At 42.1% G+C, this 72,089-nt stretch overlaps 1 protein-coding gene across 1 annotated transcript; it reads right to left on the reverse strand.

Annotated features, from left to right (window-relative positions):
• Positions 1–11,143: 11,143 nt before the first annotated feature.
• C5AR1 (complement C5a receptor 1) lies at positions 11,144–22,081 on the reverse strand. The gene is made up of 3 exons (XM_077456502.1): positions 21,920–22,081; positions 15,540–16,587; positions 11,144–12,123 (listed from the first exon to the last, which is right to left on the reverse strand). The coding sequence occupies exons 2-3, from the start codon at positions 16,551–16,553 to the stop codon at positions 12,022–12,024; spliced, it is 1,116 nt and encodes a 371-aa protein (XP_077312628.1). The 5' UTR covers positions 16,554–16,587; positions 21,920–22,081; the 3' UTR covers positions 11,144–12,021.
• Positions 22,082–72,089: the final 50,008 nt, after the last annotated feature.

A 72,089-nucleotide genomic window follows, 5' to 3' on the forward strand; every position in this document is an offset into this window, starting at 1 on the left:
CAGAATTAATCAGGAATTGGATGGTGGAGATCTATTGTCTGATGAGTAGGCGGAAACCGGAGAGGTGACATGAAAATCTGACAATTGAAACAGGGATATTACCTGACTGGCTATGCAGTGTTACAGAGGTATTAAATCACAAGGCTGGCTGAACAACTACAAATCATTGGGCAGGTAAAATAGTTCAAATATAAGTATTTCAGCTGTGTTTTAACTGTTTGCCTGTGGTTACACCTTATAGTTTTTGGCATGAGTCTATCAGAGCCAGGAACGTCACAGTAGATGATTCCCATGCTGTTGGTGATTCCATTAAAGATGGAGTGAATGAAGAGATGTTGAAGGTTACAATGACAAAATAAGCACTAGCCAGCCACTAAGTTAATTTTATATGGTGCAACACTAGTAAGCACCTTAGAAGGCCCCAACTTCTCTTTTTTTTTGTCTGTAGATTTTATCCAACAGTGTCACAAGGTCAGGGTGGCAAAGAGCATGCATACGCTGTACAATAATACAAAAAATGGGGGTTGATTTACTAAATGCAAACAGACTGTGCTGTATGCAAGTATAGTTGCATTCATTTTTCCCAGAGCTTAGTGAATGTGGTCAAGCTCTGCTGATTTCCATCACCCAATCATGTGCAAGCAATTATGCTGGGGATTTTTTTTCCCTTGAACCTGAATGGGTATTCTTTACAACATGAACCTTCAAAACAGTCACTAAGCTCTGGGAAAATGAGTGCTACTTCATTTGTAAACTCTGCAGCGTGCATGCGCTAACACAGGCAGAACTTGGTCAGGTGCAGAGTAGTGGGAAAGAGATGGGACATTTCCTAGGCAATGCTCTCCCACCAGAATAAAGCCTTCCTGCTATACCGATCAGCTCCTTAGGCTTTCTCCTCCAGTTTTTGCAGCTCTCTGCACAGAAATGTGTCAACGTGCCTCTCTGAACCTGTCAGCTTCCTCAGGAGAATTGCTGTTGTGTTCTTTTTGTTGGAGTGACCAGTCCAGATTCTGTTGGCCAGGGCTGTTTCCAATGTGGGATCCCCCTGTGCTGAATTTTTCACATTGTTCTACACTGAAAGCTTTTTCTACAGAAGGTAGCTGTTTTCAAGATAGTGCCCTCAACCCAGTCTGCTTTAGTTCTGGATATCCCAAGGCTCACCCTAATCCTTATGCAAATTCTACAAACAATTAAAAAAAAAAACACAAAAAGACACTATCTGTCGGGCTCATCGCGTGAAAGACTGAGAGAAATACTGAGTGCCTGGCTGGAAAATACCTTGTGCCTAGCTTTTCTGCAACAAATAGGGAATAGACCCTGGGACAATTAGAAGGACCAGTCTAGGGTATGCGCTATAGTTTTATTAGGTTGGAAAAAAAAATACACAGGTCCTTCCAGTTCAACCTATGTGTGTGTATGTGATTTTTATTCTTGAACAATCCCACTAGTCCTGTATATTTTGCTTCCTGTAAAAGGCATCTAAATGTTTTTTTGAAGGTGTCCACACTCTGAGATAGTACCTCTTCCTGGAGGAGGGAGTTCCACATTTTTACTGCTCTAACAGTAAAGAGCAATCTAAGGTTAAACTTCTTTTTTTCTAACCTCAAATTGTGGTCATGTGTCCTCTTCAGGGACCTTAGAGTAAAGCAGTTTATCACAGTTACTGAAGCAACCTTTGATATATTTGTACATGGGCATCATATATGCTCTTAAACACCTCTTCTCCAGATGAAATACCTGTAATCTTGTAATCTATGTAATCGACACCTATAGCTGAGATCCTCCATCTCCCCTATTAATTTTGTTGCTCTTTGCTGAACTCTTTCTAATTCAACATCTTTCCTGAGGATTGGTGACGACGACTTAACCGTATATTAAAGATAACCGTGAACGGTGTTTTGTAAAGAGGGTAGAATTATTGATTTATCTTGTAAATGTATGATCTTTTTCACGTATGACATTATTTTGCTAGCTGCAGCTTGGCATCGCATGCTATCGCTAAGTCTGTGATCTACAAGCACCCCCAGATCCTTTTCCAGCACAGATTCCCCTAGGGGAGCCCCCCTGAGGTGTGTTTTGTATGTGTATTTTTGTGTCCCAATTGCATAACTTTACATTTCTCAATATTGAACCTCATCTGCTGTGTAGGTGTCCAACCTACTAATTTGTCAAGGTCTTCCCGCTATGATTATATGAATGATGCTATATCCTGTACAGAAGTTATTTCCTTGTACGATTTGGTATCATCCGAAAACAATGAAATTGAGCTCTTGATTCCAACCTCTACAGTATATCATAAAAAAACAAATGGAGGGGATGTGGAAATTTTGAAATGAATATTTATATCAAGGAGCTTCAAGGGAACCATTGTGAGGACTTTCTAATTAAATTACCATGCCCCGTTTTATGTATATATACACATCTATATATATATATATATATATATATATATATATATATATATATATATATATATATATATATAGACATGTGCATTCGTTTTTCGTCCGAATGCATTTTTGTCCGAATTTCAGGTATTTTTGTTATTGTTTTAACAAACGATAATGAAAGCGCAGAATCCCGAAAACGAAAGATCCGACATAAGTAAATGCTTTATTTTAATTTTCATTATGACAACTGTTTGATATAAATAGGAGATTCGACATGACGCTGACAATAACAATCTGTGTCATCTGTGTCATCTGACCTGTGGTCGAATGTGCCTAACCCTAACTTTATTAATCCAGGATTATTCTACGTAGAGAGAAAAGATTTGACAGAGAGAAAAGATTTGACATAGAGAGAAAAGATTTGATAGAGAGAAAATATTTGACAGAGAGAAAATATTTGACAGAGAGAGAAAAGATTACTGCTGGAATTGGGTGGGGGAAATAAAATAAAAATAATGATGATGATGAATGTTGGCTGATTGTAACCAAAGAGGAAGAGCAGTAAAATAGCTAGAACTAAGTACACATGTACAGACAACTTACTTTCACTTACGATTGCTAGCAGAGAGAGAGACACACATTGAATCATTTCAGAAGACAGTCAATCTTAGTTGGTCCGTTTGCCAGAGAACCTGAATTATTTAGCAATTAAGCATAAGCACAGAAGCAGAACAATAGTGAAGCAAGCTAAAGTTCAACTTAACTTTTTCATAATAATCTGCTGCTATTGTGTTAGTGCGGTGAACCTGATAGTGATACTAGTGTTGCTAGTGTTGTGATAGCCTCAGAGGCTGCCCGTGTTGTGGGGTGGTGGGGGTGTGATTTATTATTATAGATTCTATATTATAGATTGAGATTCTATATGGATTCTATATACCCTATCTTGTTACCTGTCTGATCAGTGATCACTATCACCAGTCCATTTTCTGTTTGAACTATATACATTCAACATGAACGACAAAGATTCAACAAAGCAGCGAAAAACATACAAACGTCAAATCTTTGGCTTATGGTGTCTGTTGAAAGTTCTAAGAAGATTCGACGGAACAGCTTAACTATATGGAGTCATACAGTTTACCTGCTCCGTCGAATCTTCTTTGAACATTCGACAGGCACCATAAGCCTTCAATGACAGATTCAACCTTAATTGATTTGGATTTTCGGAAGAATTTTTAACGAAAAATGAAATAAATAAAAACAAATTTCGGGAGTTATTAATTAAATGTATTTTTCGAGCGAAAATGAAATTCCGAAATGAAATATTTCAGTGTGCACATGTCTAATATATATATATATATATATATATATATATATATAAAATGAAAGATCCCCCAGCAGCCAACAACAGTAGACATCCCATCACTCCCCTTGCCATTACATACATTCAATGCTGGAGGTGCCGGAACTGCATTCCCCTACATCCCCACTGAAAAAAAGCCCTATATATATATATATATAAAATATATATTAAGGTATGTGCAGCATCCGCAAGGATGGGTAAAATATGGGCCCTAGGATATTCGTGACTTCAGTTGTCCAGTCAGATAGAGGCGATAATAGAGCAATGGATTTGGGGTATGTCTGAATTCAGGGGGGCATCCTCCACACTTAAGGTATGTACCAACAATGTTCCATCCCTGGTGTTTCTGCAAGAATAAATCCCTGGAAGGTAAGAGTTTTAAAAAAAATTGCCCCCATATCTTGTAAACAGCCAGCTACTAATCCAGTTGTAGCCATCGAACATTCTCAGTCATCTAAAACAAAGCCGTTTGTTCCAAAATCCTGAGAATGCATCCATACAGGCTGAGAAGGGGCTAATGAAATGTGATGGATTTCTGAAAGAATTTTAACCTTACCAAACATGTTATGGGTTTAAGAAGAAGTGCAGGTTATTATAGAAAACATGCATGGAATATATGTTGTGTTGTCTAACTCTGAGGTCTGCTGTCTCAACTGCTGAGAATCCATCCAAATGACACCCCTTTTCTTTCTGACCAGGACAGTGAGAGTGTGAAGCAAAACTGTATTGACATGCAAATTACCTGAGCCAATATAAAGATCTGTAATGGTGTAATTGAAATGTGTATTTACTAAAATGTTTTCCAGAGAGACAGTTCTGCGAGAGGTTCTTTGTGGTGAGGTATTATGAGTTGTAGATAAATGGTAGCGCTAAAAGGTTTATTACGCGTTGCTAATTTTTTTCTCACCATGGTGAATACATTTTTGGGGGGAAATTAATGGTATACCATAAAATAAAAATCCATGTTGAAGAGTAATTAAAGTTGAGCTCAACAATTTTTGATATTTTAAAAAGTGCACTGTTCCAAAACAAATAAGAAAGACTTTCTTAATGTAATGTAAGGTATGTTTTGGTTTCATATGCTAATGTCTTGTTACAGGTATATAACCATTGGTTTATTTTGTGTCTAGGAGGAGAAATGTAATGTTTATTACTAAAATGTTATTGGTGTTTTATCCCTCAGATTCCATAATTGTGTCTCATGGCTTTCAGAACAAAAGGAAATCACAGACATAGACAACTTTCTACAAAAATTGTTTTTCTTTTTGTTGGATCAGTCTTCAAAAATCAGTGGCTATGCTAACTTTTGTGTAGACTTGTTTAAGACTTCTTACCCCCCCCCCCCCCCTTGCTGTTATTGTAATTAGTTACATGCCCAGCCAGTGCTTACTTTTCAAGTTTAGCTCATAGCCTCAGGCTAATGTATGTTAATGCCCCTAGGAGTCTCTATGTGTATCCCCAAATGTATTTCAGGCCTGCTATCTGCCCAGTGTCACCATGCAACGCTATTTGCTCCTACATTTTCCTGTTTGTCTGTTTTTATGTGGCTATTTGTTACCAATTGTCTAATGTGTCTCTAGCGTATCTGTCACTAATATCTGTGTGTTTCAAGGCACACCGGTCAGCTCAAATTGTACCCCCTACTGTTCAGCGATCCCGGCACCTCAGTGCTGCAAGAGATTTTTCTTTGCCTGTTGGCCAGTTGTGTCTGGTGGCAGCAGTTCTTTGAGCTAGATACACATTATGCAATTTTTGTTGTTCAGTTTCCTTTAGATTTACATTCAGATGTGTAGTATGAGGGCCTGCCTGATTGCGTGCAAGTTGAGAGTGTATAGGTGTGGCCTCGTGGTGTATGGTTTTGGGTGAGTCTGGAGAAGAGTTGTGCAGGAAGATTGTGTGAGGTATTACCAGCTCTTGACTGTTCCAAGGACCCTCACTTTCGTTATATGTATGGGCATGCTGTATTCTCCTCGATAATACCCATCGGTGTCCTTCCTGCCTAGACTCCTTGTGTACCTTAACTAGTTGTCTGTGTCCTGCATGCCAGGAATACCAGCGTTCCAGTGTTGCACTATGCCCCTGTCATTCATGTGAGTCCTGTCTGAAGAGTGTAGGCAGATTATTTTGTATGGGTGAAGGATAACATTGTCTGATTACCGAATTGATAAAGGAGGGAAAAGGTGTGCAGCCTCTATTAAGAATCGAGTGTACCTGTTGGCAGGTGGTTTCCAATCCGGGTATTCAGAGCCATGGGTATTTCCCATACTTAGGATAAAGAGAGGCTTAATGGAGACTGCCATTGGAGGTGTGGCACTGGGTACCTTAAAACGCTATGGAGCTGGATATAATCAGGAACACATTGGGAGGTCTTGTGCTACATATCAGGGAAGGGGTTAGGAAAGGCAACTGACTCTGTCCAGCATCCAGGACCTTGGAGAAGTGACTGACTCTTTCTCAGTGGGTCAATTTTCTCTTTGCAAGGACAGGCAGGTGGGGAGTAGAATCCAGGTTGCCTATGAGTCGTAATAGATTGGTGGATGACTCAGTTTCAGGATCGTCAAAATCTAACTTGTACTGTTCTCATCCCTAATGGCAGGGATGGAACATTGTGCAGATATGATGGTCAATCTGGGTACTATCCTACCAGACTCTACTATGTTACACCCTGGAGTCCATCTTGTTCTTATGGTTTGAGTCTGGACAGGCTCAGATGACTGGTACTGATGACTGCTAGAGAAAGAAAGGTGTTGTGCTATGAGAAAAGGCAACGGTGCTGGCACAGGAAGAGGTCGTGTGTAATGGATGACGGGATAGTGTCCCAACTGGTCCTAAACAAAGTTAAAAATACTTGAGACCTGAGACCAGGGTACTGGTGTTGGTATCATATGTCTAATGATGCACTGTTTTCAGCGTCAGATTAAATTGTACTCAGTAGGGTACACTACCTCGGGAAAGTCTGTTGTACACCTCCTCTTGCCCTTGGCATAGATATAGCAGGAACACCGGGTTGTACCCTGATCACACCCGAAGAAAGGTTTTATAGCAAACCTGACATCCTACACCTAGTGAAACTTCCATTGGGATTCGGGGAAGAGTTAAGAGTTGGGTAGTTGGGTAGTTTGGGCAACAGGATTTAAATGGTGCCAACAGTTTGTGCAGGGAGTGAATAGAGGGGCTCAAGGGGTTCATGATCTAAGGGGAGGAGGGTGGTACAAAAATAATAACTGCTGGGAATTATCTGATATGGAGCTGGCTGAGGTAACATTTTAGGTGAAAAAAAATGGATCCTGCTACTTTAAAGCCTTTTATATGACACAGTGCTTGTCCTGTGTCATTTGGCCCTCTGTAACACCTAAAAAACCTGTCTGATCCTGCTAGTTTCTCCCCACCGCTCTGTAAACTGACCACGGTGTATCATGGCTGCTGAAACCAGACACCGTGGTCAATTTACGAGCCCCTGTCATCAGCAGCCAGCTATCTGCTCTCCTCTCCACTCCTGTTTCCTCCTCCCCCTCCCCTCCCCATTATTATTAGCTCTTTACCCTCATTAGGGATGGGCATTGTTCCGAGGGACATGCCTCAGCCCCGATCACCGCACTATGCCCCCCCCCCGCGCGCAGGAGTTGTGAGAAACGCAGACGTCATATGACGTCCACGCTGTACTGAGAGCTCCTGCACCTATGCATGGAGGTTATGTCATTGTGGCTCCGGCCACTTAGACAACCAGAGTCAGCGAACTGGGAAGGAAGACCCGGGGAAGATGGAAGCCCTCTCAGTGGTGACAGCGAGCTGCTGGAGGGCTTCGTTTTAAGTAAGTATTTCATAATGTGCTAATATGAATTACCTTGGACTCTTGGACCTTTGTTTAACCGCTTCTCAACCAACTGCCGCAGTTATACTATGGCAGGTTGGCACCCCTACGCGAGCCGTCATAGCTATACGTCGGCTTGCGGGGATTGCGGGGTCTGAATAACAGGCGCTGCACAGCGGCGGTGCTGATGCTCGTGGCCGACGGTTGCGATGACTGCTGGCCACGAGCAATAGTGAGAAGCAGAGACAGAACAGGGATGAGTGTGTGTAAACACACACTTCCTTGTTCTGTTCTGACAGGAGTGACAGATCGTGTGTTCCTATTAGCTAGGAACCATGATCCGTCACTTCCTCTAGTCAGTCCCCTCCCCCTTCAGTTAGAATCACCTTCCAGGGAACACAGTTAACCCCTCGATCGCCCCCTAGTGTTAACCCCTTCACTGCCAGTAACATTTTTACAGTAATCAATGCAATTTTATGGCATTGATTGCTGTATTAATGCCAGTGGTCCCAAAAATGTGTCCGCCATAATATTGCAGTCACGATAAAAAATCGCAGATTGCCACCATTACTAGTAAACAAAAAAAAATAAAAATGCTATAAATCTATCCCCTATTTTGTAGACCTTATAACTTTTGCACAAACCAATCAATATACGCTTATTGAAATCTTTTTTTTACCAAATATATGTAGAAGAATACATATCGGCCTAAACTGAGAAAAAAAAATGCTTTTTTTTAAAAATAAAAATGGGGGTATTTATTATAGCAAAAAGTACAAAATGTTGTGTTTTTTAAAAAATGTACGCTCTTTTTTTGTTTATAGTGCAAAAAATAAAAACTGCGGAGGCGATCAAAGAAAGTCTATTTGTGGGAAAAAAAGCATGTCAAATTTTTTTGGGTGCAACGCCATACAACCACGCAGTTAAAGTGACGCAGTGCCGAATCGCAAAAAGTGTTCTGGTTAGGAAGGGTGTAAATTCTTCCAGGGCTGAAATGGTTAATGCTCTCTTGTATTGTATATATGTGGATTCCCAACTCTAGGTCCTTTCCCTTTTTTCTGAATGGGGTTCCCATCTTGTGGAGTGCTGCCAAACCGGTGCCAGCTTCCCAGTTACAATTCCTGTGACCCTTGGAAAATTCAGTGCCCTGCTTGTTCTGTTTTATAAATAAAAGCCTGAGAGAAGTTTTAACTCAAATAGATAAAAATTGTCTGACAATCCACACACAAACGATCCAATGAGGGCTCTAAACAAAGAGTCCAAGGTAATTTAATGATAAAATGTATCCCATTATAAATTAGTTCAGTTCCTCTCTTGATGCTTATTATTCTTCACTAGGTGCCAGCCTGTCACTTTATAAATCTTATTTTAAGGCCCCTTTCACACGGGCACCTCTGCTAAGCAAAATCCGCTTGCTCAGCTGAGGATCTCTCCGCTGATCCCCACTGAGCAGGTGGTGACAGGTCCATTCCGCTATGCAGAGCGGACACGGACACAGTCCCGCCCCCCTTTATGGGGCAATCAGATGGAAACAGACCGCCTGTCCATTTCCATCCAATACCATTTGATCCGCCGGATTGTTGGGGAATAGGGCCACTATGTGTTTGTTTTTAGCTGACAGGATCAGATGGCAGCGGGTGTCAGGCCGCGTACACACGCGGGGACTGTTCGCTCAACTTTGTCCGTCAAACAGTTTCAGCAAACAGTCCGCTCAAAATTAGCATGGACGGACTTGCCCACACACGACGAACGAACAGTTTGCTGAAACCGTGCGCGATGACGTGAACGGCACGTACGACGGGACGGAAAATACGACGTCCTATACACTGCATTATAACTTTCGGCGTGTAAATCCTTTCTGAGCATGCGCGGAACTTAGTTTGACGAACAAGCCTACACACGAGGGGACTGTTCGCTGAAACCAAGTTTCAGCGGACAGTTTTTCGGAATTTCCGAAAAACTTTGTTCAGCAGACTGTTCGCTGAAACTGTCCGCTGAAAGCCCACACACGGGCGGACTGTCCGCCGAAACACTGTTCAGCGGACAAAGTTGGGCGAACAGTCCCCGCGTGTGTACGCGGCCTCAGCGGACACATCCGCTGCTCTATAGAAGAGACTAGAGGGTCCAATCAGGTCCGCCGGAAAAACTGACAGGCAGACCTGATCAGACAGCCTGTGTAACACAAAACAATTCTCCTGCGCTTGGGTGCTGAGTCTAGGGATGTGATGTGCAGTCAACCCTTTTATACCCACTTAAGCCCCGGACCATTTGGCTGGCAAAAGACCAGAGCGATTTTTTTTTTTGTGATTCGTCACTGCGTCATTTTAACTGACAATTGCGCGGTCGTGTGTTGTGGCTCCCAAACAAAATTTACATCCTTTTTTTCCCTTCAAATAGAGCTTTCTTTTGATAGTATTTGATCACCTTTGTGGTTTTTATTTTTTGCGCTATAAACAAAAAAATAACGACAATTTTGAAGAAAAGCATTATTTTTTAAATATATAAAACAACATTTTTTTTCCTCAGTTTAGGCCGATACGTATTCCTCTGCATATTTTTGGTAAAAATAAATAAATAAATAAGCGTTTATTGATTTGTTTGCGAAAAAGTTACAGTGTTTCCAAAATAGGAAATAGTTTTATGGCATTTTTATTGATTTTGTTTTTTTATTAGTAATGGCGGCAATCAGGGATTTTTATCGTGACTGTCACATTATGTCGGACAAATCAGACACTTTTGGCATGATTTTGGGACCATTCACATTTATACAGCGATCAGTGCAATTAAATATGCATTGATTACTGTGTACATGTGACTGCCAGTAAAGGGGTTAACCACTAGGTGGCGCTGTAGGGGTTAAGCGTGTCCTAGGGAGTGATTCTAACTGGGGGAGGGGCTGTGTGTGACCCAACACTGATCACCACTCCCGATTACAGGAATTAGTGATCAGTGACAGTGTCACTAGGCAGAAAGGGGAAATGCTTGTTTACATTAGCATTTCCTCATTCTTCCTTTCCGTGAGACGATCAAGGGTATCCCTATGGACATCGAGCCCGCGGGACCAGCGATCGTGCTCATGGAGCTCCCGGCGGGCGTGCATGTGCCCGCAGCCTGCCTCTTTAATGGAAACGTACAGGTACATAATTCTGCCTGTACATGCCCTTCTGCCGCAGTATATCTGTGTGAAACTGTGGGGAAGCGGATATAGAATGTCAATGGTCTTGCTGCCCTCCTCAGAACAACGGGTGTACTTGGAACTGAAAAATTGAAAAGAAGGGAGGGCGCACTGACCCAACCTTGTGCATTATCAAAAGTCTTTTAATAAAAGTAAAACAGCAATGGTTATACTCACATAGAAACGTAGTATACAAGCATATCAAGGCAACAGCAGTAGTGAACTGTATGTCTTGGGTCTATAGTTGAAACCAAAGATGTCGGAGGACCAGACAGTATTGCAGGGTGACCAACGCATTTCGAGGGAGGACCCTCTTCCTCAGAGCCAAAGCGAAACCAGCCCGTGTGAAAGGGGTCTAATACTTTGAGCAGGTAACCCAGAACAAGCACACAAATGAGAATGCCCAGTTTTTACAGAAAAATAAAACTTCTTTATTGAAAAGTTGTTATATAGAGATGGAAAACAGGGTACAATATAGTACAATATAAATTTACATTAATGGTAAAACAATACATATTACGCACAATATTCAATACATAAACATCTGAGTGGGTGTAGTATAAGGTAGATTGCACAGATAATCTTGCATTATTGATATACAGATAAACAAAGTAAGCATAAACACTATGATCCATCAGTTATTAAAAAAGAGGGTTCACTGCACCTTTGGTACTGTGGCAGAGATGACTCTTCAAGGTTGTTTCATTTCCACACAAGGTCAATATCAGTCAACAATAATTTCAGAGGGGACAGAAGTTACACAAAAGGAAGCACAATTGAGTTAAAGACGATGGTCTCACATCTTATTGTACTTAGCAGGGCACCCTCTGTTTACTTATATCAGCTTTTTAACGGGTAGAGCAACAATAATAGAAAATGTTCCAATAAACCATAAAGTGGAACTTCACTCTCTCAATCAACATTGATTATTTTTAACACTGCTAGCATTAGTAAATAAATAGGAAGGTATATTATATTAAACTATTTTAAACTTTGTTTTACATTTCTTCAATTACTTCCTGGTTTCTTGCCTAGGCAAATGTCATTTATCCTAGGAGTCTTCAGAAGAGGAGGGGTTTTCTCAGCTAAGCACACTCTCCTGCGTGCATGCTTGAGCTAAGGGCAGATGGATTCTAGGAAGTAAATGCTACATGAATCATCTGCCTTTACTGAAGATGGCCACAGCCAGAAATGCTAGGGGAAAGTTTTTCTAATTATTTCTCAACAAAATAAAGCATAGAGACATGAATGGATGGGGGAGTTTGCTTTGAATATTAAAAATGAATTAACTAGTGTTTTTGGTTTCTGGTGCTCTGATGCAGTGAAGATCCACTTTAATCGCTGCACCCCGTGGTGCCACCGAAATATCAAAAGGATGGATGTGACTCTGAAATAGACAGATCAATGACATGCAAAAAATAATATGAGAGGTTAAAGTGCACTCACAATATTACAAAAATTACCTTTATTAACAAAATCCCTAAAAAAAAAAAAAAAAAAAAAAAAAAAAAGTTCCCCTCTCCCTCCTCAAAACCTGCTAATTTTAAACAGATAATTATCATAAATAATGATTTGTGATTCCACCTACCGTATCTGCCTGGGTGTCCGCAGAACTTTTTTCAGGGGGAGCATAATTTAAAAGCGGCGTTCCGCTGATTTTTTATTTTTTTTTTACAGTTAGCAGCTACAAATACCGCAGCTGCTAATTTTTTAAATATGGACACTTACCTGTTCAGGGCGCCCGCGATATCCTCACCCAAAGCCAATCCGTCCCCTCTGTTCCTGGGTGGAGGCGCCGCCATCTTCACTAATGGAATCAGGAAATGAAGCCTTGCGGCTTCACAGCCCAGTTCCCTACTGCCCATGCGCATGTCACTCTGCACGTCCTCACTGGTCCCTACTGTCTTCTGGGACCTGTGTGTCTCCCAAAAGACAGGGGAGGGGCCGGACATGGCATAGATTGCCGCAGATTCAGCGGCGATCTATCACTGGAAGTAGGAGCAAATACCTGCATTAGACAGGTATCTGCTCCCCACTACCCCCTGAAAGGTGCCAAATGTGATGCCCGGGGAGGGGGGGGTTTGGGCACGATAAGCAGAAGTTCAATTTTTGTGTGGAACATTGCTTTAAGGTCACCCATGCTCAGCCCCTTTTTGTCAATGTCATGGAAGGGAGGGGCTTGAGTGGGCGGTGACAGTGCTGTGCCGGCTGGATCTACATCTCTCTATCTCACCCCCTTAGGTCATCATTTTACAGTTAAAATGATTGTCCTGATACTGATGTGTGCAATGATATATGTGTAGGAAAGACACCATTTTCCTACCTAGGTGACTTAGCACGTGTCTTTGTATTTGTGTGTGTGGGGAGGCCTCTAAAAAAATGATTATTGTTTGTGTCCATTTAAACAGTTAAAACCTTTTAAAATATATTTATTCCTTATTTTTTATGACTTTATTCTTATCACATAGGGAACCAATAGCCCCTATGTGATGGCATATATGTGACTAGGTGGCGGGGGGGGAGGGGGGGTGGCACAACATAGCGGTTGTGGAAGTGATCAGCCAACATTTGGATTTACAAAAGTACACACACTTCTGGCTGCTATTGCAGCCAGTAGTGTGTTAAAAGAACATGTCTGCAGCACATTAAAAATCTGGAGCTCCAGAAAGTGGACTCCCCCCATCTTGGCACCAGTTGATCTGATCGGGTCTGCCTGTAGGTTTTTCAGGTCGGACCCAATCAGACCCCCCATTGTCCTCTATGGAGTGGTAGATGTAAACAGATTTGTGTCCATTTACACCCGCCTACATCTAATCAATCTGCCAAAAACAAACGAAGGGGATCTGTATGCATATGGACATGCATCAGAATGTCTGTTGATGTTACAGCATGTTTTTAAAATAAATAGATATATAAAACCTATACTGCAGTACACTAAACTAGTGTTTTATGTTACAGGATCCCTCATAATATAGTTCATGTATGTGTTACTGGCTGTACAAATTCCATGGTTTCATTTCTCTTCATGCGCTATGCAATGGAGATCTGTTTTGCAACTAAATTACACAAGCTGTCCCCAACTGACTGTATGGCATATTGCAGACTATAATGATATCCATAGACATGAGATGGTATATAACAAAGATGCTTTACGGTCTATAGGTTGTCCCACTCAGAAAATTTGCCCTGATTGCTATTTTTCAACTATGTGAGACCAGTAATGGCACATTTAAAGTAAACAGGCTTTTAAAAATGCTTATATTATTTTCAGGCATTACATTTTTCTTTTACTTTTAAAAGTCCTATGCTTTCGTGAATTTTCAAGTATTATCCCAAATTATTCACAATTTCTTTCCCCAAACAAACGTTGGACGAGAAGCTGGTTCATAGGGTAGTGCTATTAGGCCTTGTTTATACTTGTGGTTGGGGGTGTCAAAAATGCATGGTTGAGACACATTTTTGCTGTTTGCCAACCTCCCCCCAAAGCTGCAGTAGGCTGCGGAGGGGGTGGGGGGTGATTAAATGCCACCACAATGCTTTGCTTAATGCCCGCTGAACGCTGCACATGCAAGTCAATGACAAATGGCCGAAATGGCAAAAATGGCTAAACAGGCAGTAAGGAGGTGCCTGTCAGTAGCCTCCGAAGGTTGATCTGAAAGCAGATCGGGCTTCGGTGGCAAGGGAGATTTAGACGCACATCTAAAACTACCCTTACTGATGCAAAAATCACTTTAACATAAAAAAATTACCCAATATGGAGTCTAATGTCACACTTGCTGTAAAACACCAGGTGCGAACTCATGGACACTCTGATACCCTTATCACCCATAAATCACGTAAACACGAATCAGCTTATAGGTGTGAGGGGCAGCAGAGAAGCAGTGGCAAACACATCCAGGGTGTAGGTTAATTACAGATGATCCCTGCTGAATCATTCATCACACGCCATGTTATAACAGTGTGAGCCATCTGAGGGATGACATAATTTTAAGGCACAGACATATATTAAAACCTAAATGGAAACCAAGTCTGGACAAGTATTGTAAATTTGTCATGAGGGAAATTTTGTAAAGTCATCTTCTCATGACCCAATAACGCCAAGGACATTATCAGACATCAGAAGCCACAAGATCTGCCAGTCTTATCTGAAGGACATCTAATAGACATAGACTTTCATCCAATGCTGTTTTATGATTGGATAAATATAAAGTAATTAATTATAATAATCAATAACTTTAGAAGCTGATCCTAATCTTGATATGCAGTATATAAAATGTATACAATCTTAAGGAGTTTTGTCTGCCTTTTGGCTTGTAAGCTGATCCCCCACACATGTGTATAGCACTTGTCAATCAAGCTTATCTAATTTGAACTGACACACAAATGTTGCTGAAGTGAGTTTTTGGGGCTGATCTGTTTACACTGGTGCCATTTATCAAAGAGGGAAACAGGTGTTCAAACTGCCCTATCCTTGTGGAAAAGACAGACAACAGGCATGCTGCCCTTTCATTACATAGTCACGTTATAGTCCATCCAATTGGGTTGGGTGACTAGATCATGCAACTTTCAGTTAATAGTTTTAGGCAGCTTTACTGTACAAGGCAAATTCAAGTATCCTCCCCCATACTGCAAAACAAAACTGATGTGGTCAGGAAGGGCATTGGATCAAAAAATACAGTTGTTTGATTGTATTTGTTGTTGCTAGAAGTAACAGTGAACAATTTTAGTTGTGTCCTACACAGAAGCCTCTGTGTTTTTGGTTTCACTATTTAACTTTGACTTTTTAGAGTCAAATGAACTCACATCTTCCGCCAGGGCATTCTTAAGAATAAACCTAATGGATCTTTTGAATTTGCTTTTGAACTCCCGACCTGCTAGCACATAAATAATTGGGTTGATGCAACTGTTGATAAAGGCCAGTGCGATGAAAATTGCATCCAATTTTTCGAATGATTCATATAACTTTGAGTCCGTTTTATGCACAGCTAGGATGAGTCCAGCGACATGGTATGGAAGCCAGCAAACAAAAAACCCAATAATCACAATGAGGATCACCTTCCATGTCTTAGTAGATTGGGTGTATCGTCCACTCACTCTCCCCAAAAGCACACCATAGCAAGCAGTAATGACCACAAATGGGATGACAAAACCCATCAATAATCGGAAAATAGCAATAAAATTCTCCACCTTCTGTTTCTGATCCTTAAGCAAAGAATAATCATAGACACAACTATTTTTGCCAGAATTCTTCTCAGTTATTTGTCGATGCACAAAGGAAGGACTGCTCAGAGCGAATGCCAAGATCCATATGACCAAACATGCCACATATGCTTTATTCACGGTTCTCTTGTTTTGGCACCACACAGGTTTGAGGACCAAGGCACAACGGTCAATACTGATCATAGTGAGTAGAAGGACACTAGCATACATGTTGACCAATAATAAAGAAGGGATAGTCTTGCAGGCAAAAAGACCCAGTGGCCAGTGTCCAAGGGCTATCCACATGATTGAAAATGGTGCTGCAAAACAACACAGAAGGTCTGCCACTGCTAGGTTTAGGAACCAAACTGAGTTCACTGTCCTTTTCATTTCAAAGGTGGTTACCCACACCACTAGACCATTGCCAGGAATACCGAGGACAAACACTATGCAGTACACGATTATTGCAAACCAACCAACGGGGGAAATGCTGTAAAGTTGTGGATCCTTCGGAGAAGATTTGGTTCCATTAATGACGCTATTAAATATTTCATCAATGTCTTCATAGACGTCATTGTCATAGTTGATGCCATAGTTGTTGTCACCTGTATTATTCATGGTGAATTAACCAAGCAGGTCTAGTTTTGAAGACCTATAAAAAAAAATTAGCAAGTGTATGGAGTTAGCCACTTGTCAGAATACAGTCAGAGCAGTGCTTTGTAATATAAAAGAAATAACAGATCATGTTGTTTCTCATTATTTTGCTTTTTATAGTTTTGTTTTCTACTGTAACATATCTAAGCTGCAATTATTATAGGCATCTTATGCCAGACTGGTGTAGTTAAGTGACCAGAGGCTACTGCTAATGTTAGTTAACCTTTAAATGACAAAAATACTCAAATATCAAGATTAAGCTTTTCATTATTCATGCAGGGATAGATTAATATAGAATAATAAAAGGGGTAAAAACTATTTAACATTTGATAAAAGCTTGAGGTTAGGTAAGAAGCCAGATGGGAATTGGCAGCGGGGGGTAGGACTTTTGGATGGGGTATTTAACACTATGGGGCTTCATCTGGCCTATTTAAAATGAATTCATAGTCTGCAATACCGGTATGTGTTTTTAGCTGTAAGAAAATATCTGATTAGGATAAAGGAAATCTATACTGAAGGAAATCTAAGGGCTGCTATTACTGAAAATGCTAGCTGCCTGACTGTCTTCCTGGACCTTGTACAAGCATATAGATTAGTATATGACTAAAAAACTTTTTCTTAAAGTATAACTAAAGCTTAAACTTTTTTGGCGAGGAGTTAGAAAACTTTTCACGTTTGTTTTGCTGTCTGTGTGCCCTGAAAGATTAATTCTATGTATCTTTTCACCAACATCACAAGGAGTAAAAGTAGTAACTAGGAGTAGGAATAATTCACAGCGGTCTAGTTGGACTTTACCTGAACGTTTCTATCTGAACGTAAACTAAATTTTGTCTTTTTGGATCACAAGCTTTGGAGAGGTTTTGCCACATTTATTATCACCAGGGAGGAAGTGGGCGAAATATTTTTTTGAAAAATAAGAGAAGACTAGAGCCCCTGTCAGACTTTTGTAGTCTGTGTCCATGTTGCAGATTTCCCCTCACTTTTGGTGTAATTGTCATTGTGAGTCAAAGTGGTTCCAAAGACTGAAGGTTTTTTACCTTCATGCATGAAGGTAAAAAAACCTTCAGGGTGCCGCTCCCCCGCAGCCCCTCCCTTTATACTCACCTGAGCCTGATCCCAACTCAGTGATGTGCATGAGAACCACAGCCCTCCCGGGTCTCTGCCTCCTCAATGGATGGGACACAGCAGCGGGATCCATTAGATCCCGCTGCTGTCAATAACAACCAGTGAGGGGGGAGTGTCTCTCATAGAAGCAACTTGGGAATAGGCATGCACAAATGCCCCCGGAGCAAGCAGTTTGCTATGGGGGCACTCAGCAGGGGGGAGGGACCAGGCGCCAATGGGGGACCCAAGAAGAGAAGGATCAGGGCTGTATGTACACACACATTTTATATATATATATATATATATATATATATATATATATATATATATATATATATATATATATATATATATATATATATATATATATATTATATATATATATATATATATATATATATATACACACACACACACACACACAGTATCTCAAAAAAGTGACTACACCCCTCACATTTTTGTAAATGTTTTATTATATCATTTCATGTGACAACACTGAAGAAATGACACTTTGCTACAATGTAGTGAGAGTAAAGCTTGTATAACAGTATAAATTTGCTGTCCCCTCAAAACAACTCAACACACAGCCATTAATTTCTAAACCGCTGGCAACAAAACTGAGTACACCTCTAAGTGAAAATGTCCAAATTGGGTTCAATTAGCCATTTTCCCTCCTCTGTGTCATGTGACCCGTTAGTATTGCAAGGTCTCAGGTTTGAATGGGGAGCAGGTGTGTTAAATTTGGTGTTATCGCTCTCACACTCTCATACTGGTCACTGGAAGTTCAACATGGCACCTCATGGCAAAGAACTCTCTGAGGATCTGAAAAATGAATTTTTGCTCTACATAAAGATGGCCTAGGCTATAAGAAGATTGCAAAGACCCTGAAACTGAACTGCAGCACAGTAGCCAGACCATACAGCAGTTTAACAGGACAGGTTCCACTCAGAACAGGCCTCGCCATGGTTGACCAAAGAAGTTGAGTGCACGTGCTCAGCATCATATCCAGAGGTTGTCTTTGGGAAATAGATGTATGAGTGCTGTCAGAATTGCTGCAGGGGTTGAAGGGGTTGAAGGTCAGCCTGCCAATGCTCAGACCATATGCCACGCACTGAATCAAATTGGTCTGCATGGCTGTCAAACCCAGAAGAAAGCCCCTTCTAAAGATGATGCATAAGAAAGCCAGCAAACAGTTTTCTGAAGACAAGCAGACTAAGAACATGGATTACTAGAACCATGTCCTGTAGTCTGATGAGACCAAGATAAACTTATTTGGTTCAGATAGAGGCCAGCGTGTGAGGCGGCAACCAAATGAGGAGTACAAAGACAATTATGTCTTGCCTACAGTCATGCATGGTGGTGGGAGTGTCATGGTCTGGGGCTGCATGAGTGCTGCCAGCACTGGGGAGCTACAGTTCATGGAGGGAACCATGAATGCCAACATGTACTGGGACATACTGAAGCAAAGCATTATCCCCTCCCTTCGGAGATTGGGCCACAGGGCAGTATTCCAACATGATAACAACCCCAAACACACCTCCAAGACAACCATTGCCTTGCTAAAGAAGCTGAGGGTAAAGTGGATGGACTGGCCAAGCATGTCTCCAGACCTAAACCTTATTGAACATCTGTGGGACATCCTCAAACAGAAGGTGGAGGAGCACAAGGTCTCTAACATTCATGATGTCATCATGGAGGAGTGGAAGAGGAGTTCAGTGGCAACCTGTGAAGCTCTGGTGAACTCCATGCCCAAGAGAGTTAAGGCAGTGCTGGAAAATAATGGTGGCCACACAAAATATGGATATTTTCGGCCCAATTTGGACATTTTAACTTAGGGGTGTGCTCACTTTTTTTGCCAGCGGTTTAGACATTAATGGCTGTGCGTTAAGTTATTTTGAGGGGACAGCAAATTTATACTGTTATACAAGCTGTCCACTCACTACTTTACATTGTAGCAAAGTGTCATTTGTTCAATTTGAAAAGATAATAAAATATTTACAAAAATGTGCAGGGTGTACTCATGTATATATATATATATATATATACATATATATATATATATATATACACACAAACACTTTAAGGGCTTGTTTACACTTGTGGTTGGGGCCGGTAAAAAAAGGCCTTTTGGCTTACTTTTTACTGCCCCCCCATAAACTACAAAGGCAGTCATACTGGGTTATACATACTATATGTCATGGCTGCAATGTTTTGCTATGTGGCCGCAGACAAAATTATACACCCTGTCACATTTGGTGTGCAGTAACGCTATTGAATGTGATGCATTTATCTGAATAGGACCATGTCACAACTGCCCTGTATGGTGGTGTGGACTTTACAGGGTTAAATCCGGCTGTGAGGAGCCTGTTAAATGTCTCTGAAAAGCGATCCACCACATAAGTGTAAAAAAAGGCTGGCAATACACTAAGCAAAATTTGGTTCAGCGGGGACCGGACGCATTTTGATCAGTGTGTAGTCACCCCCCATTTGACCGAAGTTGATCATTTAATTAACTTCTGTCAAAGGGGCATGCTGGAAATATTTCTTCAATCAGTGGCTGCAGCTGACACGGCATTAGGCTTCATGTACACTGCTGCTGGTAAACGGATGTTTAGGAGCAGTTGGGCATTTTTTTCAGCTGCTCTTGAACTCTCCTCTATGTCTTCTTATCAGTACATGTACACAGGTTAGTTTATAGTCATTTCTAGGCATTTGAGTTTAGAAAGTTTGGAAAGCAAAAAAAAAATGCATTCAGGACGGATGTTCAGAGGCATTTGAAATGCCTGTAACAGCCTGTAAACGTGGTAACTCACGTTTACCTGCATTTTGTTTACAGGCGTTTTTAATTTTTGAATATTTGAAAAAAATATTACAATTTTAAAATGTTTTTAAATGCAAACATGGCATGTAAACGCAGCAAAACGGATGTTTTTAAACATCAGTTACTATCTGTCAAGTTAAATCATTCAGGAGAGGTTGTAAAATGTCCCTTGTACATTAAGCCTAAGAATACAATGGGGGGTGATCCACCATGCACCTTGTTTGTGTAAATGGAGGAATATGTCAACTTCTTTTTCATTCAGGCTGCTGACTGAGTAAAAAAACAAAAACAAACGCACATAGCCAGCTTTAGCCCACGTGAGGGAGAATCTCTCTAACAAGGTCAAGGGTAGTGGAAAAACGTGACAGAGCTTCTTATCCTTCCCCACTATATCCAAAATGTAAAAGACAAAGACATGGCTGGATTTGCACAAAATCCAAGATCCAGAACACAGGGATATGATCTGAAACTAGCAGGAGGAAAGTTCAAAACTAATCTTAGAAAATTTTATTTAACGAAAAAGAGTAGTTGATGCTTGGAAAAGACTTCCAGCAGAGGCAATGAGTCAGTCAACAGTAAGTGGATTCAAATATGCTTGGGACAAACATAGATTTACTGTATACTCAGACAAAAAAGCATAATAATATATCACATAAAAAAAAAAAAAAAAAAAAAAAATATATATATATATATATATATATATATATATATATATATACATATATAAATTAATAAAAATAAGAATGATTAAGACTCGATTGACTTGGTCTTTTTTTCTGCTGTCACTATATGCTTCTATGTTTTTCTGTAATACTAACATTTTTTAAATAATCAACTCAAGCAACATTTGCCACATTTATAAGGTGCTCAATGTTAACACCCTGCAAATGTGTATTATGCAATCATTTACAATATAGATATCTGCAGGGAATATTTGGTCAACAGTTATAACTAATGCAGAATGAAATCAATTATGATTTAGTCTAATTTTGTTTCACCTTAAAATAGCATTTTATCTTTTATAAAAAGCTTTGTTCTATTATTATTTATTTAAAAAAATTTAAGCATTACCAGTCATTGCAAAAATATAGATATAATAATGACCAAATTCTTAATGTTTTGTTTATTACTTAAAATAACTTTGAAAGAATTTGCTCTAAAAAAAAAAGCAATAGTACACTTTCAGGAGATTAATTCTATCACAATTAGAAACAATGTTATCTTTTTATTATATCAATAATAGTAATATTATTAATATACTAGTAAAATGTAATCATTTATAAAATGAAAGCATCTTTAATTTTAATATATTCATTATAGCTAAACAAAGAGAGTTGCTAAAACTTTCTCTTATTGTCTGCTGTTTTGCATATTATAATATAAGGTTAATAGTTAGAATACTTACCAGGAAAGTGTTCTGATGTCCACCAACAGCTGTCTAGTAAAGGAAGATACCAGTTTCCCCTTTTATTTTGGTTTTGTTCAGAACGTCATTCAGAACAGTGTTTCGCCACCTTCGTATTTGCTAAGAGATTGTAAAATGTTTAGTACCAACTAAAACTGTCATAATCATAGCAGTTTAATTTTCACAGTTCTGACCAATAAAAAAGAGAGATTAGATGCTAGAAACAAGGAAGGAAACTATCTTATAACAGATGTATAGATAGCAGAAAAAGGCTGGTACAATCAGAACCATGAAGCATTATGTGAACCCATAGTCTTGTATATGTATTTAGCTGTACATATTAAACGCTTCAGCCCTGGAAGCAGGGGGTCAAGTCCTGGGGAAAAAAGTGTGGGAACTCCCACCAAAGATCCACTCCCCCACCAAAAAAAAAAAAAATGATGCACTCACATGCACGAACACTTTAGATTTTTTTTTTTTTCATTAAATTTTCATATTGTGTGTATGAAGCTTAACTGTTAGTGCATAAAAAAACAATCCTCAATAAACATAAATACGGTAATTCTCTGAATAATCAGCATTCATTCAATTGTGCTTCCATGCAAATGTGAACATCATGTTCTGATCTTTATTGGGGAATGTTATTTTGTATATAGAGTGTTTATGTAGTGAGTTTACACTTTTCATTGAACAGAGTTTGGATAACACAGGGTTAAATGGAAAGGTCATAAATTAACTGCACATTATCTGGACAGAATGCTTGGGGAGATAGTGATGTGTTCCTGCTTAGGAGATGTATATTAGCTTGGGGGGCTGCAAACTCTGCAGGGCTCCAACACACACTCGCTGCTATTCCAACTCTTCACATATTTCCACATAAACTTCCCTCCTGGCATTAAACTTTGCCAGGTATTGTGCTCAGCTTACCACCCCAAACTGATCTTCCTCCCTCAGCTCACCTCTCTCCCTGTATGTCCTGTGAGCAGAATAGCTGTGCTCCTCCTCTGGGTTCTCTCATCATATGGCACTGAAGATAGAGAAGGGTGGGATTCAGCGGCACACACAGAACAAGTATGGAAGCTGTCATGGGGCCCCCTACTGGCAATGCCTGAATGGTCAGTACACCCCTGGTGTACGGAACTTACTATTGCGAGCTGTGTCGGTGGCTGCTGGTGTAGCACCTACCACACAGCTCGCATACTTCAAAGTCTTGTAGGACTCGGCTGCTAACGGGAACTGAGTTCCTGTTGTGGAAAAAGTACAGGAACTCCGTTCCCATGCGTTCCCGCAGGAATTGAGCCCTGCCCGAAAGATTTTACTCCCTTCCTGACCAGAGCACTTTTTGCAATTGGCACTGCGTTGCTTTAACTGACAATTGTGTGGTCGTGCGATGTTATACCCAAACATGACAGCGATCACTGCTCCCAATGACAGGCCCCGCAGGCATGTTAATGCTGTACATGCTGGGCATGCCCGCTAGCTCCGCCAATTAAAGGAGACGCCCATTTGCCCACTGCTGCCATTGTGCCGATGTATATCGGCGTGCATCGGTCGGCAAATGGTTAATGTGACTAATTTGAAGGAATTCTAGTGTATACTGAGAGAAGTATAGGGCTGTGAAAGGCCATTACCAAAAATGCTAGTTTCCTTGCTGTCTCTGGTTTCAATATCTTCCTAGTTGTGCACCCAGAACCAGCATACAGAATAAAAAGTCAGAACTCATCATCTGCATACTTGTTCTAAGTCTATGAATCAGGAAGGATTGAACCCTCCAGATCAGTTTGACAACCAATCGATTGCCATTTTCAAAAGGAGAAGTTAGTACTGTTATGCCCCGTAGACACGGTTGGATTTTCTGATGGAAAATGTTAGATGGGAGCTTTTTGTCAGAAATTACGAACGTGTGTAGGCTCCATCGGATATTTTCCATCGAAATTTCCCTCACACAAAATTTGAGATCTGGATCTCAAATTTTCTGACAACAAAATCCGTTGTCGGAAATTTCCAACGCACAAAGTTCCACGCATGCTCGAAATCAAGCAGAAGAGCCGCACTGGCTATTGAACTTCATTTTTCTCAGCTTGTCGTACGTGTTGTGCGTCACCGCGTTCTCGACATTTGCAATTTCCGACCAACTTTGTGTGACCATGTGTATGCAAGACAAGTTGTATGCAAGACGGAAAAAATCCATGGATTTTGTTGTCGGAATGTCCGATCAATGTCTGATCGTGTGTACGCGGCATAAGTTTGCATACTTCTACTTACTTTAATGTAAATCATTTTATCTATGGAATTGCATAGAAGGGAGGGAAAAAGAAAAAGGAAGGGAAAAGAAAAGGGGGATTTTTCAGCAGTGCAAGGTATAACAGAACTGGAACAAAATATACAAAAAATTCATAATAATTTATTAATATACATTAAAAAACACTGTAGCATCAAAAATAGTATACAAAAATACAGAAAGCAATATACACATTATTACTCGACTTTTATCTATGTGTTTTAGCCTTTTAAAAACTTTAATTCAAATACAACACAATACATTGTTTAAGAAACTTAAGCCGGATACACACGAGCCGAATGTCGGGAGCCATTTGCCGGTTCAAAAAAAATGTCCGACATTCAGCATGTGTGTATGTAGGTATGTCCGGCCAAATGTGCATGCTGAAAAACCAGCAGCGACTGACTCCCGATCAGCACTCTCAGCCAATGGCTGTCCCTCTGTCAGAACACAATAGCTCAGTGGAGGAGATTACTATACTAACTTGGCATACAAAAAAATGAATAGTGTGTACCAGTCAATCTGGAATAATAATATTCATTATAGGAGGTTATACAAATCAGAACATAAAATACACACATGAACAAATGGCACAGAGCACAAGCAAAATATGAAGGTCATATCTCAAATAGGCTTTAAAAGACTGAGGGGTCAATTCACTAAGAGATAAATAATGTATTAACTTTTTAGTTAAATAACTAATGCTGTATGTATCTCAAAAGTAGTCAATTACTATGATGATGTAATACCGGGCACCTGATTGGATATGATCCCATTGACCGCTGTGCAGAACTGGAAGAAGACATGCATGCAGGAGTCCTGCATCCATCGCCACACTACACGTCCCACAGCTGGACCTCCTGACCTGCTGCCTGGCCCACCACCACAGTGGAGTAAGTGCCAGGCAGCAGGGGCCAAGTCCTGAGGAAAAAAGTGTAGGAATTCCCACCCAAGAAAAGAACAACTTCTCCTGCGCTCTGGTGTCGGGATCCTCAATATGTGATATAGGCAGCTTCACAAGAAGGTAGTGTCTAGAAGTCTAGCAGCCCTCCTCAGAATAATGGGTATTCAAACGCTGAAGAAAACAAAACAAAAAAAGGGAATACTGGGTATTCAAACGCTGGAGAAAACAAAACAAAAAAGGAAACCCACTGCCCGTCTGAGGAAAGGGGTTCTCCCCTGAAACGCGTCAGCCATTGTGTTGGGGTATCGGTCGATTTACTTGACATCAGATCCGGGCTTGTTGATGTCGGTAAGGTGGACCCTACTGTATTGATTATGCCTTTTATCAATACTCATTTGTGAGTAGCCATTTTGCTATATGTTTGGTTTTAAATAAAGCTCTGTCTATGGTAATGCACTAGGTCAGTGCGCCCTCCTTTTTTGTTTTGTCAAGATCCACCCCCCCACCAAAAAAAAAAAGAATAATAATACGCTCATATGTATATATATTTCACAGAAAATACAGTGCAACATTTATTGTAAAGTGCCAGTTTACAAAAATAAAATAAGTTAATTTGTCAAACTAACAGAATCATCACCAAAATGGGTGATGATCTTTCCCTCGTTCAATTCCTCTCACTGACACCAATGATGGGGGACTATTCCTTCCACCAGAGAGCAGGTGTTCCCATCAGAGTGCCCCCCATCAGAGAGCAGGTGTCCCCATCAGAGAGCCCCCCCATCAGAGTTTCCCCAGAGTTCCCCATTAGAGTTGTGACTGAGCCATCACAAAGTAGTAAAACCTGTACCTGGATAAGTCCTTGATGAAGGAGCATGCTGCAGGGGGGCAAAAGCCGGGTGGAGGAACTTGCTGATGAGGGCGGGGAGCACAGGTTATGTCATTGGTTGTTAGGACAATGGCGGTTCTAGCAGCCAATCACAGTATTGCAGCAGGGATCTTGCGCTGTAGATTGGCAAGCGTGGTCCTGTATAGTATAGCCGCAGCTGCTGGAGGAGAAGGACCGAGGGAGGAGAGGACGCCGTCCTTCACTATGCGGCGATGCTGGGCATCGCAACTTAGTGAAGGATTGGCTCCTACGGCTCTAGTCCTGCAAAGGGAACGGCTTCCTGCTGTGAACAAAGTGTAGGGATGCCGTTCCCACACGTTCCCACAGGATTCAAGCCCTGCCAGGCAGACAGCGAGTGGGGGGCACAGTGGCTGCATATTATGGGCACAAAGGCTGCAATTGATGGAGTACAGTTGGCTGCATTTTCAGGGCACAGTGGCTGCATATTATGGGCACAGAGGCTACAATTGATGGGGCACAGTTGGCTACATTTGATGAGCACAGAGGCTGCACATGATGGGCACAGTTGACTGCATATGATGGGCACGGTTGGCTGCATATGATGGGCACAGTTGGCTGCATATGATGGGCACAGTGGCTGCAATTTATGTTTTTGTTTCAGTATTTTTCAGAATTTTTCGGTTAATTTGCGCCCCCCAAATTTTGATCACCAGTCGCCACTGTTGGTGATGGTGGACCTTGTCCAATATAGTCTCCAGGGGAAGAGCAGGTGGAGACCAAGCTTTGGGTAAACAGGGTGGCAGCTCGACCCTGGGTCCGGTGGGGGAGACTATCTCAGGAGTGTCCCCCAGTGTTGGCCGCAGAATCTTGGCTGGGGGTTCCTGGTGAGTGGTGGCTCTGGTGCTCTCAAAAGTCACAGGTTGGAGTTGAGGGTGACTGCAGCCTTGGCCTCATCCATGGGTTTGTACAGGAGCACCTTGCATTGAGGACAGCAAGCCTGCAGGTGGAGGAGGGACAGATGTCTCCAACAGGTGGGGCAGATGATTGGAAGATCTTCGCGGGTACCCATACAACACTGGGTGAACCCTACTGCAGGCATGTCCTGAGCCCCTGTGTTAGTGGTGGATGGATTCTTTTATGGCTCATGACGCATAGTATGCACGTGGAGGACCCAAGCATAGTTTTGGATACATTGCTATATATACACTCAATAACTTCTCCGCCAATCCAGTGAGGGTACCTTGAGCAGAAGCCAATCAGGAAGAAGACATGTGCTGTTTACGTGGGCTGTCACGGTGCAAACCTAATTACAGGGCGCTTCCAGATTCCCACCCCCTCAACCACCTGGTCAGGGTTGTGGGGAGGAGGCCCTTGTCCACATCAACCTGGGACAAAGCACTTCCCCCCATGTTGAGGGCCTGTGGCCTGTTATGGTTCAGTAGCGGGGCACTCGGTCACCCCCCCTTTTCCTGGCCTGCCGGACTGCATGCTTGGATATAGGGTCTGGTGTGGATTTTGGGAGAGACCCCAAGCCACTTTTTTTTATTTGGTGTGGGGTTTACCCTTAAAGGGATTGTAAAGGTATTTTTTTTATTTTTTAAAAATAACAAACATGTTACCTCCACTGTGCAGCTCATTTTGCACAGAGTGGCCCCGAACTTGCTCTTCTGGGGTCCCTCGGCGGCTGTCTCTGCCTTCTCTCGCAGGTACTTCTCACGTTCATGCGAGCTCCCTCGCATGGTGAGAAGCACCTGCGGGCGCACTCCCGTGATACAGCCAGCAGCTATAGCCGCTCGCTGTATCACACAGCCCCGCCCCGGTGCGCCGCGTCATTGGATGTGATTGACAGCAGCGCGAGCCAATGGCTGCGCTGCTCGGTGGAGCTAGAGCATTAGACAGTGCTTCTGGATATAAGAAATCTCATTACTAGTCTGGTATCTTTTATATGATCTGTTGCTACTAGAAGGGAAAACAATGTTTGTACATAATGTTTCTTTTTCATAATGCAGTAAGAATAGGTCATAGGCCCTGTGATTCTGTGGCATAATGGAAGAAGGGGCTTGAAAGACCAAGATATTGGAGCCAATCAAAAGTAAAGTCTTCTTGTTCTCTCAGCCTTCTTTGGCATCCTGAAAGCAGCAGATTATGTCTCATAGGTCTCAGTGCCCTATGCTCTCATTCAAGTTTGAGCAGTAAATCAGGTAAGTGCTCCAAGAGGTTATAAAACAGTGTCTGTAGGGATCTGGTCAGGCTCCACCAATTCTGGGATGACTCTTTTTCTGAAATTTCAGCCCTGGCCCCTGTTGTCCAGAACCTTGACCTTCTGCTGCATGCCTATGAGATGGTGGGAGTACTGGGACACTGAGTCCTGTAGTGTCAAGATGTCTGTCTCATAACGACTGGTCACTTGTGCCACCACTTGGAGACGGTCTGAGACGCCACATACCTCTTCCTTTAGGTTGGATACTGCATCCAACAGGGCATTTTTGATGTTTAAAGCAATGGTCTGCAGGTTCTACACCTTAGGCTTAGTTTGCATAATGTAAAGCAGGAATTCAGGGTCAATACAGCACTTGCTTTTAGTCGCAGATATGAGGACCCACTTGAGGACATAGCTGAAGAATGCCTAGTGGGGGAGTCCTCTGGCAGGTCAGTCTGTTGTGTCCTGAATATCTCAGGAAGATTCCACCCCAACTGAGAGTGGGTGTTCTTAGTGGGGTACACCAGTCTCCCAATTTTGCCCAGTAAAGCAGCAGAAAGCTAAAAAATCATTGTGGCTGCAGCAAAGCTTTTTTTTCATGCATCCATCTTCAGTTAGAGCCAAACTTTGCCCCCCTTATTTAATTTTTTACTTGAAAAAGTTTAATACAGAACACATTCATGGCACTTGGCTTTCCTTAAACAGAGCACAACACCAGCTGTTTGATTTCAAGCTACCTCTATAATTGAACATATAAAGCCTCAGGGAACACAGGTAGAAGAGGAGGGAGGAGAAATTAGTCATTCTATTGATTCATACATCTGTGTCTGTAATTTGATCTTAAACTATTGAGCTCTGTTAACAACAAGTTTAAAAAAACAAAAAAACAAAAACAAATTAATATTATTCTAAATAAAACATAAAGATATTTTACAATTTAAATTTAGTCACACACAATAATTAATGAACAGTATATGTGCAAAGGCACTATACAGTCCTTTAATTATTCAGGATTTTTTAGATCAAGTAAGAAGTGTGTTCCAATTTTGGCAAGATTGTGACACTTGTGTGTTTTGGGACAGCTATGGGTGTGGCAGGTCAAGGAAAGGGCTTAAACATCTTCATTTGTAATGCTGGCACATGTGAGATGCTTATGTACTAAATGATTTGTTTATATATGGTTTGCTCAATGAACTGTAGCTCCCCAGTGCCGGCAGCACTCATGCAGCCCCACACCATGACACTCCCACCACCATGCTTGACTGTAGGCAAGACACACTTGTCTTTATACTCCTCACCTGGTTGCCGCCACACACACTCAACACTATCTGAACCAAATACGTTTATTTTGGTCTCATCAGACCACAGGGCATGGTTCCAGTAATCCATGTCCTTAGTCTGCTTGTCTTCAGCAAACTGTTTGCAGGCTTTCTTGTACATCATCTTTAGAAGAGGCTTCCTTCTGGGATGACAGCCATGCAGACTAATTTGATGCAGTGTGCGGCATATGGTCTGAGCACTGACAGGCTGACCCCCCACACCTTCGACCTCTTCAGCAATGCTGGCAGCACTCATACATCTATTTCCCAAAGACAACCTCTGGATATAATGCTGAGCATGTGCACTCAACTTCTTTGGTCGACCATGGCGAGGCCTATTTTGAGTGTAAGATACTGTGTGTGTGTGTGTGTGTGTGTGTGTGTGTGTGTGTGTGTGTGTGTGTGTGTGTGTGTATATGTGTGATCCCCTCCCTTATTATATATTCATTTTGGAAAATAACCTTGACTTGCTAATAGAAGAAATAATTTTATTTAAATTCAGAGTCCACAAGCTTCAAAACCAGGAGCGGCCCATCCTTTAGGGGCGCTACCCCCTCTCTCCAGGCCACCCCCTATATGCAATGGATAGATTTGTGCATAGCATGAATCTATCCATGGCCTTCGCTGCCACCCCCTATTCATGCATCCAGCCCCTTTCAGGGCACCGGGTGCATGAATTACAGCAGCCAGAGATTTTTTTTAAGCACCGGAGGCTCTAATAGGCTTCAAAATAGGATGGGCTTGGTACACAGGGAGTGCGACCAGAGCTCACCCAAGTGTGTTGCAACAGCGAATTAATTTTTGCTGTTGCAACACTGATCCTCCTCTCGGCGAATCGGGAAGCAGGTCTGATAACCCTGTCAGCCAATTGACTGAAAGGACAGGCGATCCTATTGGATGCCTAGGAGGAGGGGAGGAGACGCATGGCAGAAGCGAGGAGTAGAAGAGTCGCCCACCGATGCCTGGATGCCCGATCCCAACCACCGCCCCCCAAACAAAAAAGCACCAGCTGCCACTGTTCAAAACATGAAAAAAAGTAAATCAATTAACCGGTTCCCGACCAGCGCACGACGATGTACGTCGACAGAATGGGGCACATTGGCGTACAGGTACGTCCAATCTTCAATGCCGCCCTGCCATCGGGAGCGCGCTGGTCGGGATCCCCGTGAGTCCAGTCGCGGGACCCACGGACTCGATCGCCGCAGGCATACCCGCGATCGTCTCACGGGATGGCTGAATGGAGGAAATGCCGTGTAAACAGCATTTCTCCATTCTGCCTAGCAACTAGTGACGCTGATCTCTGCTCCATGTGATTAGAGCAGAGATCAGTGTTCACTAAATGAAAGCCCAACCCTCCCCCAGTTAGTAACACACCCCTAGGAACACTTAACCCCTACACTGCCACCCACTGGTTAACCCCTTCACTGCCAGTGTCATTTACACAGGAATCACTGCATTTATATAGCAGTGATTACTGTATAAATGACAATGGTCCCAAAAATGTGTCAAAAATGTCAGATGGGTCCCCCACAATGTCGCAGTCACAATAAAAACCGCTGATCACCGGCATTACTAGTAAAAAAAAAAATAATAAAAAATTATTAATAAAAATGCTATAAAACTATCCCTATTTTGTAAACGCAATAACTTTTGCGCAAACCAATCAATAATCGCTTATTGCGATTTTTTTAACCAAAAATATGTAGAAGAATACGTATCGGCCTAAACTGAGGGAAAAAAATGTTATTTTATATATTTTTGGGGATATTTATTATAACAAAAAGTTAAAAATAATGCGTTTTTTTCAAAATTGTCGCTCTATTTTTGTTTATAGCGCAAAAAATAAAAACCGCAGGGGTGATCAAATACCACCAAAAGAAAGCACTATTTGTGGGAAAAAAAGGACGTCAATTTTGTTTGGGAGCCAAGTCGCATGACCGTGCAATTGTCAGTTAAAGCGACGCAGTGCCAAATCGCAAAAAGTGGTCTGGTCTTTGACCAGCAAAATGGTCCGGTCTGTAAGTGGTTAATTAATGTATTTTAAATTGGTCTCTTACATCAACATAGTACTAAAAAGAGTACTTGGAAAAGATTTTAGGGTGGCTTTTATGATCTGTAAAAAGGGAACTAAAATTGTAACCACAGAAACCAGATGATGTTAGAAGACAGATTTGTTTGCTTGACTGTTTGTTTAGGTTTGCTGCTTACTTGGTTTCAAAACAGTTGTTTTTTTTTACATCCTTTATTACATCCATTATTACATTTGTTTTTTAATCCTTGCCTCTGACCTCTCCTTCGGCACCCATATCCAATCACTGGCTAAATCCTGCCACCTTCACCTCCGCAATATCTCCAGAATTCGACCCTTCCTGACTAATGACACCACAAAGCAACTCGTTCACGCCTTGATTATTTCCCGCCTTGACTACTGCAACTCTCTCCTTAATAGCCTACCCTTAAGCATGCTATCCCCCCTTCAGTCTATTATGAATGCTGCTGCTAGACTAATACACCTCACTAATCGATCTGTGACTGCCGCCCCTCTCTGCCAATCTTTTCACTGGCTTCCCCTACCCCGCCGTGTAAAATTCAAAATGCTAACCATAACATACAAAACCATCCACAACATAGCCCCCATCTACATCACCAACCTCATCTGCAGATATCGCCCTAATCGTCCCCTCCGATCCTCCCAGGACCTCCTGCTTTCTAGCTCCCTTGTTACCTCCTCTCATACTCGCCTTCAAGACTTCTCCAGAGCCTCTCCCATCCTCTGGAACTCCCTGCCCCAGTCTGTCCGATCAGCCCCTACCCTGTCCACCTTTAGGAGATCCCTGAAAATGTATTCAGGGAAGCCTATCCCACACCCACCGAACAACTGTCCCCGAGCCACCCCCATCAAATCATTCTCTGCAGCTATTACCTTTTGTACCACCACCCCCTCCCTTTAGAATGTAAGCTCTATGAGCAGGGCCCTCCTGTATCTTTTGTAATGAACTGTACTGTCATTGTGTTGTTCCCCCCCTATGCATTGTAAAGCGCTACGTAAACTGTTGGCGCTATATAAATCGTGTATAATAATAATAATAGTTGTTTTTTTACAACATAGGTAAAACATCTACTTTTGATGAATTTGGACTATTTTTGGAGTAAATAACATACGAATTGAATGGAAAGAATTTACTTTATCACTAATTATTCCCAAGGGAATGCTTGCGAAGATCATGTGCCTCAGAAAAGTGTTCAAAGTTTATGGAAAGAGAATACAAGAATAATAACAAAAATGTGTTTTTATATGCAGCAAATTTATGTACCTAAATTTGGCTTAGTGACAACTTCCTGTAATGCCATGTACAGCAGAACACAGGCTGAAAGAGGGAGGGGAAGCACTAGCAACAAATCATGTGTGCTGCAGGTGTTGGGCTGATAGGGAACATACTGATCAAGAGGAGAGCAGAGAGATGACTTCAGCAGTCTGATTGTGCCCTTTCATTATCCAGTGTCAGGCTAGGAGTATGAAGTTGACCTCGCTGTACTGCTCTAACTGCAGTAGAGCAAAGTCTGGTCAAGAATCTGGATGTACCCTAAGGTAAAACCATGTAAATCTCCAGATTAGATGCGTAGGTATAAAAAAAAGAAAACAAAAACTTCCATATATGTATTTCCATTGTGTTCAGCTTTTACTGTGTGTATTTTGTACCAATCTACAGCAGAAAAGCATGTGATGCATTTACAGATGAGGCTTGAGATTACCTGTCGGTGTATGGTGGGAGTAACGACAAAAAGCATAAGGTGGCAGATGTAAGTGAAAAAAAAGGTTGGCATAGGTTTACCATTTGAGAGGAAGACGTTAACATGACTTAAAGCGGAGGTCCACCCTAAAATGGACCTTCCGCTCATCGGAATCCTCCCCCCCTCCGGCGCCACAATTGGCACCTTTCAGGGGGGAGGGGGGTGCAGTTACCTGGATAATCCAGGTAACTGCACCCACTTCCGGGATAGCTCTCTGCGGAAAGGGGCGTAGATTACGCCCCTTTCCGCAAGTGTCCGCCCCCTTCCGCAAGTGCCCCGCTGCCTGCTGGGAAACACACAGATCCCAGAGGCAGCGGGGACCGTCCTTATTGCGCAGCGCGACTCGCGCATGCGCAGTAGGGAACCGGGAAATGAAGCCGAAAGGCTCCATTTCCTGATTCCCATACCCAAGATGGCGGCGGCAGCACCCGAGTGACGATCTAGAGATCGGCTTCGGGTGCCGACATCGCGGGCGCGCTGGACAGGTAAGTGTCACTATTTTAAAAGTGAGCAGCTGCAGTATTTGTCGCTGCTGGCTTTTAAAAAAAAAAAATGCGGAGTCCCGGCGGACTCCCGCTTTAAGCAATTTATATAGATGCCCTTTAAAGTGATTACTAGCTGCTGGGGCAAACCCAGAATAACCTGGAGGGATTATATCTCCAAGAGGGTCTGGGATGTCCCAGAAATTCATCATTAGGAATTTAGAGCCATATCCTTGACCATGTAAGATAGCGTCTGGCAAAACTTAGAAAGAAGCCCCTGAAATTTCCCTGGAATAATAAAGTCAAAATGCAGTGGCAACTCAATGATGTTCTCTATATCACAAATTGTTCCCTTTTTTGTTATTGGTGCCCATATCATGTCGTTTTATGACAGTATTTTTTTCCAAATACAAGCATCTGGCTTCTTTATATGGACAACACTTTTCTTGTAGTTGTATACATAAGACACTTGTTAACCATAATTTCTTCTACTGTTTCAGTAGTCTCTCAACTGCACTATATTGTCATAAGTATTGGGATGCCTGCCTTTACACGCACATGAAATTTAACTGCATCTCAGTCTTAATGCATAGAGTTCAATATTGAGTTGGCCCACCCTTTGCAGCTATAACAGCTTCAACTCTTCCGGGAAGACTGTCCACAAGGTTTAGGAGTGTGTCTATGAATGCTTAAACATTCTTCCAGAAGCGCATTTGTGAAGTCAGGCACTGATGTGGATGAGAAATCTCCACTCTAATTTATCCCAAAGTTGTTCTATCAGGTTGAGGTCAGGACTCTGTAGAAGCCAGTCAAGTTCCTCCACCCCAAACTCGCTCATCCATGTCTTTATGGACCTTGCTTTGCGCACTGATGAGCAGTCACGTTGGAACAGGAACGGGTTAAACTGTTCCCACAAAGTTGGGAGCATGAAATTGTCCAAAATGTCTTGGTTTTCTGACACCTTTAGCCCTTGTACACATGGTCGGAGAATCCATCGGAATGTGTCCTATCGGACTGTGTCGTCGGATAATCCGACTGTGTGTGGTATGCATCGGACTGATTCCGTCCGAATATCCGTCGGACCCAATTTTCCAACATGTTGGAAATATTTCCCGACCAACTGGTTCGATCGGACATACTCTGATCATGTGTAGCGAATTTTGATTGGACCAAGTGCCACACATGCTCAGATCAAATTCCTACATCAAAGCTATTGGCTACTAGCCTGAATGTAGTCCCATCGTAACGAAATTACGTCATCACGTTCTGAAAGACACAATCCATCGGACTAAATCCGATGGACAAAATCCGACGGATTTGGTTGGCAGAATCTCCGACCGTGTGTACAGGGGCTTAGAGTTCTCTTCACTGGAACTAAGGGGCCAAGCCTAACCCCTAAAAAACAACCCCACACCAATCCACCCTTCACCAAATTATTTGGATCAGTGCACAAAGCAAGGTCCATAAAGGCCCATACATGCCCAGAAGAGTTGAAGTTGTTATAGCTGTAAAGGATGGGCTGACATAATATTGAACCCTACGGACTAAGGCTGGGATGCCATTAAAGTTCATGTGCGTGTAAAGGCAGGTGTCCCAATACTTTTGGTAATATAGTGTATGTTGAATGACATTTTTATTTAACAACCTATGCTTCCTTTTTTCTTTGCTGTAGCAACACTCTAAAATAACTAGCCTGCAAAAATAATTGAATTTCTCCTTTTTGTGTTTCTGGAACTTTGTCCACTTCAGCACATTTAAGCTATGCGCTTGTTTGATTACGTTTTACTTCTGTGAACTGCTCATTTGACCCTCTAGAATAATTGATGGGATCCTCAGAGATATTCAAAAGCAGAACATTTTTTGAGTTTCTTTTCCTATTACTGTAACTCACCATTTTTGATACTGGTGCCATGTGGGCTGACCAGAATTGCTGCCTGCCTTGTTTTGGAAGAGCATGGCATTGTACAGTGACTTGAAAAAGTATTCATACCCCTTGAAATGTTCCACATTTTGTCATGGTACAGCCAAAAATGTAAATTAGTTTTATTGGGATTTTATGTGATAGACCAACACAAAGTGGCACATTAATTTGAAGTGGAAGGAAAATGATGAATGGTTTTCAAAATATTTTACAAATAAATATCTGAAAAGCGTGTCGTGTATTTGTATTAGGCCCCCTTTACTCTGATACCCCTACCTAAAATCTAGTGGAACCAATTGCCTTCACAAGTCACCTAATTAGTAAATAGAGTCCACCTGGGTGTAATTAAATCTCAGTATAAATACAACTGTAGCACACAACCCCCTTAGGAGCTGCTGATTTTGTTCATTTTATCTTATGCTAGCTTATTCTGTTTCCGATCCTCTAATGCTATTCTTTAAAAGTAGCACTTCACACTCTGAACTTTTTAAATAGCTTTATTTGGGACACATTTGGGGCAATAGAATGAAGCATATGAGATGCCCTGTTTAACCACTTCACTCCCGCGCTATAGCCAAAAGACGGCTACAGCGCGGATCTACTGGGATGGCGTCCCTGGACGTCCTCCTATTTACTTCCCCTCTGCGCTCCGCCACGGGCGCGCATCAGAGAAGTTCTGTGCTGGCCGTGTCCCCCGGACACAGCCAGTCACAGATCGCTGTAAACGGGCAATCCCAGCAGCTGTTTACAGCATGATCGGCATGTCCAATGGGAGATGATCTCATATGTAAACATATGAGATCATCTCTCAATGCTGGCTCCCCCTCCTCACACAGACAGCGTGTGAGGAGGGAGAGATGAACCGCTGCAGAGATGCAGTGGTTAGCGACAAAAAATAAAATAAAAAAACAAAAATAAAGTGCCCACCTGCCCCCACTGCCACCTGCCCCACTGCCATCTGTCCCCACTGCCACCTGTCAGTGCCATCTGCCCCCACTGCTACCTGTTAGTGCCATCTGCCCCCACTGCCACCTGTCATCAGTGCCATCTGTCCCCAGTGCCACCTGTCATCAGTGCCATCTGTCCCCAGTGCCACGTATAAGTGTCATCTGTCATCAGTGCCACATCAGTGCCACGTGTCATCAGTGTCACATAGTGCCATCTGTCATCAGTGCCATATCAGTGTCATCAGTGCCATGTATCAGTGCCATCTGTCATCAGTGCCACCTGTCAGTGTCACGTGCCATCTGTTATCAGTGTCACGTGTCATCAATGCCAGGTATCAGTGCCATCTGTCATCAGTGTCACGTATTAGTGCCAACTGTCATCAGTGCCACGTATTAGTGTCACGTGTCATCAGTGCCATGTATTTGTGCCACATATCATCAGTGCCACGTATAAGTGCCATCTGTTATCAGTGCCACATATTAGTGCCATCTGTCATCAGTGTCACGTGTCATCAGTGCCACGTATTAGTGTCATCTGTCATCAGTGTCACGTATCAGTGCCATCTGTCATCAGTGCCACGTCGGTGTCACATGTCATTGTCCTGGTGCTCCAGGGCCTTCAAAAGTGTAATAGGTAGTCAACAAATTAGATGTGTAATATATGCTCCTAGAACATGTGATGGCGCTCCCTGCATTTTGGGCCTCTCTAAGTGGCCAGGCTGTGGAAAAGTCCCACACATGTGATATCATAATACTCAGGAGGAATAGTAGAATTTATTTTGGGGCATTATTTGTAGTATACACATGCAACCTGAGAGAAATAACCTATTACAATGACAATTTTGTGGAAAAAATAAAATAAAAAATCTTAATTTTGTAAAGAATTGTGGGAAAAAATGACAACATCAAAAAGCTCACCATGCCTCTTACTAAATACCTTGGAATGTCTACTTTGAAAAAGGGGTCATTTCGGGGTATTTGTACTTTCCTGGCTTGTTCGGGTCTCAAGAAATGAGATCGGCCACCAGTACATCAGGTGTGAACAATTTTGTATGATTCGCACCACAGCTTGTAGACTCTTTTGGGTTATTTTTACCTGTAGCAGTATTTTTATATGTAGCAGTATAAATTGTGGCCAAAATTTATGAAGAAAAATTTATAACAATTTGCAAAATGTTATCACAGAAACAAAGAAAAATTTGTTTTTTTTTTCTACATTTTCGGTCTTTTTTCATTTATAGCGCAAAAAATAAAAAACCCAGAAGTGATTAAATACCACCAAAGGGAAAAAAAGGACAAAAAATTTATTTGGGTACAGTGTTGCATGACTCAGTAATTGTCATTCAAAGTGTGAGAGCACCGAAAGCTGAAAATTGGTCTGGGCAGGAGGGGGGTTTAAGTGCCCAGTTGTCACGTGGTTAATCCCATATTTGAAATAGAAAAGGGAAATATCAAAAAAAATATCAAATTGTAACTGTAGCTTTGTAGATTCAATTCTCCTATTAGCAATCCTTCTCTGATTTCTGAAGTACACTTTCACTATGGGCAACTGAGCATCACTCTGAATAATGCAGTGGAAGTTGAAACTCAAAGTCCTAGGCCTCACCACCTATTTCCGTGGCTTGCCGTGTTCAACCTCCTCCACAAACCCCCGAGAAGTGTTTCCTACTGCGATCCTTGGATATACAGCAAAGAATTTCTGAATAGCGCCACTGGGTTGAATGAATGAATGAATGAAATACTTGTATAGCGCACAATGCGAACTGAATCGCCTCTAGGGTTTGCGCTCCCTTTGCATTCATCCAACAACAGTCCATGTTCTAGAACAACCTTTCTCAACCTTTTCAACACAGAGGAACCCTTGAAATAGTTCTTTGGTCTCGGGGAACCCCTGCTAAAAATTAGAAATCTACAACTCATGATGCATTAGTGTGATGGTCAGTGGGAAGAATGGTCATTATTTTTGTGGTCATTGGGAAGCATTACCTCCTTACAGATAGCTAAAAATATCAGTGGTGTGAGTAGGAACTTATCTGAGAGGCAGAAATTTCCCAATTCTGAAGGAACCCCTAGCAACCTTTAGAGGAACCCTAGGGTTCCACGGAACCCTGGTTGAGAATCACTGTTCTAGAAAGTTCACAGAAAGCTGTTCCCAGTATTCTTCTTCCGCTTAGTTGCTACTTCCTCCTGCGTGACATGATGACTCCTGCTCCAGGGAACCCGACCTTGGCTTCCCTAGAGTTGCCTTCGGCTATCCGTCTCCGGGATCATTGAACTCCTGGGCTTTCCATCTCTAAACCCCCAGGCCTCCGTTTCCGAACCTCTGGACCTCAAGCCCTTTTCTGGAAAAATGCCCCCGGGGACATGTGACCCCCCTTTTTTTTGAGAGTCCGCCTTCCAAACCACAAAAATTAACTATTGGTCACTTCTCTCACATGGGGTTTCCTGCCACTAAGGTCTCAGCCAGCAGAGTCCACTCCCAAGCAGAGGAGGTATCCCGGACACCATGTGTAGGTGGCCACACCCCCTTCTACTCTATTACTCCCAACCTCAAATCCACAACCAGGCCCAGTAAAAAAAAAAAACATATAGTTCTGGTTAAATTTACCTATTTCTACCTCCTACACTATCAAAAACACCACTAAGCATCTACCAAAATGGTAGGGGCGCTACACAACTATTCTGTGAAGCCCTCAGAGGATTGTTAGAGAACCTTAGTGAACAAATGGCATCATGAAGGCCAAGGAACACACCAGACAGCTCAGGGATAAAGTTGTGGAGAAGTTTAAAACAGGGTTAGGTTATAAAAAAATATCCCAAGCTTTCAACATCTCACGGAGCAGTGTTCAATCCATCATCCGAAAATGCAAAGAGTATGACACAACTTCAAACCTACCAAGATATGGCCGTCCTTCTGAACAGACAGGCCGGCAAGGAGAGCATTAATCAAAGAAGCAGCCAAGAGGCCCATGGTAACTCTGCAGAGATCCACAGCTTAGGTGGGAGAATCTCCAAAATTCTCCAAAATCCTTTGGGCCGAAACTTGTCTTGCATACACATGATCGCACAAAGTTGTCCGAAAATCCGATTGTTCAGAACGAGGTGAGGTACAAAACATACGACGGGACTACGTAGAGGCCAGTAGCCAATAGCTTTCGTCTCCAAATTTTTTCTGAGCATGCATGGCACTTTGTGTATCGGAATTCTCTACACACGATCGGAAAAAGTTCAATCGGATTTTGATGTCGGAAAATTGTAGGTCCTGCTCTCAAACTTTTTCCGTCGGAAATTCCCACAGAAAAAGTCCACTGGAACCCACACACAATCGGATTTTCCAACAACATAATCCGATCTGACTTTTTCCGTTGGAATTTCCAACCGTGTATACAGGGCATTAGTCGTGCACTCCACAAATCTGTAAATTTATGTAAGAGTGGCAAGAAGAAAGCCATTGTTGAAAGAAAACCATAAGAAGTCCTGTTTGCATTTTGCGAGAAGCCATGTGGGGGACACAGCAAACATGTGGAAGAAGGTCCTCTGGTCAGATGAGACCAAAATTCTACTTTTTTGGCCTAAAAGCAAATGCTATGTGTGGTGGAAAACAGTGCACATCATCCTGAACACACCATCCCCGCTGTGAAACATGGTGGTGGCAGCATCATGTTGTGGGTATGCTTTTATTCCTTCCTTTTCTTTCTGGAAAGGTGGACGGAGCCAAATACAGGGCAATCTTAGAAGAAAACCTGTTAGAGTCTGCAAAAACGTGAGACTAGTGTGGAGGTTAACCTTGCAGCAAGACAACGACCCTAAACATACAGCCAGAGCTGTAATGAAATGGTTTCGATTAAAGCATATTCATGTGTTAGAATAACCCAGTCAAAGTTCAGACATAAATCCAATTGAGAATCTTGGGCAAGACTTGAAAATTGCTGTTCACAGATGCTCTCCATCTAATCTGACAGAGCTTGAGCTATTTTGCAATGAAGAATGGCAAAAAAGGAAATCTGTGTAAATATCTTTTTTTAATCATAGTTTCATAGTTAGTAAGGTTGAATAAAGACACCAGTCCATCCAGTTCAACCTGAGTGAGTGTCTACAATTGTCCCTATCCCTGTACACTGCACATTCACATCGGTCCCTACCCTCAATGAGCCCAGAATCCAAGGACCCCATTCATATACTAGGGCCAATTTTGGACAGAAGCCAATTAACCTACCTGCATGTCTTTGGATAATCAACTTCAGTGTGGTCACAAATTCGAGCGGCAGCTCCCCAGTGTCAGGGAACACTTGCGGCTGAATTCACAGAGCCACGATAACATATCTTCCCCATCCTCTCTAGCAGATGCTCTCTGACATAGAGGAGCTGCAGATTCACAATACCTTGATTGCAATTGGGGACATAGGCACATGAACTTCAGACACCAGCACCACAACTTCTACCTGGAAAGCAGGCAGAGATTCAGGGGTAGCAGGAAGGATCCTAATAGTACCCACTTGAAGAACCTTTGGCCGAGGTGGGCGAGTAGTAGTGTCAGGGAACACTTGTGGCTGGATTCACAGAGCCACGATGAAATATCCTCCCCATCCCCTCTATCAGATGACATAGCGGAGCTACAGGTTCACAATACTTTGATTGCACCAAAGCTGAATTAAAAAAAAAAAAGGGTATTTACACAGATCTCTTTTACAAACTGTATGCAACATAGGTGGGAGGATGTTTTTAAGTAGATTTGTTATAGAGTGTACTTCTACTTTAATCTTAAATTGTGATTTGTTCTTTCAGGAAATACTGCCACCCTACAACACCATTAATGAACATCTTTCATGTGACAGACCCAACCTGGACCGGGGCTTTTGGAGGGGACTGCAGGTTAGTCTTTTGCCTACTCACTATGGGCCCTGACGTTTGAGGGGACTCTATTCTTTGGGAGGTGTGTGTCTGCGGGACCTATGGAGTATTTTTATGTCGGATTCAAGTCCATGTCTCCCCAACTTGAATCTATACAGACTCCTACTGTATCTCCAGGACAAAAAAGGGAAAGGAAGGGAAATCTGTGTCAATCTTTTTTTTTAATCAGCGTCAGTGCGTTCACAAATTCGAGAAGCTGTAGCTCCCCTGTGCCAGGGAACACATGAGGCTGAATTCACAGAGCCACGATGAAACATCCTCCCCATCCCCTCTAGCAGATGCCTACTCACTATGGGCCCTGACGTTTGAGGGGCTCTATTTTTTGGGAGGTGCGTGCCTGCGGGACCTTTGGAGTTGTTTTTTTTTTGGATTCAAGTCCATGTCTCCCCAAACCACACAGACTCTGAGAACTGGAGGACCCAGATACAGATCTGGGGCCTATGTGCTTTGTTGGGGTGTAGAATCAACATCCCAAATTAGCATTGACTGCTTTAACCCCTTCCTAAACTCAGAAACTCAAGGCAGAAGATTATAATCGGCTCAAAACAACCTGATGCTGGAGTCCCCTGCTGTTATGTGTAATCTGTTTATTAAGGTGTTATGTGTTTACTGGTATAATGTGTACCTGTGTTTGCCTATGCTGTCTTTCTCCCATTTCTCCCATTGTATGCCTCCTAGGTGTGCATTTCCATTGTTAATTAAGTAAACCTATTGCTTTTTTTCTGTTTGCTAATCCTCCTGGGAATTTCTACAGGATGCGATTAGTCTTGTGTCAACTTTACCTCGTTACCTAACCAGTGTGAGATCTTTACCCCAATGTGTAATTTTTGTTTTTGTTGTTCATGTGGTGACTGCCCCTATTGAGAATCCAATTTAGAATCTTTGGCAAGACTTGAAAATTGCTGTTCACAGATGCTCTCCATCCAATCTGACATAGCTTGAGCTATTTTGTAAAACGGGAAACATGAGACAATGAACTGACAAAGCCCTCAGAGTGAGGCAGTGTTTTATACCCAGCTGATTGGATAAACTGCCTCAGCAGAACCAGGAGTGACAGGTACAATCAGAGTATCGCCCACAGTACCTCATGCAGAACTAGGCGTAGCTGGAAAGCAGGCTTTAAGGAACTGAGGTGTGGCTCAGAGGCAAAGAAACAGGAGCTCTAAACACACAGATGAGGGTTCAATACCTACTTGGGGCATGACCACGCCTGGCCATCTGCTTGGCACGGTAGGGACCGTGACAGTTCCCCTCCCCTTAGAAATGCCCTCTGGGCATAAACAGCAGGTTCCTCATAGGCATAGTTCGCTTTGGTCTTTGTTGTTTTTGTAAGGGGTGCATTCGCTGCTTGCAAGGCCTTTTCAAACATTACCAGATCTTGCTTACGGACCATGGTGCCATTCGAGGCATACCTACAGTCAGATTGTAGAACTTCAAGTGGGGATACAGGCACCAAAACTTTAATTGGGGACACAGGCACCGAAACTTCAAGTGGGGACATCGACATCAGAACTTCAGGCGGGGACACAGCCACTTCAAGTGGGGACACAGGCACATGAACTTTAGGCGGGGACACCAGCACCGGAACTTCCACCTGGAAAGCAGGCAGAGATTCAGGGGTAGCAGGAAGGATCCTAATAGTACCCACTTGAAGAACCTTTGGCAGAGGTGGGCGAGTAGGGCAAAAGTGGCCTTTTTCTCCACAGTAGAAACAAAGACCATAGTCTCTCCTCCACTCTCTTTCACCTTTAGATAGCTTAGACCGGATGGCCCCGATCTCCATGGGTTCCACATCTTCCAGGGTAGGAGTGTGTGTGTATCCTCAGGAGCATCTAGGCTTTGTGGGGTTAGCACTTCATAGCTCGTCACATAATGGAATGGCTCGTGTCGCATCTGTACTGGGTACTCCGGTCCCTGGATACCCGTAGGCCATGTGAACAGAGAGCAGACTTGGGAACTCTGGTTTTCTTAGAAACAGGAATGTAAGAGTCCAGAGCAAACATGAATGCTTCCCAGCTATCCAAGACTGGACTCCTTTCCTGTAAAAGCTGATGAGCCCATGTTTTGCATTGTCAAGTGAGCAGGTTGATGGAAGCACAAATCTTTATATAGTCAGTGGCATAGGTCCTTGGCTTAAGAGCAAACAACAGCCCGCAATCCATCTTAAAGCACACGAATGATGCTCGGCGACCGTCAAACCTCTATGGCATTACCACAAATGGCTCAGGACATGCTGGTTTCCGGTGCTGGGCATACTGTACCTTTAAATAACAGAACTTCTTGATGCAATTCCAAAACAGTCTGCCCCAGGCTGGAGACTTGCAGAACAAGGGAGGTGAGCATCTTGTACAGCTCTGCGAACTCCATGTTGGTCAGTTCATTATGTAAAGGCTTACCTTGGTTGGAGTCCATAGTGCAGAGATGTATGCTCATGCTTGCAAATACACACAGCCTACGGTAGCAAGGTAAGAAGCTACCTGGGCGGTGAATCTGTGCACGGGGGCTTGACAGGAATTTGCCAAAGGATAGTCGAGGTAGAGCCGTAGTCAGGGATTCCAGAAGTCAGAATAAACAATAAACAGAGCCAGGCTCAGAAGCTGGGGTCAATCTTGGAACACTGTAACAGGAACACAGGAACCTTTGGCGAAACAAGAGACAATGAACTAGCAAAGCCCTCAGAGTGAGGCAGTGCTTTATACCCAGCTGATTGGATAAACTGCCTCAGCTGAATCAGGAATAACAGGTACAATCAGAGTATCGCCCACAGTACTTCATGCAGAACTAGGCGTAGCTGGAAAGCAGGCTTAAAGGAACTAAGGTGTGGCTCAGAGGCAAAGAATCAGGAGCACTAAACAGGTAGACAAGGGTTCATTCAATACCTCCTTGAGCCACTTGGGACACAACCACACCTGGCCGTCTGCTTGGCACGGTATGGACCGTGACAATGGGCAAACATTTCACTTTCTAGATGTTCAAAGTTGGTAGAGACATCCTCAAAATTAATTGCAGTTGTAATTGCAGTGAAAGATGGTTCTACAAAGTATTGACTCAGGAGGGCTGAATACAAATGCACCCCACACTTTTCACATATTTATTTGTAAAACAATTTTAAAACCATTTATCATTTTCCTTCCACTTCACAATTATGTGCCACTTTGTGTTGGTCTATCACATAAAAACATGACAAAATGTGGTAAATTTCAAGGTGTATGTATACTTTTTCAAGACACTGTATTTGAGGTACAGGCTTTCCAAAAATGTTTGCCCAGCTATTGTGGGCACATGCCTGACGAAGGGGTCCTGTGCAGCTCCAAAACGCTGAACTATGTCTTCTGTGATGTGATCATTCTTCAATTAGAATTGGACATAATTGACAAACTATGGCGTGCTGGCAAATGTACATTTGATCTACTCAATATTAGGTGATTGCTCATAAAGTTATGGCTGATTGGTGTGTGTATATATACTGTATATATGTATATATACAGTTGTTTATCTTTAACAGATTTACAAAATTCCACAACTGAAAAATTAGGATATTCATTGCCAGATATAGAAGCTACCATTCAGGGATGACATAAACTATTAGTTGCAGTGATAGCTCTGTCATATTTCCTATTCCAACTCTTTATCTAAATTGATATCAGCGGGTAATTGAAATTGTGTTTCTGTGATGCAGCCATGAGTTGATTAAATCAACAGGCTCTCTTAACTTCCTCCTTCTCAAAAGGCACATACGTACTTTGACCCTGTCCTGCAATTTTAGTCTAAAAAGTTTTTAAAAGTTTATAAAAAAAACGAATTTTTCTTATCCCTGCCATATCTGGAAATTAGATTCTCTTGTGGAGTTAATCTAAGGACAGTAGCATGTGGCACATACGATAAGAGATAGAGATTACAATTACAGTTGTATCATGTTGTGGATGGCATGCCAATAGACAGTTATGGTCTGAGGTTAGTGTTTTTTACCAATCAATTCTGGAAACTTAAAAATAAGTCTACAGGATACAGTGTTTAATGAAGCTGATTTAGCAGAGAGATATACAAGATCCATTACATTGTGGCTCAGCCCCTCTGCATAGGACACAGCAGATCATGGCTATTACTGTAGTAGTGCCGACTACTACAGTGACTGTCAGCTTCCTGAGAGGACCCTCGAAACTGAGATATGCATATTTACGTTGGCCCAAGCTGGCCAATATAAGTATGCAATAAAGATCACACCTGTTGCTAAAAGGGTCATCCCCAGGTTATGGTTGTCCACCTCTTCACCAACACTACCACAATTGATCACCACTGTAGCTGACATACGTAGAATGGAGCACTTGACAGCCATAGTGGAGGGTAAGGTGCAGAAATTTTCTAAAACGTGGTCAACATGGGATAAGTCTGTATATGGCTCCGAAGGGATTGACCCTAGTTAGTTAAATCTGGATACATACATATCCCTGAGAGAAGGTCTGATATTTCTTTTCCTTTTTCTGTAAAGCTTTCTTTGAGGTTAAATGGTATGTTTGCAGTTTTGTCTATAACGGGACGCTTCAATTTTTATTCTTTAGGGGTGCTACTATCTCTCCCCACTCAAATTTACACTTTAATCACATTGCTATACCTCTATGTGTTCAGATTTTGTATGCTCTGTATTCAAAGTATACCTGCATTGTTTTGAAATGTTAATGTTTCATGTATATCTTCTTCTGTATGATGTTGAAAATTTAAAAATAAACAATTAAAAATAAAATAAACAAAGATCATACCTGTTTAACTTAATGTATACTATTTATGTTTATTTTCTCTATATTTCTGTATTAAACTGCATGTATTTAAAGAGGAAGTAAACCCTGATGGGTTTTACTTCCTTCTATTGCCCCTGCAAAGTAAAAGCATGATGTGCTAGTATGCATTGCATACTAGCACATTATGTGACACTTACCTGCAAACAAAGCCCGCGACATCCCCGCTGCAGGCTGCATCTATGTTCCCCCCTCTTCCTTCCAGGGCCGCAGACTCTGGCTCTGTGACTGTCCAGAGCCGCATGATGTCACTCCCATGCATGCACGTGGAAGCCCGCCAGTCACAGCACTCGCTCGTGAAGAAACGGCTTGAGGGGGGCATTTCTTCACTGCGCATGCTCCGATGAGATCATCAGTGCAAAATACAGTAAATTTCTCCTAAACGACGCACGTTTAGGACATATTTACAGTACCTATAGGTAAGCTTTATTCTAGGCTTACCTATAGGTACAACTTCCACAGAGAGGTTTACAACCTCTTTAATTCTTTTTAGTCTTGAATACACTGGATTGAATACACTGGATTCAAAACTGTCCCCAATGGGAAAGTGCACATTTCTATTTGCCCTGGTGACCATTGTTACCATGACAGAAATTTAGGTACACCTGTCCAATTAGCAAATGTCTTAGACAGAACTTTACCCCACTTTGGAGATATCTCACTTCCTACTGTATCTCCAGGACAAAAAAGGTAAAGGAAGGGAAATCTGTGTAAATATCTTTTTTTTAATCAGCTTCAGTGCGGTCACAAATTCGAGAAGCTGTAGCTCCCCTGTGCCAGGGAACACATGAGGCTGAATTCACAGAGCCACGATGAAACATCCTCCCCATCCTACTCACTATGGGCCCTGACGTTTGAGGGGGCTCTATTTTTTGGGAGGTGCATGCCTGCGGGACCTTTGGAGTAGTTTTTTTTTGGATTCAAGTCCATGTCTCCCCAAACCACACAGACTCTGAGAACTGGAGGACACAGGTATAGATCTGGGGCCTTTGTGCTTTGTTGGGGTATAGAATCAACATCCCAAACCAGCACTGACTGATTCAACCCCCTCCTAGACTCAGAAACTCAAGGCAGATGATTATAATGATTATAATCAATAATCAATACAACCTGATTCTGGGGTCTCCTGCTGTTATATGTAATCTGTTTATTAAGGTGTTATGTGTTTACTTGTATAATGTGTACCTGTGTTTGACTATCCTGTCTAGGATGTCTTTCTCCCATTGTGTAATTTCTCCATTGTATGCCTTTTAGGTGTGTATTCCCATTGTTAATTAAAGCGGGACTGTACTGGGGAAAAAATATATAAATACTACAGCTGCTGACTTTTAATAAATGGGACACTCACCTGTCCCGGGGTCCAGCGATGCCGGCAGCCGAGGCCGATCGATCGCTCGGCTCTCGGCTGCCGCCACCATTCTAGGTGAGGGAATCAGGAAGTGAAGCGAATCGGCTTCACTTCCCGGTTCCCTACTGCGCATGCGCGAGTCGCGTAGCGCAATAGGAATTGTCCGCACTGTCTCTGGGACCCGTGTGTGTCCCAGCAGACAACGCGGCAGGACAGGAAGAGGCATAGACTCCCACGGGAGTCTATGCCCGGAAGTGGGTGTAAATACCTGTCTTTGACAGGTATCTCCACCCCCTCCCCCCTGAAAGGTGCCAATTGTGACACCGGAGGGGGGGAAGGGTTCCGATCAGTGGAAGTTCCACTTTAGGGTGGAACCCCGCTTTAAGTAACCTATTGCTTTTTATCTGTTTGATAATCCTCCTGGGGCTTCCTACAGGGTGCAATTAGTTTTGTGTAAACTTTACCTCTTTACCTAACCATTGTGAGATCTTTACCCCAATGTGTAATTTTTGTTTTTGTTCTTCAAGTGGTGACTGCCCTTATTTTTGAAGTGTATAGAACCTGGTTTTGGGTTTCCTGCCTTAGCTCCGGGCCGGGCATGTGATGGAGACCCCCTCTCCCACTCCCTTCATCCTCATATGAGCCAGTTTAGTTCTTGGGCTGATCTGTATTAGTATATCCAAATACTCCCTAAGGGAACTTTTTTGTATCTTTCAGTGAGTTTTTTTCATTTTATGAAGGGTTTATTATATATATGATTTTTCTTACAGTGAATTAATTTTTGCATCCATATTCCTGATGAGTGAACGTGATTCACAAAACATGTTGATTTTTACTATTCATGTGATGCCAAGACAGTTCAGCTTTTATACAGCATGTACTCAGTTATGAATATGTATAATTATGTATCATCATTGTATAGAGTGTATGTGTTCATGGTATATTTTTACCAAAATGTCAGCTTTTGTATATGGTTATGTATATTTTGAAAACATCATGCATTTCATGACCACGGAATTGCTTTTGATACAATAAAAGTTTTAGCATATATTTACTCCATACACAAATTTTTGCAGCAATAAGCCTCATTTAAAGTCACATTCTTTTTCTTTGTTTTTATTTCAAGTGTATAGAACCTGTATTTCTGTTCAATAAAGTTATTCCTTTGGTTTTACCTCAACATAGTGGGTTCTTTACTGTAAGAGCGGCAAGGATGTTGAATTCCCTTCCACAGGCGGTGGTCTCAGCGGGGAGCATCGATAGTTTCAAGAAACTATTAGATAAGCACCTGAACGACCGCAACATACAGGGATATACAATGTAATACTGACATATAATCACACACATAGGTTGGACTTGATGGACTTGTGTCTTTTTTCAACCTCACCTACTATGTAACTATGTAACATCTTGTCTGAGTATAATGCTTGGGGTAAAGGGCTGGTATTAGCTACAGGTCTGTTGGAAAGTTTTGGAGGACAGGAAACATTGTTTGCCAGAGGCACCCAGTTGGGGTGCTAGGTGGTCTGTCACATTTCATATCTCACAATGGCACTAACATGGTTTCTCCCATAAATATAATGAATATTGCTAAATAATATTTTAAAAACATAAAGCTTTGCCTCTATCCACTCTCCCCAATCCAATTTAATTATTTTGGGGTACACCGTTGTGGCCTTCGGTCTCAGCTCTTTGGGGTCAACAATTTGTGTTTTGGTTATTAGTCAGAAGTCTGGTTCTGAGGAAGCTACTTTGCGAAAAGCGTCAACCATGGGTTTCTGACACCTCAACCATCAGTGTTGTAACCAAGATGATTTATTAATGTTTTTATTATGTATTTTCTATTTTTGTAATAAATATATTGGAAAGTATTAATTATCTATCTCCTTTAAGGTTTTAAAGCTACTTAAAGGGGCTGTCCTACGGGTCTTCAAGACTGGGCTGAAGCCCAACCTTGACATGGTGATGCAGCAGAGAAATTAAATGAAGGTAAGGTTATGTTAGGAGTTTTCCATTTTCATTGAATCTACCTTAATTACCTTTCTAAGCCAAGAGCTCACCTATACAAAGCCTGGCAATGAGATGATATATCATCATCTATGACACTGTCCTCCCTCTAAACATGCAGGTGTGCAAAACTTACAGTACAATAAGTGAAAATGACTCCTCTTCCGCTGGTACATTTACTGTACTGCCTGTACCTTCAGTATAGGTTACCAGAGTCATTGCGTGCTGTCTTCTTGAGTTATACATTGCAAAACTTGTTTAGAAAGTGTTTACTAGAAGAGCATTGCATGTTTAGGATCGGTATTACCACACACCCACGGAAGCCAAAGGTTTGTTTTACGAAGTATGCAATAATGCAGAACTATATTTGAGGACAAATGTGCCGCTAGTTGGCAAAAAAAAAAATTCCATTTAGGTTTTAAAGCCCATCTCTGATGATCTCTAAGGCACTGACTAGGAAAAAGTATTGCAGATCAAGATTTAACTCTGACTTTCTACTATTTCTGGATCAGTGCCAGATAACTAGTATTCTTCCAGAGAGATCGGCAGTGATAACCCCCATATTTCTTTCAGTATAGACTTCCTTTAATCACTTGACCTCCAGAAGGTTTTACCCCCTACATGATCAGACACATTTTTGCTATTCAGCACTGTGCTATTTTAACTTCAATTGTTCAGTCATGGAACACTGTATGCAGATGAAATTTATAGCATATATTTTTTTCACACAAATAAAGTTTTCTTTTGGTGGTATTTGATCACTGCATTTTTTTTATTTGTATATAAATGAAAAAAGAACAACAATTTTGAAAAAAACATATTTTCGAATTTCTGTTACAAAACATATCCAGTAAAATCTAAATTTCTTCACAAATTTAGGCCAAAATGTATTCTGCTACATGTTGCAAGTGCTAGCAGTGATTGGTGCTGATCCTGCTTACCCTCTTTTTTGTGGACCCCATACCATTGGGGACATTAGTATAGTTTTTACCGTGTCCAGGATACGGATCTGGACATAATAGTAATGCCAGTGATCATCAACTTATGGTGTGACTGTGATAGTGTTGCGGGTAATCAAAGGCTGGCTGGTAGGGACGCTGACTCTAACTGACACTATCTGACGTCGCTAATGACACTAATACAGTGATCAATGATAATACTTTACACTGACACTGTATTAATGACACTGGCTGGGTGACAGGTGTGACCAGGAGGACAATCAATGGGTTAATTGCCTAACAAGTGTATGTGCGCTGCTTTTACTCACAGACGGGCTGGTTGGCTTTTCTTCCTAATTTCACCTCTAAACAGTTAGTGCAATCAGGAAGAAAAAAACGAACACACACAGATCTGTGCTTTGATTGGCTACAGCAGTTAGTAGGTTCACAGCCAAAATCACTGGCTGTGAGCGATTAAATAAATAAATGGGCTGGGGGCGTGGCTTGGCGCATGAAGGAGACGGCAGCCTGAGAACTCAGCTCCCACTCCACAGCACAAAACAGCGCACAGCACGGCCAGCTAACGCTGCACAGCCTTTCCTAATGAGCAGGAGGGGGACCGGAGATACCCCCGCACCTCGGGGAGTCACAAGAAGGGGGAAATCTGCAATTATTTTGCCACGAAAGGCCCCGGAAACCGGACCACGCCGGCTTCCAAGATGGCGGTGACCCGTGCGGCAGCAGCACAGGCAGCTCTCACTGCCTCACAGGTACTGGCCACACAGCCTGCACCCTCCCCTCCCTCACCGCAATCCCCTGATCTGGGAAATCAGAGCCCCCAGAGCCCGGTGCAAACCAGGAGCCCCTCGTCTCAACCACACAGCCAGCAGGGGACATGGGATATGGAGAGTTATATTAAAGCTCTTCCTACTAAAGGGGACATTGAGGCCTACATCAGCAGACTGAAGTGCTCATACAAACGAGAGATCACTGACCTACGTCATGATATAGGGCAGCGCTTTGAAGATATTGAAGCCACTGTTGAGGAGTCAGTGAACAGGATTATAGAACATGATCACATATTGCAAGAGCACACAAATCAGATTCAACAGTTGATCTATGGTCTCGATGACCAAGAGAATAGAAGTCGCCGCAACAATATTCGCATCCGCGGGGTCCCCGAGATGGTTGAGAACAAGGACCTAGCTAAGGTGGCCACAGCCATGTTTAATCAACTGCTGAATAAACCTAAAGAAGATCATCTGGAAATAGACAGGATCCACAGGTCTCTGGACCCTCGCAACCCAAACCCAGCGTACCCTAGAGATATCATCTGTCGCATAAATTTCTTCCACACTAAAACTGAGATAATGCAAGCTGCCCGTACCCAAGACTCCATCTTGTTTAATGGTACACCTATTATGCTTCTGACGGATCTCTCAAGGCAGACTTTACTCATGAGGAAAGCCCTGAAACCGCTCATGGATGCCCTTCACTCCAAGCAAATTAAATACAGGTGGGGCTTTCCCTTCCACCTGTTTGCCTCCCATCTGGGCAAGTCGGCTACCTTTTGCACTCTCGGAGACCTGCTTAATTTTCTAGGAGCATTTGAACTGCCCCAGATTAGAATTCCGGATTGCCCATTAGAAGCGGCAACCCCAGGTTTTCCTAAAGCCCCCAGATGGGAAAAGCAGTCCAGAAAGAAGAGATCAGGATCCAAAACATCTAAATCCCCTCCGGGATGATTTTCTGGTCCTTTTATGGGGGCTTCCCCTTGTTTTTTCTTTAGCTCTTGTTATTTTGCTGCCCCTGTCCATCTTTTGATGTGGCCGATGATGGGTGTTCCACCCACCTCTTTCCAGAGGCACCACCTGACTTGACTTTGAGTGCTAGCAATAGATTGCTGACCTGGGGAATCTGCCCCCTTTCCAGGAATGCCTCTTCACTGACTTGGTCTAACTGTTTTTGACATCTTTCCGGAGTCGCGGGACTCCGTTCAGGCCCCTCTAACAGCCACCTTGATCATGGACGTGTGCCTGAACCGAACACGAACTTCTGATGTTTCTCAACCACTCATGTGGCTCAATTTTGCACTGTTAATTGTTGGTTTAAGCTCTCTTACTGCACTGTGCTGTGCGCAATAGGCAAGCATTTTTCATTAGTTGTCTTACTATGTTGGGGCGGAGCCCTTGAGATTCGCCCTACCACGTTCCCCACGTTAGGGTGTGCAGAGTCTTCACTGCCTCTGTTTTTTGATATATTCATAGAATTACTGTGTAGTGTTCACCTCCCCATTCCCCACTGAACACTAGGGGGTGTAGTCTAACTGCGCCCTGCTTACCTTACCTGAGGGTGTTATATACTATCACATTTGCACGGGACCACCGGGGCCCTCTCGGGGGGACGGTGCTGCCATGTGTCCTACTTGGACCTTAGTCTTAAGCCCCTTCATTGGGGCTGGTAACCTTCCATTTTCTGAGTTTTACCCTCCCTTTACCGATCCCTCATCCTCGAAGCTGGAGGCTGCCTCTTCCAGCTCCCTAGACAGGAACCCTAATACCCCCCATTTGCCCCCTCCCACTATGTCTTCCTTAGAAATCAAAATTTCCTCACTGTAGAGGTTTTAACACACCGGAAAAATGTAGACAGATTCTACAGCATTTTCACAAAGCTAAAACGCAAATATTATTACAAGAAACTCACTTTCGGTCAGATAAAATCCCCTCCATCTCCGACAAACGTTTCACGACCTGGTTCCATAGTACTAACCCCGAAGCTAGGACACAGGGTGCCTCAGTGGCCTTCCATAGTTCCTTTAACCCTGTAATACTTGATCAGGAGATAGACCCCAAAGGTAGATATGTATTTTTGAAGCTACAATGTCAACAAACTGTTTTAACCATTGCTAATAAATATTTTCCAAATCAGAATCAGTATCAATTCCTTTCCTCCGTGGCGTCCCGCCTACATGCCTTTGGAACTCACAACTTGATCGTAGGAGGGGACTTGAACATACCACTTGTACCGAGACTGGACTCGTCTACTGGTAAGTCGAATATACCACCATCCATGCTGACTAATATACGCTCCACTCTGACGGACATGTCCCTAGTGGATCCATGGCGGGTGCTACACCCGTCTGAGAGGGATTATACTTACTACTCTCCTGCACATAACTCTTACAGTAGGCTTGATTATATCCTTATCTCCCAATCAATGTTAGACTGTGACCCCGTTAGCGAGATTGGTCTGACCATGCTCCGGTGCATCTGACTCTTGGGAGACCCCCACACCTTTCTAGACGTAACTCCTGGAGACTGAACGACAACCTTTTAAATGACCCTGTGTGTAGCGCAGCGACGGTCGGACCAAGTTGTCGGAATTTGCGGTTGCCACAAACGCGGTGACGTAAGCCGTGTACGGCGGGCCTACAAAAGGGAAGTTCAGCACCACATCCGGCACCCTTTGGGCTCCTTCTGCTGATCTTGTGTCTATCGCGTGTTAGTAGAAGTTTGGTGAGAGACGATTCGCACTTTTCAGATTTGTGATTCAGATCGCTACTGCTCTTCGGTTTGTGCTTGTGTGTGCGTATCTGATAATCAGTGCGTGCAGTCAGTAAGTATTTGTTTCTCATTGTGGACTATATCTTGGTATAGTACGCTTTGAAAGGCATTTATTATTGTCTTCTTGCTTCTGCTATTCAGTTCGTTCTTTCAGGCATTGCTGTTTATCGGTGCTTTCTGTTGTCCGTTCTGACGAGCCGACCGTTTTGAAACCATGTTTCGTCTACGTACTCGTCGTAGAGTTTGTGCTGTGCAGGGGCTTCGTGTTGGGGTTCTTACTTTGACACAAGCCTGGTCCATGAACAGGGAGGGGAGGCGTTTGTGGACCAAGAATTGGTTGCGCCAGCGTGACCAGTTCTCGCACATGCCTTTACTCCGTGAGATCCTGGAGAATAATCCTGATGATTTCAGGAATTATCTCCGGATGACGGACCCCGTTTTTTCACCGTCTGCTGGCTTTGCTGACCCCTTATATCAGCAGGCAGGATGCCTGCATGAGGCAAGCCATCACTCTGGAGCAGAGGCTCATTGCCACGTTGCGCTACTTGGCGACAGGGAGAAGCCTTCAGGACCTCAAGTTCTCTACAGGCATCTCCCCCAGGCTCTGGGGATGATTATTCCAGAGACCTGCTCTGCCATCATTCAGGTCCTGCAGAAGGACTATATGAAGGTAAGTTTTCTCCTTTAACATCACATTCTATGTATTTAATGCTTGCTAATGTATTGCATTTCTTTCCTCATTCCCTAATTGCCATCATTGCAATATGCTCTAATTCCTATGCTCTGCCCCTTTGTCCTCGGGCATATTTGCCTCACTAACTTCCCCACCATGCTCTTCTTGGCCCATCAAACTATAGTCTAGTCACTTACCAATGTCTTTTGTCAGCTCCATAGTATTGTTTTTCCCCTAAACACCCCCTAAAATGTCTACAAATGTTATGTCTGTGCTTCAATTCATGCAGAGTCACTTTTTAAAATGTTGGGGTTTGTGCCAAACTCATTAGGAACCCCCCTCCCCCCAACTGCTAGCTCAGCTGATATCAATCCTCTATCTGATGACTTTACCAAACCCAATACACACTATACCTACCTTTTTGATGATCACATTTATGGATGAATTCACCTAAGCATGTAGTGCAAGGGCCTGCCTCAATACTTTCAAATGCTATTTTGATTTAGTTTTTTCACCTATTAATTATCTTGATATGTAATAGCAGAATGTCAAAATCTGCTTCCATTTTGGTTTCTTTTTGGTATTATGACACTTTTTACCTGTCTGGGGGCTGCCAATAGTGTAACTAAGGAGGGGCTTTCCAAAGTATCACACATTATTTAGGCATTCAGCTCTCAATCAAGTGGAGAGGGTTACCTGTCCCAAACATCTCCCCTCATTTTTTAGCAAGGGCCCATCAGATGGGGGGGATGGGGGGGTGGGGGAGGGATAGGGGGGGTGATGACTCTCATAAGGGGACCTTATACTTTAGGCTTTAAATACTCAGTTCCCAAAATGTTATACTAATTTTGAACAAAAATGTTGGTGTCTAATCTGCTTGCAATGTTTATTTGTCAAATTACTAATTTTGGTTCTTGTTTCACTCCACAGTGTCCCTCAACACCACAGGAATGGCAGACTGTGGCCTCCCACTTTGCCAGTCGTTGGGACTTTCCCAATTGTGGAGGAGCAATAGATGGGAAGCACATCCGCATCGTCCCACCACCCAACTCGGGGTCGTACTATTTTAACTACAAGGGGTTTAATAGTATCGTGATGTTGGCGGTGGTGTCTGCGACATATGAGTTTTTGTATGTCGTCTTCATCGCGGATGAGGTGTTTGCCCTGGCGAACCATCTGATGCGGCCTTTCCCGATGAGGACCCTCACCCCAGACCAGAGGATTTTTCATTTACGCCTGTCCAGAGCCCGAAGAGAGGTGGAGAACACTTTTGGTATACTGGCCAGCCAGAAGCAGACTTGCTGGAAAATGAAGATAACCTCACGGGCCTTGAACCTGCTCATCCTGGCTTGCCCCCCCCAAAGCGCCCGTGAGGTTAGAACACAATACATGGAGTACTTTGTGGGTAGGGGGGCCAATGATATGCCAGACAATGTCTGAGAGGCATTTTCCAAATAAATTTTACTTTGAAACTCCTTCATTTACTGCTTGGCTTGTTTTTAGGTGTCTCCTAGGTAAATTTCGTTTTTTTTCTTGTGCCTTTTTCACCAACAGTGCAAACACAAATTATGAGCGAGATGAGGGGACAGTCTCTTCTTCAGATAAGCTTATTATGTTGTGGGTCTGCTACACACACACACCTTGTTTTTGGTAACTAATGTATGTAGTGCATTACTGACCAAAATCGTGCTCATTTTCAGCACCATGGCAGGAAAATGGCATGATTGTCCACATTTACACATCACTGTGGGTGTTTTTTTACTAAAGGCACATCCACTATGCACTACAAGTGCACTGCAAAAGTACACCTGAAACTGCTTTTGGAGTGCAAAGTGGAGTTTCCTTTAGTAAATAACACCCATTCTCACCGCAAAATAAAATTTTACTCCAAATAAATGTTTGGCACAATGAAAAAGGAAGCCACACATTGTTGATAATTTAACTTTTTAATACAAGCACATTCACATGTGCGTTTAGAAATGTTTTTTTACAACAAACCAAGAAATTGTGTGTATCAAAAACAGACTTTCTGATAAATTTGGTTTAATTGGTGTTTTGGTGTAAACAGGCATGTATCAAAACGTAAAATACAGAACACAGGAACTTACAAAGTTCAACTTTGAAAAGTGAAGATAATATCAGACATGAGTATGTACAAACTGGGCTGATATTGCCTTCATCACATGGAGTGTCACCCCTGGAAAATCCAAATTTGGAAGATGCACACAGTGTGTCAACATGTGCTATCTCCCATCATGGGAGATCAATGTACATGTTTGGGGCTGCAACCCCTTCATCTCAGCCACTTTCCACAAAACACGTACATTGATCCCCCATGATGGGAGATCGTGCATGTTTACACACTGTGCATCTTCCAAATTTGGTTTTTCAAAAAATACAAAAGGTGTTTTAAAATATCAAAACTAAAACCCTAGCTATTTTTTGGTGTTTCACACTCTCCCTAAAACATCAATGATGTTCTTCATTTTATTTTTAACATCATTGATGTTTTGCTGTATATTTTCCAAATCCCGATTGCACCCCATTATCTCCCCAATCAAGATCTGGGCACTTTCACTGGTAAAACAAGAATCTTCTTCCACATCACCTACAAAACAAAGCAAAAAAAACACACCATGTAATAAAAATATGGTGAGATACATTGATGAGCTTACCGGAAGCTGTGTTCTCCGACACTCACCTGTTGTGGTGACAATTTGCCCAACCTCAACGATCTCTCATTCCTCCTCCTCCTCCTGCTCCTCTGTTTCTGGTTTTCGAAGTTACCCCAAAATTCTTCTGAAGACTCTTCACAACTTTATTCATAATCTTGGCCTTTCTGATATTTGGGTTTGGGTAAGGTCCATACTTCCCATCATAGTCGGTCCTGTTCAATATGTCCACCATCTCCAACATCTCTCCAAAATACATATTTGAGGCCTTAAAGCTTCTCTTCCAGGATCTGGACATTTCAGGCTCCGGGCTTTCCTCACCCTCCTCCTCGTTAGTGGAACTGTGATTGCGCACCTGTGTTCTCTCCGCCATGTGCTCTTCCCACTGCGCCGAAAGCGAAGGGGTGGGGAATAGTCTAGAAAGAACGTCAGGGGCGGGCGGAGTTTCACGCATGCACACTGTATATAAAACGCAACACGCGTGTGTCGTACGTACGATCTGGGAACAGAGTGAGGCGCGGACGCGACGAACGTGCAAACGAAGGTAAAATTTTGAACTTGGTGCATCAATAGACTAGACTGCTTCTATCTAGGCCGATGTTGGGACAAGATTAGGAGGGTTTTTCATGGCATTATTAGTATTTTAGGGTTTGTCTTGTGTTGTGTCTTGCAGACAAGATGGATCCATTCGGAAACCCAAATTTTATGGGGCTATTCCTCGAACTGTACAAGGAGATGCCCTGCCTGTGGGAGATCAACAACCAGTTTTATCACGACAGAATAAAAAGGAAGGCAGCGCTGGAGAAACTTCTTTCTTTGGTGCGGATCATGGTCCCCACGGCAGACATGGCCTATATGAATAGGAAAATTGGGGCCATGAAGATTACATATCTCAGGGAGAGAAAGAAGCACCTGGAGTCCTTGAGATCAGGAGATCCAGATGCCGTTTATTACCCCAGGATGGTTTACTTCGACAGGCTGCATTTTCTGGTAGACCAGGGGGTACCCAGGCCACCACTCGACCATCTTCCTTCAAGGCATCCTTCACCCACGGCTGACGTTTCCAACGTCCAACCTGGGCCTTCCAGGCAACAACATGTGGAGGGGCCCAGCTTGAGACAGGTATTGCATTGTTGAACATATTTCTTGTCATACATTTAATGATGTTAACTAGATGTTCTTATTGATCAGTAAGTTGTGATTGAACAAAGTGGTTTACATCTAAAAAATGATTGGGACGGGAATGAAAAATGCTGGGCTCAGAATGATAGTCTGTTCTATTTGGTAACATTCAATTTGCAAAAGTCAGGAGCTCAAAATGGTATGATTGATGATTAAAAAACTAAAACTATGTCCCATTTCCATACACAGGAAGACCTCAGCCGGGGGGAGGCTGTGGCAAGTGGCAGCCAGAAGGTCGACCAACGCCCCTCCTTCTCCTCCTGCCCCAACTACAGGAGCCCAGCCACAGCCTGGAAGGATGCCTGGTGGGAAGTGCCTAAGGAAGACGAGAGAGTGATGGCCTGGGTTCAGTCTGGTCTGCCAGAAGATGCAGCCTCTTGAAGAACCACATCCTGGGGACATAAATGGCATCTGAGTTTCCTGATCTCTAGGACTTCTGGACCAGACTTCTCTTCCTGAGATATGTACTCCTCAGGCCACCAATTTTTCTTATTCTAATTTGTTCATGTCTGCCCTGGGGGCCAAAGGCTGCACCAAAGTAACAAGTTTCTCCAGCGCTGCATTCCTCTTTTTATTTTATTGCGACCAAAATAAAGATTATTTTTGTTTGATGAAATACTTGCATATGTGTTTTCCTTCCAAAAGGCCAGTTTATTTGTGAGCAGGCAGGTACATTTCCCCAAAAAAAGTGAAATAAATAACAAGGGGTACCAACACTAAACAACCTCCTGTAGATTAAAAAAGAAAATCAAAAAAATATAATAATGTTGTTGTGGTAAGTTTACACACAAAACACACCCCAAAAAATTGAGAAATAAGCAAACTGTCAAAAAAGGAGACGTTTAGGAAAAAACAAAAAAAAATGCATCCAAAAAAAATTTGAAAAAGAAAAAATTGTGTAGATGTGACGAAATCCAAAATTGTATTCCAGAAATGGTTAAAAAAGAGTCAGGAAATACGTTCAGGAGAAGTGTGTGTGACTATGAGCATCTAAAGAAGTTCCTTCTTGCAGCATTGTAAAGAACAAGAGAATGCGCTTTATGAAAGAATTTTTAACATTGCAGCGTGACGAATGTGCTATATCGATTACGAGCAGTAGTTTTACCTGAACGAGCGGAATTTGAATGTGAGCATGCGTGGCACCTTGTCTGTCGGAGTAGGCTACACATGATCGGAGTTTGTCCGATCGGAGCAGTTTGTCGGAAAATATTTCCGGCAAGTTGGAAAATTTGGTCCGACGGAAACAGTCCGATGCATACCACACACAGTCGTAATATCCGACAAAACGCTCCGATCGGACAGATTCCGTTGGAATCTCCGACCGTGTGTACAAGGGCTTACAATACATACAAGACACAGCCCTGCCAAGGATATCTCCGGAAGCGGCAGCAGATCTGGAACAACCACTGACCACCGCTGACTTTTTAATCGCTATCAACGGTCTTAAGAATGGAAAGAGCCCTGGCCCAGATGGCTACACCCCCCTATTTTTTAAACAATTTGCGCAACAACTGGCCCCAATAATGGCGAAAGCATTCGAGGAAGTGGATGACCACCATCCACTGTCTCTTGAACTTCTGCAGGCCCAGATAGTGGTGATCCCTAAACCTGGGAAAGACCATGCACTGTGTAGTAATTATTGTCCCATATCTTTACTGAATGTTGATCTGAAGCTTTACTCTAAAATACTAGCTACACGATTAGCCCCCCTTCTTCCCTCTCTAATCCACGGTGACCAAGTGGGGTTTGCCCCTGGTCGCGAGGCCAGGGACAACACCACAAAAACGCTCCACCTAATCTCCTACGCTAAGGAACATAACATCCCCACCTGCCTCTGGCCTGTGACACCCTAAAAACAATTTGACTGGGTAAGCTCCTACAAGCATCCCTACAACAAATAGGCTTAGGCCCTAAACTGCTCTCAAAAATCATGGCCCTGTATTCCCAGCCCACTGCTTGGGTTACAGCTAACGGGGAATCGTCCGCGCCATTCACAATTAGTAACGGTACGAGACAAGGCTGTCCTCTTTCGCTTTTGTTGTTTGCAATAATGGTGGAACACCTAGCGCAAGCCATACGCAACAATGCCTCTATCCATGGTATTCCCACTCCATCGGCTACCCACAAGCTGTCACTCTATGCCGACGACTTACTTTTGTATGTCACGAGGCCCCGTACTAGTATTTTCCGCTCATTCTAACGGAGCTGGACCGCTTTGGCAGTTATAGTAGTTTTAAACGAAACATCACGAAAACAGAAGCCGTAACATCTAGCAGGAGCTGACTGCTATTCAGGAAAAATTTCCGTTTTGGTGGCAATCACGCTCAATTAAGTATCTAGGGACTGAAATCCCTAGAGACGTGCAGGACATTTACTCCTTGAACTTTAGCCCGCTGCTGACCAATATTAGGCGATCACTCGAGACATGGCACAAACTGAAGCTCACCTGGTGGGGGAGGATGAACGCCATTAAAATTGATATATTACCTAAAGCCTTATATTTATTTCAAACACTACCCATACTCCTCCCCAGGGCTTTCTTCCTCTCCCTCCACTCCATGATAATTAAATTTATCTGGCAAAACCACCCCTCCAGGCTAAAACATAAAGTCCTCTGTGCCCCCAAAAGCAGAGGTGGTACCAGCTTACCCGACTTCCAATTATATCACACGGCGTCCTTATTATCCAGACTACTGGAATGGTTTCCAAGACCCTTGTTCAAACCCTCAGTCACTATTGAACAGGATATGGTCCCAGTTGATCTGAGAGCCCTTCTATGGGGATATCATGCCAGATATCGCTCTTTCCGACAGATTTCCCCGCTAACGACAGCGGTCCTTGCCAAATGGTATGGCACGTCTTGTAAACTCGGCGTGTCTACGGACCCCAGTCCTCTCTCCCCCCTCTTTGATAATGCGCACCTGCCCAACTACATCTCTGGAACACATGTTGGGGCATACCGAAGAGAGGACTGGCCTACGGCTGATCAATTTGTTCACCCTTCCATGGGACAATTGAGAGCACCATCAACCCCACTGTCCTCGACTAGCTTGGACTGGCTTTCCATGCAATCCCTAAACCAATTTTGTAGGTCGTTACACACTTCGGGTCATATCCACAGACCGCTCACCATGTTTGAGGAACTCTGCACCCTCCCACACACCCCTAAACACTCACAAATGGTCTAGTGACATTGGTGTGGAGATTACCCCAACACAATGGCAAACAGCCTTCATACTTACCCACCAATCGTCCAGATCAGGATTCACTCAGGAGAAGAATTACAAATTGATCTCACGGTGGTAAAGAGTTCCAGTCTCGGTGCTTCCCCGGATCAACAGATATCTGCTGGAGATGCCACGGAGGAAAAGGAACATTTCTCCATATATGTTGGGATTGTACTAAAGTTTGTCCTTTTTGGGATAAGGTTTTTGAGCCGTATAATGCTGTGCATCAGACTTCCTTGTCCCCTTCGCCCTTGGTTGCTCTCTTGTCCATCATACCACAAAAATTGCCTCCTCAGATTCCTTCTTTCTGCTGCCCGCCATAATATCACCCTTTACTGGAAAAAGGACAGTACCCCTTCTATAGTAGGATGGGCTGACATCCTTAACGATATGATGGTCATGGAGGAGCTACAGGCGAAGGTTGATGACAGGTATGACAAATTTGTCGCATTATGGTCCATATGGCGCCACTACTTCGCTTCGGAACGTTTCCTGGGTGGTTTGCGCCCTTGAGGCAAAGAGCGAGGGGCTATAGAGTACAGCCCAGAGGGTTGAGCAGTCCAGCTGTTGGGCTTCCTCCGCCCCTACATACCAGAAATTTTATCAGGTATTCCCCCCTGCCCACTGGTTAGCCCCTATCTGATGTTAGAGCATTGTTGTGAAGTTGACACTGTGGGAAGATACGAAATGTTGGTTGCACGCCACATGGCATCTGATATATGTTATGTTTACTGATCAGGGGCTATAGGCCCTAGGGCCGCTGTTACTGTCATCACAAGTAGTAATAGAGACTACAGGGCCACGGGGCCCCTAACTTGCTCTCAGTTATTTGCCTTCCTTGGGGTTTCTGTCTACCTCTATTAATCCCCTTCCCCCTCCCCACCCCACCCCTCCCTGCTCCCTCCCAGTCAGCCTACCTCTTCCTATTTCTGGGATAAAAGTTATTATGTAATGTTATACCTAAGGTTTGGACATACTTTTGTATTTTTGTAATTTTGTATTATTGAACTTTAATCAATCTATGCAAATCTATGCAAATAAAATATATATTCAGCCTTAAATAAATTGGCTGCTTTAACAGAATGCACATTAATGTGTGGCTAATGTGAAGCGACGGTGTGCACCCAACCATAGTAAGTCAATCCCTGTGAAAAATCAAAGATCTTCCAAACGTAGCAATATCAATTTCCTAATTTAAAGGCCTGGCACTCAACTATGGATGAGGTGTATCCAAATTTGGATGAAATTGCAGGCCACTTAAATCTTGTCTTTCTAAATCTTAACTCCAGGCAGATACAAAAGACACAAAGCATTTGTAAACAAAAGAAAAAAATGCAATATACTGTAGATTATCAGTCCTCCGATATGGTGGCTGCATTACTGTACTCTTCTCTTTTAATTTTAATTTTTTTTATTTTACCTGGTGAACCTTCCATTAATACACTTCCAGTGCTAGAGTGATAACACTCACTCACAATCTTTTATCATATTGTATACACTTCTGAAATTTCAGCTGATTTCTGCTGAATCAACTGAAGTTCAAGCCATTGATATCACCGTAGGCACAACCTGCCTTGGAAAACTTCCATTACACAATTGAAGGAGTGTAGTGGAACACTGTTGGCCAAAGAATGGTTGCATCCATTCAGATACAGTTACGTTAGAGTATTCCAGTATCCCCAGGGGGCGGCTGCACGAATAAAATTGTCATCAGAGGGGATTCCCCCATTCACACGGTTTAATGTGTTTAGATACAATTACTGCTCAGGTATTCATACAGCTGCAGGTGTCTGCTGTTGGAATACGATAGGTGCATCATCTTGAACAAAAGCTGGTATACTGATTGGAGATATAGTTCCCAGAGTAACATTTCAGTCTGTGGACTGTATACGTCAGTCTTTTTTTCGCAAGTTTTTTAATATATACGAAGCTAAGACCAACTATAATAGCATAAGATTTTATACAACTTTCTTGTGGTGTGGAGGGTTTCTGGAATTGATTCTCCCCATGGTCTTGACAGACTTTATTACCAGCCATTTGCTAATGAACTAATTTAAAGCACTTTCATATTGAGATCCAAGGTCCTGATGAAGCAGGGTTTCCTGTGAAACACATCAACTTTTACGATCTCAAGGCCATAAGAATTTCGAATGGCTAACTTACATGGTTTTAAAGTGATTGTAAAGCCTCCTTTTTTTTCTCTAAAAATAACAAACATGTTATACTTACCTCCTCTGTGCAGTTGGTTTTGCACAGAGCAGCCCAGATCCTCCTCTTCTCGGGTCCCTCTTCACTGCTCCTGGCCCCTCCCTCCTGTTGAGTGCCCCCACAGCAAGCAGCTTGCTATGGGGACACCCGAGCCAAGTCAGAGCTCCGTGTGTCTATTCAGACACGGAGCCCCAACCCGGCCTTGCCCCGCCTCTTCCCTGATTGGCTAACTGACTTTGCATAGAATGCATTAAGATAAAAAACCTTCTGCCTTTACAACTCGTTTTAAACCTTTTAATGGAGATGTTTGTAATTAGTTAAATAAAGTGTTAATATAACATCATAATTTCATTGTTTGTCAGTATTACACCATTGGAGGTATACACAAAATCCCACTCCTTTGCACTTCTAGAGATGTTGGAATACGATAGGCAGCAGGGATTATTCCCTACATCCACACTGTTTTGCAAGTGATTTCCTTAAAAAAAAATTATTTTTTTAAATTAGTTTTAGTGTTTTAACATGTGTCCCTAACCAAAATGTTTTTTTGTAGTTCTGCATGCACTTTCTGCTCATACACTGCAGATAAATGGCAAGGCGGGAGTACAGTTATTCTGGGAGTATGTACTGGTACATCCATGTAGAAGCGTACCTTTGGCACTTACTATTGTGAACTCTGTGATTGTGGAGCCCCAGGGAATGACACAGAGGACCTCCATCCAGGGACCTTTAGAAAGGAATCCAGCCAGAGTCCAGCCAGAGAAGGGAGTTGTTTCTATAGTCAACTGCACTATGACATGGAACTAGCCAGTAACCAATCAGAGCTGAATACTGTTTTATTACCACATATGGAAATTCATTAATAAAAGGACAATGTCTAAATTTTACATGTAATGCTGATAATAGCCACATAACGCCAAAATACAGTTTTATAATGAATAACATGGACATAGATATATAATAAAGGTTATCAAAGTGTGCAAGGGTAGGGGGTACTTGTTTGTCACCCCAAAGCATCTTGCCAGGGCCATCTTTAACATGGGGTAACCTGGGCAGTTGCCCAGGCCCCTGTCATTGTTTTAGGGCCCAAAACAGCTGCCCAGTAAACCTTCACTGCCCGCAAATTGGGAGCCCCATGGGCTCCACAAAAAGACTGATCCACTCCACACAGGCAACAGCCAGCATTAGCAAGCTGAGCAAAGATTGGGAGGGGCCATGAGCTCCATTGACACTCTGTCCCCGCCCTATGCCATGCCTGTACATCGGGACCCAAGCTTCAGGTAGGAGCCGATGTCAGAGTGCCAGTGGAAGCTGGCAGCACTCGTGTAAACCTGGGCTCAGCAGTCCAGGACCAGGTAGGTCCTTCTCCTCCCCTCGCTCTCCATATATAGGTACCAGTCTAGTTCCAAAATGCTGACCTGCCTGTTTATTTCGAGAACAGCATCTTCCACACTGTGAAATGCAGCACTGCTTGATGGGCTTCTTTAGGCAGGCACAACAGCTATGGCAGCCTGCCATGCTTGCATTTCCTCCAGAAAAAAAGGTGCATGCAGCATTTTAAAAATGCAGTGGCCTTGAAATCACGTCATGCTTTTGCACCATGCGACTTACCTGCAGTTCCCGCACCCAAATCTAAAAATGCAGCACGTTTTCAGGTGCAGGAACTGCAGGTAAGTCGCATAGTGCAAAAGCATGATGCGATTTCATGGCCAATGCAATTTTAAAATGTTGCATGCACCTTTTTTCTGCAGGAAATGCAGGCATGGCAGCCCATTCAAATTAATGGGCTGCTGTGCCTGCACAAACCCGCATACATGTGAACCAGGCCTAAAGTGGTAATAAAGTAATTTTTAAAAATAAAAACACTGGTCCCCCTGCAGGTTTAAGTCATAATACATACTTACCTGTAAACTGAGCTCTTTACAGCTCCCTTTGGCTCTCAGCACATCCCTCTTCTCCCAGTCTTCTTTCTGGGTTCTCAACCTTTGAGCGCTTGAATGGACAAGCTGCAGTGACATCACTCCTGCGCAAAGGCAAGGGAGTCAGATCGCCAGAGCACAAAGAGTGTGATGTGAGCTGCAGATGCGTGGCTCAAATCACATTATCGCTGACAGGCAGGGGAGCATAACACTAGGGTCTCTTCTGTTATAATTACTTCAGCGCTGGGCACTTTTACCCCCCTCCTGCCCAGGCCTATTTCCAACGCTGTCACACTTTGAATGACAATTTTTATCATTTTAGTCAAATAAACAGAGCTTTCTTTTAGTGGTATTAAATCACCACCTGTTTGTTTTTGTTTTTTATTTATGCTAAATAAACAAAAAAGACTGAAATTTAAAAAAAAATGTTTATTCATTTCTATTACAAATTTTGCAAATAAATAATCTTCCTTCATAAATTTATGCCAAAATGCATTGTGCCATATTTTGTTGTAAGAAAAAAATAACCCAAATCATTGTATATTATTTATTCTGTAGGAAAGTTATAGAGTCCACAAACTATGGGATATACACTCACCAGCTAGTTTATTAGGTACACCTTGCAAGTAACGGGTTGGATCCCTTTTTGTCTTCATGCTTCATGGCATAGCTACAACAAGGCATTTTCCTCCACACAACTATGATTGGCTGATTAACTATTTGTGTTACCAAGCATTTGAACAGGTGTACCTAATAAAGTGACCGGTAAGTGTATATTCTTAGATTAAAAAAAAGTTAATTCTCCTGCTCTCAGCTTTTTCCAAATTCCCCATTTTTTTGCTGCTGTGTTCTGACTTTCTGTTAGAGGGTGAATAAGTTTCTGCTTCATGGTCCTACTGTAGGTAAGAATGTAGCCACCCACTCTTGCTCACTCCTGAGATGGACTATTGGATGTGTAGTGTGCATAGAGCAGTGTACATGGCTGCAACTAACATGAGAGGGAATAGGAAAGATTTTTTGGGATGTTGGGCTGTAGAGCAATATTGTATGGGGGGGGCCCAAGAAAATGTTTTCCGACGGTCCAATCCATATTAAAGACGGCCTTGCATCCTCCATATTCCCCATCCACTTGTTGGGTGCCAAGTGTGAGTCACACAGGAGGCCTTATTATATAATAAATGTGCGGCGCTAAGACCAAACAATAAATAAATATATGAAATAACTATAAAGAATATATATATATATATATATATATATATATATATATATATATATATATATAGAGCACAGATATAATAAAAAATATTAAATTAAATATCCTGTGAAAAAATCCAAAACCGTGCAGATAACATTCAATTATTTGTAATGTCCAAAAAAAAATAAAGTTCAAGTGCTCAGTGTGCTGCACAATATCCTTAATAATTGTTGAATGAGAATCTTTGACAATCCATCATAAAAACATAGATAAAAGTGTGTAAATGTAAAGAAACATTATAGAAGTAGGGACTTTTATAATCAAAATTAGTACATAGGATGAGGAAATCAAGGAAATTACTGGAGGAAACACCACTTGAATCCCTCCAAATAGAAGAAAGAAGCACAAATCCTTTATAGACAAGAGACTGTGCTCCAGAAATCAAGAGGCCCGGTCCTACAAGCCAAGTAAACTATGTGCCAGGAGGAGCATGCAAAGTTTGTTCCTCAAGTCCAACAAAGCTAAATCACCCAATCCAAGTCAAGGAGATACATTCTTCTGATGTGAGGCTGCCCAGTCCTTCCTGGGTGACATTAAAACACTTTGGGAAAGTTTTGGCAAGATCGTTGGGTGTCAACAACTATTTCTAGAGACTTAACTATTTGTCGTAACCAAGTTTCCAACTTCTCCAAGCAAAAGAACTACAGAGATTCCAGACTTGTCTCAAAGGCAATAGTTTCAGCGCCACCAGAAGACGTAAAGTCAAAGTAATCCACCCAGGTGATTTGCTATTGCCCATAGATCTTCAAGATGTCTACCTACATGTACGAACGTTCCCTCCACACCAGAGATGTTTCCTCTTTTGCTTACAAGCAGCTCTGCCACCTGCTTTTCAGAATCCCTATCAGACCAAGGACCTTTATGAAGGTTCTTCTTGCCCTGGACATAGCAGCCAGTTGTCAGTTGAGACGGAATGCTTCAGTTGCTGACTTATTTGGTTGACTTATAAACTTCAAGAAAAGTTATCTAGAGCCTACCCAAGATCTGGTATACTTGGCATGTGATATAAAGGCATGAACATGCTAACTCTCTCTTTTCTACTTTTTCTCAAGTTTTTATTTTATGTTAAAATAAATTACATGTACAGAATATAAGACAAATTATTTGATACCAGAAATAAAAACACATATTGAAGTACGGATGTTATAAAGCAAAGAAGAATTTCAAGATATTCTCGTGGGAATGACAATAAATGGCCTTATATATTTTAGAATTTGAAAACATTCTTATAGCTGAGTTTTAAACATTTTAATCCCAAGAAAATATAAATATGTCTAAAAGAAAATATATGATTTTAAAGTTTTGACCATAACTTCTAAAGTATGTTTATAGTAAGTATTATATAGTAAGGGAGGAACATAAAAGGTATATAGGAAGGGAAGGGGAGGGAATAATTCTCCGGAGGAGGTTTTATATATCAGCTAATGTTGTAATTCTATAAAAAATCGTAATCACCATAACAATAAAACTCGGTTATCAATATTATCTGACGTATAATATTTAATCCAGGGTTTCCATATGATATCAAACTTTGTCATCTGGTTTTTATCTATAGCGTCCATTTTAGCATGAATGAAAGATTGATTCATTCTATGTTTGGTTTCTGCAATATTCACCACGTCTGTTTTCCACGCATTGGCTATAGTCTGATTTGCGGCTATCAGGAGTGTAAGAACTAATTTGAATTGTTTCTGATTCAGAAAGGCTGGTTTTAAATTAAGGAGAGCTATAATTGGGTCTGGAAAAATTGGACGATCAAAAAATTTTGTAATTATCAGAAAGATCTTTTTCCAAAATGATTGTACAATTGGGCAATGCCACCAGGTATGTATATAGGTACCTTTTTCTGGATAGCCACGAAAGCAGAGGCCAGTGTTGTCTGTTAAGAATTTAGCGATTCTCGCAGGAACCAAATACCAGCGTGTGAGAACTTTTTATGATGATTCAGACGCCAATATATTTATACAGGAAGATTTTGTGAAAGACCATATGTTGGACCAAGACCTAGAATCGATCGTACAATCCAAAACTTTTTCCCACTTGGCCACATATTTAGGTATAACAGTATTAGAATTAGATATCAATTGTGTATACAATGATGTAATATGACCTTTAGCATGTGGTTCCTTGAGACAAAATCTTTCAAATTGAGAATTATTATGTAAGTTTACATATAAAATGAGAAGAGGAGTATAAAAAAATTTGATTTGGAGATATCTGAATATTTCTGATTGTGGAAGCTTATATAATTCACACAGATCTGTAAAAGATTTTTTTTTGATGTAGTTGAAGTTAAATTATATAGACAAGTGATACCAGCCTTAGACCAAGCTTTAAAGGTTTTGGGATATTTCCAGGCTGGGTAAAAAGTCAGATTCTTGTGAAAAGATAATAGTGGATTTTGTGGAGATTGCAAACCATGTGAATTTCTATACTTATCCCATATAGATAGAGAGTGCTTAGAAATGGGGTTATTTATAGACTTACGATCCGCAGGTTGTAACCATAATATATTGTTTATAGGAAGAGGATCACAGTCTACAGCTTCAATGAGGACCCATAAAGGAATCTCTGTAGAAGAGTGATATTTTGTTAATTGAGATAATTGAGCTGCCTTATAATATATGTTAAAGTATGGAAATCCCAAACCACCCAAAGCTTTGGGGAGAACAAGTGTTTTTTGTGAAGTCTGGGTTTTATTTTCCCCCAAGTAAATTTCGTTACTTTTTGTTGAATCAGCCTAAGAAAATATGCAGGAATATGAATCTGGAGAGTTCTGAATAAATATAAAAATTTCGGAAGAACAGACATTTTTATGATATTGATTTTCCCAAACCATGATATCGGCATTGATGACCAATTAGATAACGACCTTGTAATATTTTTTAATAGAGCTGGGTAATTAGCTGAAAATAAATCGGAGGGGTTAGGAGTAAACTGCACACCCAGATATGGGAGGCTATGATCTACCCACTTAAAGGGTAGTGAATTTTGTAAAAATTGTTTATCTTTCTCGACAAGTGAAATGTTTAATGCTGAAGATTTTTGAATATTGACCTTAAGGCCCGATATAAATGAGAATTCTTGTAGTACAACCATAAGATTTGGGGCCAAAACATGTGGAGAAGATAGAAAAATGAGAATATCTTCTGCGAATAAACAGAGCTTATGATGAAAGCCACCCATTTCAATACCTGTTATAGTGGGTTCCATCCTAATTCTTTGTGCTAAAGGTTCAATGAGTAAAGCAAATATTAATGGCGAAAGTGGACATCCTTGATGAGTCCCCCTCAGTATATTAAACTCGTCCAATTTGTACCCTGCATATCTGATATAAGCTTTGGGATCTTGATACAAATTAGAGATCCATCGTAAAAAATTAGGGCCGAATCCCCATTTGGAAAGGGTATAGTTCATATATGACCATGATATTGTGTCAAAAGCTTTCATAATATCTAAAGAAAGAAAACAAGTGGGAATACGTCTTTTTTTAGGGGCATGTGACAGGAGTGTTGCACGTCTAATATTATCTCCTGCTTGACGTAATGGAATGAAGCCCACTTGATCACGATGTATCAGATTGCCTATAATAGTATTTAATCTGTTAGCTAGAATTTTGGCTAAAATTTTTATGTCCAAATTTAGTAACGAAATAGGGCGATAATTAGACCAGATTGAATCGTCTGTGTGAGGTTTAGGGAGCATACAGATAATTGCAGTTAGGGTTTCTTTTCTAAAAGAATGACCTTCCAAAAGGGAATTAAAAGTGTTTGTTAAGACTGGAGATAGGGTGTCTACAAACGTTTTGTAATACAGCGCAGAAAAACCATCAGGACCTGGCCTTTTATTTAGTTTCAGATTTTTGATAACTTCAGATACCTCTATAATTGACACTGGTTCCTCCATCATTTCCATTTGTGTTTTAGAGATATATGAGAGAAAAAATTATTCGCTCTAGAAGGATCCAACTCATTATTAGAAGAGTATAAATTTTTTAATTGTGTTTTGAATTTTTGTAATATTTTTAAAGGATTATTTGTGTATACCCCCTAGAGATTTTCAGACGTATCGGTTTCGTTGGGTTCTGGCAGGATTTTAATGCCCTGGCTAATAGTGTGTGAGGTTTATTTGCATTGATATAGAAATTGTGTTGTGATCTCTTGATGGTTTTATCCGCTGCTTCAGTAAGGAATAGATCAAATTCCAATTTAGCTTTGTCAAGATTTATTTTAGATAAAGAAGAAGTATTATTTTGGAATGCTGTGTGACATTTATTGAAATTTGTTTCTAAAGTCTGACAAAGGATTTTCCGCTCTCTGTTGAATATGTTTGCTTGCTGTATACATATGCCACGGAGAACAGGTTTGTGTGCTTCCCATAATGTAGTCGGAGAGACGTCAGGTGTGGAGTTATATTTTATATAATCTTTGAGCGCAATTTCAATATTATTTTTATGAGCTGGATTTTTGAGTAGGAAATCTCTTAATATCCATGTTGGATCTTTTTTTTTTTTTTTTTTATTATAGAGGCAACAGTAATGTAGAGTGCACTATGGTCGGACCATGGGATGGGAATAATTTTTGTAGATATTATTTCTGGAATTAGCCCTATGGACATAAATATATGGTCTTTCCTAGAGAATGAGCGATGAGGGAACAAGTAACGTGTGTATTGTCTCTTGGTTGGATTCAATTCTCTCCAAGTATCTACTAGGTTATGTTTTGTAATTAGTTTTGATAAGAGTTGTTTGTCTGCTGTATGTGACTGTGGGATTGGTGATT

The sequence above is a fragment of the Lithobates pipiens genome, unplaced genomic scaffold, assembly GCF_037356315.1.
Source record: "Lithobates pipiens isolate NorthernLeopardFrog02 unplaced genomic scaffold, aLitPip1_a1.2 Scaffold_1, whole genome shotgun sequence".
Lineage (NCBI taxonomy): Eukaryota > Metazoa > Chordata > Amphibia > Anura > Ranidae > Lithobates > Lithobates pipiens.

Excerpts from the sequence above, each read along its gene's own strand:
- C5AR1 (XM_077456502.1), bottom strand. The coding sequence starts at position 16,553 with ATGAATAATACAGGTGACAACAACTATGGCATCAACTATGACAATGAC. Across the intron at positions 12,124-15,539 it reads AGAATGCCCTGGCGGAAGAT|AGTCACATCCATCCTTTTGA; the intron begins GTGAGTTCATTT and ends TGTCTATTTCAG.